Consider the following 60,948-nt stretch of genomic DNA (forward strand, 5'->3'; position numbering starts at 1 on the left):
CAGAAGTAATAATGATTTCAGAGTGCTGTTCCATTTACCTCTGGGGGTGAAAAGTAATTCACAAGATACCCTGAATTCCAAAACACATCTGGCCCTGAGAGTTTTGCTTAAGTAGTTACACATTTATATTCTAAATGTAGATCCTACATTGTAGTCATTTATACACCACTTTCCTTATTTTTGTAATATCCTTGTTTGCTTTGTGTATTTTTAACTGACTCCATTTTCTTATTTTTCAAATAAATCTTTTAAAAATACATAGTAAAATAAATCCTATTATATCAAGTGTTTGTCTACATGATATCCCAAACCACCCTGTACATCACAATGAATGAATGCACCTTCCACTTTGGGCAATAGTGATCTGGAACCAACACAACATGCTAGCTCTTAAATAGCCAGGACACAAAGGAAAGGGGTGACCACCTACGAGGCTGGGACTCATCTTTGAGATTCTCATTTGATATAAATATTCAGCAGTTCCATTCCCTCAGGTACTGTTGCGCTCCTGCCGTGAGCAATGGTCTTGATCACATCATCCGTGAAGTTCTGTTGACGAACCACGGAACGGCCCGCAGAGATGGCAGGTGAATCTTATCGTTTCCCAATAGCTTACGTGTGGTAGCTTCTTTCACTGACCTTGCCACCTGGTCCTCACCTCCACCCATAGCATATAAAGTACGAGCATAATTGAAAACAAGAATCCCAGGCCTTTCCAGGCTGACAGCTTTGCCTAAGACCTCACACGTCACAGGCAGAGCGGAGAGTACACTCAGGTGCCCGCTGCAGTGCCAGGGGGTCCTAGTCTCATTCTTGGTCACATCGAGGCACTGCTGAGGCTGCTCTTCTACCTCCAGTTTATATGGCAATATTCACAAAAACCACTGGGTTTTCATAAAACCAGCCTGCTCTCAGCCTAAATTAGCCCCTCACGGCTCAGCTATTATTCTTGGCCAATTCTCCGGGAAAAGGCTCCGCAGTGATTGAACAGGTCTAACATGGTTTTGAGCATCTTCAAAATGGACCAACAATTATGCGCCTGCCCTGGCATTTGCTACAAAATTAGAGGAATAGCAGCTTGTGGAAATGGCACAGAGCCCAGAAAAATGTTTCAAGGCCTTATGATGGCACAATTTAGCATTTTGGTAAATATCTTTTAAAAACCATGATTTCTGGAGGAATCCATAACTTCCCAAATGATCTGAACAAGGAAAGAAAAACCAGAGTTCTCACTCTCTTTTCACCAGAATCACTAATGTTCCCAGGTTTCCTCTTTTTTCCCCACGTGTAAGGTCACGGAAGAGATCACGCTGGGATCGTGAGGCCTGGGACCTAAGCTCTGGCCTGAGACTAACCAGCCCTGCGTCCGAGACATCAGTGTGCTCTCTGTAGGCTACAGAGGCGCGCTCTAAGTAGCTGGCCTGCAGCATAACATGGAAATCAGGCAGACGTATGTTTTAATCTAAGCTCTTCCCTTTGAACAAGTTATTTAAATTTTCCTGAGCGCCTCTTTCATCATCAATAAAACCTATCTCAAAGATGTTAATGAGAATTAAAGAACAAAATGGATCACCTGATCTCGCCCTGAGTGACTTTCTTTGTTTCCTCAGATGAAAAGTCCTCAAAGGGAAACATTTAACCAATGTGGAAGAGGTGAAACAAAAAACCGCAGAAGCACTAGGAGTGATCAGAATTGACAATTCAAACAGTTCAAAAAACTGTCCTGAGCAGTGGAAAAAAACATCTTGACAGGTGTATGGCATCAAATGGAGAGTACTTTGAAGGTGCCTGAAGTTTAAACATGCAAGAATACATACACAATTTTTAATAAATAAATTCTGGGGGTTTTGGGTCCCCCCTTGTATATGTATACACACACCCCCCGCTTGGATGGGGGAGACTAGTCCAACTAAACTGTCACTTCAGATTTGTACCCTAAGTTTGTCTTAAACCCTCAGGTGTAGCCGCTTTCTATGCAGTTTTTCAGAGGCCAGCCTGCGAGGAATCAGTCTTGGTAAGTTAGCCCGTACTTTGCAGTGGAGTCATAAAGCGTACTCTTTTTTCCCATTTGAGTTCTGCACTTTCTGAGAAACATGTAAGCCAGGCAGTTGAAGAAAACACAGCAGCCGCATTGCTCATAAGGTCTAGGGTGACGTACGCGTGAGGCGCAGCCGCTGGCCTTCCTAATTCTGCACTCCAGCATGAGGCCGAGCGGCTATCAAGTCACAGGCATCTTTTGTAAACCATGGGCCTTTCCCGGAGGCAGCAAAATGTTTTCTAATAAAGTTATCACGTGGCCAACTTCTCTGCACGGCAGATCCCAAAGGGGTCCCAGAAAGTGACAAATGCCATTCAATCCAACCATCATAAACAAAATACGGTAGGAGAGAAATACAATCCAGGGAAGGGGAGGAGCCAGGTTAGTGATTGAGAGGCTAAAACTGTTCAAAGAGATGCCCATAAAGAAATAAGTGCTGTGAGATTAACTCTCTCCTCTTAACTGATTCTGAAGAATCCATGACCGATAGTCCTGTTTCCCTTGAGAAAAGAGGTGTGTCTGAAGTCTTCCATTAAATTGAAGTCCCTATTTCACCTCCATGGATGTTTAGTATAATTATAAGTTAAAATAACAGCTATCCCCATGACAAAGCCATTTCCCATTAAAGATGTCATTCAATCAGAAAACAAACGTGGGGAACTCTAATCATAGTGTCTAGTACACATTTGGCAGATGAGCTCAATGACTTGCTTAGGATCAAACAGCTAGTAAACTGAAGATTGAGACACTGATTTAAATATTATTTCAATAAAATTACAGGAGTTTCATAGGACCTTATCAGACTTTCACAACATTCAAGAAAAATGCTGGGAGGCTCCACGTCGTTGAACTTCAGTACAATTATTTTAGGGGTAGCAGTGGAACAAATAACTTCCAAATCATGTGTTTGATCTGGATTATCTGTTGGTGGCTTTGATGAAAGACACAACTTTCATCAAAGATGTGTCTGATGAACAGAAATTTCAATATTTAACACAAAATGAAGTCACACTATAAGTGTCCAGAAAGAAAGTGGAATGTTTTCACTTTCCCAATATTCCTCAGTGAGGTCTCTCTCCCCTTCTTCCTTCCCTTCTCTCTAAAAATAAATTCTTTTGAAAAAAATAATTCAACAGGGTCCGTTTTCTTTCAAATATTTAACCACCAAATGGAAGACATGAGAAAGAGTCCTAAAAAGTACTCCCTTCACTGCAACCATTTATGGAACACCTTCCACCTTCCCAGCACCTTCTATATTCACCAGGCATTATAAATATATAACCTCAATTCTTAAAACTCTGTAAGAGATATTAGTGTCTTAATTTTATACATGGGGACAGTCTAAGAGAGATTGGTCCTCACGTGTAAGCTCCCACAGCTAGGACTTGATTGACTTAGAATTGTTGGATTCCAAATGACAAACACCATGAACACAGTTTACAAAAAGCAAAGGACTTCAGCTGTGAAAGTAGGTCTCCCTACATGACCTACCGCCAGGTCTATTAGCAGCAACCACTGCTCTCAGCGGCTCAGAGGCTGACGGTGTACAAGAAACACTGGCAATGAATGAGAGCTTAAGTCTATCCATGTGTATTGAAGGAGTTCACGATTCTCTTATCGAGCCTTACAAATTTCAAAATACTGAGGTTAAAAACCAGAGAGGGATAACCTATAACACAAATTGTGGTAAATACCAAGGACCTGATAAGGAAGGAGCAGCCTTTGCTTCAGTGCTGAGATATCACATGAGGGAGGTGAAACAATGTGCTCTAATGGTATCAGCAGGGGGTCATGGGCTCATGGAGAATGTAACTCACGAATTTAAACTGAAGTGATGTCTTGCTCTATTTCATTTATGTTTTTCCTGAATTGAAGTAATTCACTGTTTTTACTTAAAAGGTTACTTACATTAAGTCTTCCTGCAGAATAAAAATTAATATGAATGTCAAAATGACTTTATTGCTTTATATAATTATATACGAAAAACTATAATTAATGTATTCCAAGACCTTAGCACCATTGTGGAGCATGCGGGTCACTCAGAACCACACAATTCTGGAGTCTGCAGAGCACCCAGAGGTTGTCCAGCTCTCTGATACCAGAAGATCCTCCAGAGGAGAAATTGAACCTCGTGATTCTGTTGATCCACATCCCTCATAATCTGGTTCATTACTGGACCCCAAACACACAATGGTAGGAGTGAGAGCAGAAAACATTTTTTTTTTCTGATCTGCATTTTGAATTTCTAAATTTTGCAGAAACAAAAAAGATGCATTTTAAATTAGTTCGACTATTTATTAGTTGTCTGAGTGGGAAGAATATTGCAGGAAGATATAATTATAAAAGCCAAATATAGCTGGCATCCAGCCTAGAGTTTTCAGCCTGTTTATAAAACATGCCAAATATCAGATGGCATGCAAAGGGTAATGTGTTAATAGCGGAGATCGAAAACACAGGCTGCAATTTCTAGGAAAGACTAAAGAATTTGATGAAGCTATTGGCCGAGCTGTTCTATAACATGATACTTATCTGGAAATCTAACTGCTTAGAAATAGAAATTACTTAAAATAAATGAGGACAGTTTATTTTTAGTACCTAAAGCACTGTTCTTCTGCGAACTTTCATTTCCTACAGAAGGGAATATAAATATGGAAAGCATGGTACCAAAAACCAGAATACCCACGTTGTGATTATAAAACCCCTAAGAAAAAGGAGCTTCCGGTCAAGGTGGCATCGTAGGCAGACATGGCTCGCCTCTTTGCACATCCACACTAAAATTACAACTAAAATATAGAACAACCATCACACAGAACCATGAGAAATAGATTTGAATGGAAGTCTGACAACTACAGAATTAAAGAAACCACATCCATCACTGTTAGGAGGGGCGCAAACGTGAAATAGGTTGGTCTCTCATGTGTGGTGGGTAAAAATTCGGGAGGAATATCTCAGAAGTGAGTAGGCCCAGCTCCCAAACCAGGCCCCTTGGCCCAGGGTTCCAGTGCCAGGAAGGAAGTCCCCCCAACTTCTGGCTACAAAAACTGGCGGCGATTGAGTAGGTGGAAGGAACTTCTGGAGCCACAGGCAGTTTCTCTTGAAGAACCCACACACGGACTCACCTGCTCAGACTCCCTCCCTCTGAGCTCCAGGGCCGGGGCGGCAGCTTGAAGGGCACCGGTGGCATACTGGGAGAGGCTGAAGTATCTGGCGTCGGGGAGAGCAGAGGACAGTGTTCCTTTTCTGAGCCCTCCCCCTGCAGAGCCATAGAGCCCTCAGGCTGGCACCATATCTGAGACTCCACCAACCTGGCTAACACTGTTTGACCCGCCTTGGAGATCCCCAGAGACTCCTCCCATCCAACTTATAGGCCCACCCAAGCTGTTAACAGTAACTTTTCCATATGAATGGCTGCTTCACAATTTCCTAAATCCTATCAAGCAACAGCTGGCCTCAGTGAGCTCTAGGCCCAGCACTAGCAGCAGCTAGTTTAGTTTTACAGCTTGGCTTCGCCTGGGCATCTCCAAGCCCAGCACAAAGAGCAGCCTTCTCAGATTGCTTTATAGCTTAGGCAGGGTTCCCCTGGACAAAACACAAGTGGGGGCTGGCCTTGGCCTGCACCACTGGGGAAACACCAGGGCTAATGCACCCAGTGGACAGCTGCAGACCACCTCGGAGCACCACCACCCTGCCCCTGCACAGATGATCCTCCACGAAGGGCGGAGGCTGGTGGTCGGTGGTCACAGCCAGTCCTTGCAGCTGACTGGCCTGGGTAAATCTCTCCCATTGATCTGCCAGCAGCAACCAAGGCTCAGCTACAAGAGGAGGGTGGACTCTGCCCACGTGAAGGATGCACCTCAAATACCCAGCTTGGGTGACAGGGGAGGCTGTGCCACTGGATCCTACAGGACACCTACTACATTAGGCCACACTACCAAGACAGAAAGTCATCGCAGCAAAAGCTAATACATAGAAACAAACACAGGGAGGTTGCCAAAACGAGGAGACAAAAAAACATGGCCCAAATGAAAAAACAGATAAAAACTCCAGAAAAATAGCTAAATGAAATGGAGATAAGCAATCTATCGGATGCAGAGTTCAAAACACAGATTATAAGGATGCTCCAGGAACTCAGTGAGGACCTCAGCAGCATAAAAAAGACCCAGTCAGAAATGAAGGATTTGCTAATTGAAATGAAGAACAACTTATAGGGAAACAAAAGTAGAATGGATGAAGCTGAGAATCAGATCAATGATTTGGAACATAAGGAAGCAAAAAACAACCAAGCAGAAGAAGAAGAAATAAGAATAAAAAAAATGAAGGTAGTATAAGAAGCCTCTGAGACAACTTCATTTGCATCATAGGGGTACCAGAAGGAGAAGAGAAAGAGCAAAATACTGGAAATCTATTCGAAAAAATAATGAAAGACAACTTCCCTAATTTGGCAAAGGAAATATACATGCAGGTCCAGGAAGAACAAAATCCCAAACAAGATGGATGCAAAGAGGCCCACTCCAAGACACATCATAATTAAAAAGCAAAAGTTTAAAGATAAAGAGAGAATCTTAAAAGCAGCAAGAGAAAAGCAGTTAGTTACTTACAGGGGAATTCCCATAAGACTGTCAGCTGATTTCTCAAAAGAAACTTTGCAGGCTAGAAGGGACTGGCAAGAATTATTCGCAGTCATGAAAAGCAGGGACCTACAGCCAATATTGTTCTACCCAGCAAAGCTATCATTCAGAATTGAAGGGCAGTTAAAAGGGCTTTCTAGATAAGGTAAAGTTAAAGTTCAGTATCACCAAGCCATTATTACATGACATGTTAAGGATTTATTTAACAAAAAGAAGATCAAAATTATGAACATTAAAATGATGACAAACTCACAACTATCAACAACTGAATCTAAAAAACGAAAACTAAGCAAACAATAAGAACAGGAACAGAATCATAGGTATGGGGATCATTTGGAGGGTTATGAGCTGAGAGGGGGAAGGGGAAGAAAGGCAGAAATGGTGCAAGGATCCAGAAGCATAACTGGTAGGAACAAAAGAGACAGGGGGGATATTAAAAATAGTATAGGAGAGAAGCCAACGAACTTACACGCATGACCCCCGGACATGAACTAAGAGCGCGGGGGGGGTTGCTGGAAGGAAGCGGATGCTGGGTGGAGGGGGGCAAAGAGGAAACAAATGGGACAACTGTAACAGCATGGTTAATAAAATATACTTTAAAAAAATAAAAAAAGAGAAAAAAATGCCAACCCTTCCTAAGTTTTCTACCCCCTCTCCATATTGTAATCCTATAGTATTTGAGGGAAAAAAAAAGCAGCTTAGAATTTGGAATCAGGAGAGTTGTATTTAAATAAAGGTTAGCTACTTACACAACTTTGCAACTCTTCTCATTTATAAAATTGGGAAATGTATTGCCCTTACCTATTTTGCTATAAAATGCATAATTATTAAGATATTCCGATGGCTCGTCAATAGTTATTTGCTTTTGACTGCTTTGCCGCCATTGATCTTAGGAACGGTTTTATGGATCTGACTTCAAAGGCCAGGGCAATAAAAACAAAAGTAAACAAACAGGCCTATATCAAACTAAAAAGCTTCTGCACAGCAAAGGAAACCCTCAACAAAACAAAAAGGCAACCTAATAAATGGGAGGGGATACCAAATCATATATCTGATAAGGAGTTAATATTCAAAGTATATAAATAACTCACTCAACTCAATAACAACAACAAAAAAAATCCAATTAAAAAATGGGCAGAAGACCTTAATACATTTTCCCAAAGAAAACATACAGATGGCCAAAACGCACAAGATGCTCTGTATCGCTAATAATTATGGAAATGCAAATCAAAACCACAATGAGATATCACCTCACACTTGTCAGAATGCCTATTATTAAAAAGACAATAAATAACAAGTCATGATGAGGATGTGGAGAAAAGGGAACACTCATGTATGGTTGGTAGGAATAGAAATTGGTGCAGCCATTATGGAAAACAGCATGGAGATTCCTCAAAATCTATTAAAAAATCTATTTAGAAATAGAAGATCCCACAGTTCCACTTCTAGGTATTTATCCAAAGACAAAGAAAACACTAATTTGAAAAGATATACGCACTCCTATGTTCATTGCAGCATTGTTTATAGTAGCCAAGATATGGAAACAACCTAAGTGTCCATCTATGGATGAGTGGATAAAGATTTGGTGTACACACACACACACACACACACACACACACACACACACACACACACCCCCAGCCCCTGGAATACTACTCTGCCATAAAAATAATAGAAATCTTCCCATTCATGACAACACAGATGTAACTTGAGGGTATTAAGTTAAATAAGTCAGAGAAAAACAAATACCGTTTGATTTTACTTATATGTGGAATCTAACAAAAATACAAAAGAGCAAACAAAATAAAGCCAATCTCATAGATTCAGAAAACAGACTGGTGGTTGGCAGAAGGAAGGGGGTTTGGTAGTGGGCAAAGTGGGTGAAGGGGGATCACGATGTACAAACTTCCAGGCATAAAATAAGTCATAGGGATGTAACGCACAGCTTGGTTTACATTATTGACTATAGTCAATAATGTTATATTGCAAAATTTAAAGTTGCTAAGTAAATCTTAAAGTTCTTATCACAAGAGAAAAAAACTTCGTAACTTAGTGTGGTGATCACTTTGCAATGTATACAAATGTTGAATCATTATGTTGTGCACCTGAAACTAGTATATTGTTCATCAAGTATCCCTCAATAAAAAAGGAAAAAAATCTTAATTCTCATTAAAGTACTTAAGAGTTTTCTTTGACTCAGTTACCTCTCTTAAACCCCATTTATGTCTAGCATCTGTGTATTTTATAAATTATAAAGCACAATATAAATATATAGCTTTCATATTTATAGCAAATGCCAAGTCTTTATGAATTTCAGTTCTCATAGAAAATACCTTTATCCTACAATTTTTGAGGGTTCTCATCTCCCTGCAAAAGTAGTTCCTTTGAGTTTAACTCTTTAGTCATCACCTCATATTTTATTCATTCAAACAAAAAGTTTGATTTGAGTTGTAGAGAAATTCTAAAATCTCTCAGATGCTCACTCTTTAATCTTTCTATGAATTTAAAAATTTGCTCAGATTTCTCTCATTCATAAATGTATCAACAACACTAACATATGTTCGATGTTAAAAGTTTCACATAAAAACCAATACAAGACACTATGTGCTTCATATGGCTGGCAGCATAGGATCAGTAGACCCTGAAAGTCCTGAAACTTCAACATTAAAATTAAAATTGTTGCCTCTGCTTTTATTACTATTCCATTTCAAAAAACTTACAGGGGAAAAAAAACTTTAAGTGTTACAACTCATATGCCAGTAGCATTTATTGCTTTGGTGAAAAGCAATCTGTTAGTAAGGTTTCATTATGAGCACACAACAAACCCTCAATTATTTGCTGATGGATTACCTACTGACTTTATGAATTCCAGGGTAGTTTCCCCATGCTTCTGAGCCATTTCCCTCTATTGATGTCAGTGAATATGCAGGGGTGTTAATCTTAGTATTTCAGTATTAATCTTTCAGCTTAATCCACAAAACGTGAATAATGCAAAAAAACAAAAAAAACAAAACCCCAACAAACCTAACAAAAACCCAAAAAATCTTCAATGCATTCCAAAGTGAAATATATTTCACATGTTGGATATTTTCTTAACATCACTTTCTAGAACCTAGCATGACACCTTCTATTCTCAGTATTTCTTATGCTCACAACTTTCAGGTTTTCCCTGACCACTCTATATAAAAATAACCTCTCACCCTCCCACATATGACCACTGGCACTTTCTCCCTTGGTTCATTTATATCTATAGAACTTATCCCATCTGGCATAAAATATATTTAAGTGTATATTTGCTTTTCTGTATTCTCCTCTCTAACTAATGTCCCCCACAGTATAAGCTTAAAAGGGCAGGGATGCCTGGCTGTTCACTCAGTGCCTTGAACAGTTCTTAGCACATAGTATGCAACCAAAACACAGGGTTTGGTAAATAGACTTTGAGAGTGTAAGTACAACTCCCTTAGGTTATAGATGAGAAAGTGACTCCACAGATATGCAGGTAACAAGGAACCTACCAGAGAACAGACATTACAAATTGTAGCCCATGCAACTGATGTCCCTATCGCATAGTAGTCGAGAACACAGTAGTTGAGTATATAGCTTTATACTTGGACAAAGCTAGATTCTAGTCCACTCAGTAGTGACATGGTGGACAAATTAACCTCTACATGTGTCAATTTACCCAGCATGAAATGGGAATAATAATAATAACATCAACTTAACATTGTTATTGAAGTGATTCAATGTTATAATGGGTATAAAACACTACAGTACATAAAAATAAATAAGTGCTTAATAAAAGGGATCTAACATTATATTTATCATCATCATCATCATGAAGTCACTCAGGCTCCATAGTCAATTTATTAATATTTCCCAAATAATTTATGATAAAACTCGCTATCTAGTTTCTAAGTCCATACAGCTGAGAAGCGGCAAATTAGAAAGACAAAGCAGTTGCCAGAAGTGAGAACAGCAAAAAAAAAAAGAAAAGAAAAGAAAAGGATAAAAATGTGAAATAAAATCCAGATTCCCGAGATACTGTAGTACAACACAATAATCAGGTCCAAGAAAATGATGCTTAGCCACTAAGAAAAAGATTACATTACATTTAATTCACTCTTAAGACAGCAAGAAAATATAATTCTAAAATTAGGAAGATTTACTTCAAAATGGTTTGGACAAACTTTTGTTGTAAAGATAAATTTCCATTACCTTCATAGTTCACCTTCTAGAGAAAAGGAGCAAAGTAAATGAGGCATTATTATATAGAAGGCTTGAATATGACTGCTATAGGTGCCTATCAATGTAATTTATGCCACGCTTTCTATAGCTTCTTTTCACATCCTCTTAAAGATAAATAATCTCCACATGGGATCATTCTTCTCTCATAATTGTATGTTGTATCACAAGTGTGGATTTCGGCAAGGGGATAAATGGTTCCATTTTACTGTCTCAGGAACATTGTCACAACTATGTAACAAATCTGCATCTATTAATCCTATTTCCTTTAGTGACACAATTACCAGAACTTTCTGAGATTAGGAAGAAAACCAAATTTCAAAATCAAAACCACATTCCAAATTTCTTAAAAGACTTTTTTGTTCAATTCTTCTGTAAAAACATTGGTCACCATTTAACATACAGTGGCAACAAAGTGCACCCAATTTACATGCATCAAGAAATCAATAAATCATTACATGGACAAAATGAATTTTAAACAAACAGTACTCAGAAGTAGCTCATGTTGCATTTCACCACGGTTATAATGCTCCCAACAATTAGATAGCTAATATGAGCAATAAGAATTCCAGTTTCAATCTGAAATAAGGTTCTTTGTGACAAATAACAAACTAATGATTACATAAAATAATTATCTTAAAGGGACCCATTTTTCAGAAATCACTTTGTGCAAAGCACCATACTAATGTAATTTCTTGAAAAAAAAGTGTATCGTAAGGACAAAAGGGCTCTAGTTTTTGAAAAGTAATTACCTGAATGATGCAAATTTTTACTGTGTCCATAAATTAAGATATCTTTCAATATGATGATTTTATGTTACATGTTTAGACATCTTAAATAACTCTGTAGATGTTCAACTAAATAGAAAGATTTTGTAGGACTGGGTTATTTTCAACAGAAGAACAAATATACAGCAATCAAAAGCCTCTTCTCAACTCACAGGCAAGGTTTCTGGATATGGGATTTAATTAATAAGAAAAAAATTTAAGCACCACAGTAAAATACTTTTTCAAAAAACAGAAAGGACAAGTTAGGGACAAAAGCATGTAAACATTTACAAAAAAATTTTTAATAAGCACTCTAGTCCTCTCATCTGAAATAATAAAAAACAATTTGGTGTGCGTATGATATCCTGTTTAATAAGATACCAAGTTCTATAATTCTAATTTAATCAAATGAGACTGTCATGTTATCTGTTCATAATAAGAACAGTATATATTTATTTTCATATTGTATGATTTATTTTATTCCTTCAAAAATCTATGATTAAAGGATAGCACTAAATTATTTTGAAGTGCACCGAAGAGAATTTATGATAAATTGTCTAGTGGGAAAATCAGCTCCCCCAAAGAAAATATATACAAATAAAATTTTTAAATACAGTAGCTGTAAATACAGCCATCTTATAAATTTCTTTTACTTTGCATTTATTTATCAACATAAATAATTTCAGCAGCCCAAGTAGTAATTTTAATTTCAGTTTTTCTCCTCCACGATGTGTTTAATTACTCTTACACATAAGAGTAATTTTTTAGCACGTGTACAAGCCACATGCTAACAAACTTTAAGGGTTCATAAAGTTAAATTTTATGATTCCTACATGGTTACATTTAAGTCAGATATACAAGATTGAAAATCAGTAGCTTCAGCCTAGAATATGATTTAAATACCCCAAGAGACGAAAAAGAGACCAAAAAGAGGGAGAATTTCAACTCATGTAACTTTTGACAATTAGACTATATATACCAAAAAGATATATGTGTATATATCTTTTTTAATATATTGTATATATAAAATATTTAATTTCACTTCAAAAGTTATCCAGAAGTAAAATTCACTAAACAAGATACAAAAACATCAGGACTATGAGTAGGAAGAACTCAGATTCATTCAATTCAGATGAGAAGACACTTTGGGGAGAAAAATCCTTCCCAAACAATATAAGTTGTATCTCACTAACTTTACAAACATCCTTTCAACTTTACCTTTTATACCATAAACCTTCTTGACAGTTCCCATTTTCTATTTCTCAAAAAAAATTTTTTTAGCCTCTTAATTTCCACGTGTCATGTCAAAACTCTTAGTTCTTATTCACTCTAATTCCACAATCACCATTAAAAAGAACCTAAAGTAATAATTTTCTTCCTCTCAGGAGTCAAAAACCACCATTTAATTATGCAAAATTGAGAAATTAAAAGTAAAAACATCACTTCAAAATAAGATACTTAACATATATGGTTTTATGTAAGTAGGGAGACCACATAATTGCTCATTCTAACTGACCTCTGGCACTTGAGACAGTAAGGTTAGAAAATTAAAATAAGTAATAAAAACTTAAAATATCTAAAGTCTGCATCCATTTGGAACAGATGTGGGAGTAAAAAAAGATGACAAATTATATAATTGTGAATGTTTACTGTGAAACAGTACAAAATTGATGTTGCCAGAAAGAGTAAAAAACCTTCAACTGATATTAAACATCTTAAGTAATTTGGAAAAATCTTAAGGTTGAATTATAACTATACAGAACACAACAACAGAAAAGGCTTTCATGCATGTACACATTAAGTAACAAATAAACCCCCAAGTCAGTACAGTACATCAGTGACTAATACTTAAATGATATTTGGATATATAAAGAAAGAGAAGGAAAAATAAAATGTTGACTGCCATTGATGAAAGAGCATTTCAACAATTTACACAAAATGATACTAAACAGTTGTTTTTTTTAAAAAAAAAAGATGTCCTAATAAAACCAAGCCACAATAAGTTAGTGTTTTCCATAATACATGCTCAAATTATTTGATCCCATATCTATACACTGTTACTGTCTTAATACCTAAATGTTGTGACAGCATATTTAATAATTGAGGTACATTAGTTTACATCTTTTTATAGGTACTCTAAGAGGGTTAATTTTTCTTTTCCAGTTTTTCCTCGTCTTCACCTACTCCAAAGAAAATCAAGGGAAACATTCCTAGAATGCAGCCAATAGTCACCCCAACAGCTTTGCCCTAAGGAAACAAAAGAAAACATTTTTTGAAAGTTATTTTATCCCTTTAAGAGGAATCCTTGCTTAAGTACTTACTATGAACAGTTACTATGCACTATAAAATTCAACTGACTGCATATCATTTGATCATAATAACTTAAATATAAAAATGAGCTACAAAAAGATACTAGAACAAATGATATTTAGAGTTCAAAGCAAACAGGAAATTTTTTATCAAATTGTCATAAAAATAACATCAAAGAAATATTCAAGTAGAAAATACTTATTAAAAATTGTACATATATTTTAATGTCAAAAGACAGGAAAAAAAACTCACCTAGATTCTTATTTTGACCTTAGATAATGTTTTTATTTATATATACCTATAGAGGCTACATTCTATTTTAGATGCCTGACTTCCCCCTATATATATTTATATATGACGCACGCTAACTCTGAAATTCTACATAATAGAATATATGAATGAAATGACCACTGCTAATAGATTCCATCACTTCCACTTCCCACCCTTTCTGTTAGAATGTCTGCTATCATCCATGTAAACCAAGGCTTTCTTCCCCCTCATTGTAGGAATGCCAGTCAATGAATTTCAACCCAATTATCTCAATTGGCATAAAGTCAATAGGCAGAGAAGGAGGAAAGAAATGGGGTATCCTGTTCTGGCTCCCTGATCCAGGACCTAACACATATTTTTCCACTCTTAAGAACAGTTACTTATATATGCTGTTTTCAGGTCTTATGATACTAGTCCCTATAGTTAACTGTACTGGAGCTAATGGGACTTAAATACATCTGTAATATTGTTCTGCAAGAAAATATTTTCAGAGTTTCAAATAATCAAATTACAAACAAGGCTTTAAAAATACAACATATGTCAGTTGGAACCTGCATGTGTATTGGCATATATTCTATTATATAGATTTTCAGAGTTAGCATGTGTTATAACTAGATGGCTAATCACTAACTTCAACCACTATAGGCTGTTTATAACCAAATGTTATGTTACAGAATGGAAGGTTTAATCCTAACATAAAACAAGCAGAGTCAACAACTACGGAATATGGTTATAGGGTTTTATCAAAACATACCATGCACAAATACATATATATAAAAATAATAGTTTAATAATTGAAGTGCTTTTTGCCCTGGCTGGTGTGGCTCAGTGGGTTGGGTACTGGCCTATGAACTGAAAGGTCGCTCGCTGGTTCCATTCCTGGTCAGGGCACATGCCTGGGTTGCAGGACGAGCCCCCAGTTAGGAGTGTGCAAGAGGCAACCGACTGATGTTTCTCTCCCTGTCTTTCTCCCTCCCTCCCCTCTCTCTAAAAATAAATAAATAAAATCTTTAAAAAAAAATTGAAGTGCTTTTGTTATAGAAGAGGGGAAAGGGGCATACTTATAATATAGAAAGAAAACAGAACTATCGTTTATGTGAGAAGACCCCAGGGAAAGAATCTCTTGATCCCCACTGTAGCGTTAAAATGTTAAGCCAAATTATGAGAATGTTAGAATATCCTTACTCCTCACGAACTCTGGTTGAAATTAGCCAGTCTCACTTCAGTCTATTTACAAATTGCAGGATATGGACACACACCCCCCCCCCCAAACACATGTATAATTTTTTTATACAGCAACAGATAGGTCTAAGGTGGAGCCTGAGAATTTGCAGAATTCATAAGCTCCCAGGTACTGCTGATCCTGCAGGTCCTGGCATCACACTTAGAGAACCACTGCCGTACGCAGTCATCTCCTCACATGGTTTCAACTACCACCAGCCTCTTCGCCGAGGCCTGCAGTGGCCTCCTATCTAACACTGCGGTCCGCCTCCATCCTAGCACCCCCAGCCTGTTTGACTCCGTTCAGCTTTCTTTTTTTTTAAATTCCCATAATACTGTGAACTGCTAATATACTAAATATTTTGTCAGGTTTTTAAATCGCTTCTCTCCCCTCAGGCTGCTAGAAAGATCCACCAGGAAAAAAAAATCTTGTTTTGTTAACCAGTATATTCAAAACTCCTAGATCTGTACCCTGCATACAATAGGTAAGCAGTAAATAGTTGCTGAATGAATGGAAGATCCATTCTCTCTATTTCAGACCTCTAACTCTTGACCTTTAATCCAGATGCCTACTAGATGTCAGCACTTGAGTGTCCTACTAGCATCTCAAATCCAACATGCCCAAAACAGAACTCGTTCTCCTCCCTTACAAACATGTTCTTCCTCCTCTTCTTGACTTAATTGGTGGCACTGTGACCCACCCACCTTCCTTCCTTCCCATTTAAAAGAGCACTCCATCACCTGGGTATGAGGTTCAAGATCCTCAGCATTATTTATACATCAACAGAAAAATGTCTTTCTTGTCTGATCTATTCTTACATCTCCAGTGCTGTGTCCTAATACTGCTTCTATCTACAACTACTGCAGAGTATATCCCAGCAATACCTAATTTCTTGTATTTCTCTGAACACACCCTGTTTTAATCATGCTTTTCTACTGGCTAGTCAATATACTTGGAATCTCTTGTTCACCTAGTAAATGTTTCCCCAATAATAAAAAAAATCATCTTAGATCTAATAATCACCAAGAAATCTCCTCACCAAAAGAAATTTCTCCCCACAAAGTGTTAATTCTTTTACTTGTGCTATTGCTGTATCTAGTGTAAAATTCTATTACTGTACCTAACACACTAAATTATAATTCGTTTAAATGTCTGTTTCTCTACCTAAACAATCCTCAAAAAGAACCATAGTTTATTATTCATTTTATGCCTAGCACATAACTGATACCTTAAGATTAACTGAGTCATATGAACAAATTTTTAAAAATCGAGTACACCTACAAAAAATGAGTCAATAAAAAATTACTCTTTCACTGAAAACTGCCAAGGCTTGGACAATTTAAAAGCTCCATTCAAATAGATTTTTGTCTCAAAAAGGACTGAACTTGATCTGGCTACCCAAATTCATTATCACAAGCCATATAAAGTACTTACCAAATGTGAACTAACACGCGTTTGCCACATGTCAACTTGCTTTGGTGTGAGATCAGGAATTGACAGGCCTAACCTGGAAGCCAGAGCTTCGACGTAGCCTGCAAGTCTTTAAATGCATGCGGACAGAATATAGGTTGTTAAAGAGACATACAAATATCCTCAGGTAGTAAGAAACTAATTACTACAAAGAGAAACAAAATAATTTTATGCCAATAATTAATTGGCACTCTAGAAATGGTATAAACATTTTCATTAACTCTCATTTTTATTGTGTATAAACATATCCAGTTTAAAACTATTTTCATATTACTATATTTAATACATAAGTAAATTAATTGATTTAGAGAAATTATTCCCTACTATTGGTTTAAAAAGACTAACTCAAGGTACATACATTTTGTAAAATAATTACAAGTTATACACTTAATCTAAACTCAAAGCACTTTTACATATGATATAAATTAATAACTGTCATCAGAAAGAAAACTTCCAAAATTTATCAGATAGAGATAAAAACAAAAACAGCCTAGAATTTTCAGGACAATCTCAAGTATTTATCCATTCTAAGTTACCATCACTTATTGGATACAGTCTTACTATAGAAACTGTATGGGGAAAAAAAAAATCCCAATGTCGGATATAAGTCTAAAAAAGCTGTGCATCTAAGAACCCATTAAATGTGGTATTTGTTATTTAATGATTTTTTTAAGGTAGAGAAGAAATAGTTCTCAAATATAAAGTCTCCCAACAAAATCTTTATCTATAAACAAAAATAATTGTTTTATGAAGCAATCTAAAGCTAAATGGCCTTAAAATCTATTGGATCATTTCATTCTATTAAATATAAATATCTATTGTATTAACTATAGTATCATTATTAACCTTAATGTTGGAAACTGAGAAATGGGATATTTGAGGAGTGATATCACTACAGATTTATTCCAGAAATTCCAGGAATATAAAATTTCTGCCTTGGCCCCAAAGCAAAGAAACTTTGGTTTTAACAGTAGCTTTGGCCCCAACTGCAGAAGTCTAATATATAGGGTTAGAGCACTTTTAAAGCTGCCTTTGCTTACATTTCAGGGCTGAGTAGACTTATATTAGTCCCAAATCTAAACTTCAAAACATCACTCCAATGAACCAAGGAAGGAACAGAACCAAAGATTGAGTAAGAGAGAATATATTTATCATTATAATTAATGCCAACTTAGTCTAACTTATACTTCCCAGACTTCCCCAAGCTCAGGAAACAGCCCTGGCCATTTGTTGCTTGGAAATGAGTGTAAAAGTAGAAAGAGAGAAAACTGGGCTTTTCTAAGTAGACATCCTCAGTTTGTCTCCTCATTCCTGCCACATGAAGTAAGAAGAGCAAAAACTGGCCAAATACATACATGTATGCTTTGGCCATCATTCCCTTTAAAAGTCTCTCCCTCTCTCTAGAATACATTCCTAGTATCCTGACCATTGAGCCATATTTCTCATCTTTGGGCTCAGGGGGAGGTGGGTAGGGTGAAATAATGGTAGCAGTTCTTACTATTCATCCTCTCTCAGCCTTGAAAATGTATATAAAATATATACATATAAATCCTTAACTCTGCTTACATTATGATAGTTTTAGAACATTTTTCTGCATATATCAGAATTGCTTGAGATTATTAAACACAAATGTCAGGGCCGCATCCCCAGAAATACTAATTCCGTGTGGCTAGGGTGCAACCCAGGCATCGATATTTGACGCATGCCAAAGATTTAGCACTACTGATTTAGAAATTTTAAAATTGAGTTCTAAAACACACACAAAAATAAATGTTCCTTTTTTAGGAGAATGAAGAAGAGAAAGAGCAATAAATAATAATAATAATAATAAATAATTAATAAATAATAAAAATAAATAAGAGTAAGTACACACATGCACAAATGAATCAATGAATGGACCTACCCAAGTCCGGCTAAATCTGACACAAGGTTTCCCAAAGCAGCAGCTAAAAAAAGTGAAAAATGAACAAGTGAATTACTACATGGATGTCATTAAAATCATTATAATGCATCACTTCATAATCTATAAATCATTGGTATGGAAGTGTTATAACATTTCTCAAACTAAACTATATTCAAATTAACTCACTGGATAGCTGTACATCTCAAGAATTCATAATAGACAACAATTCTTCTGAGATTATACTATTCTAACTCCATCAAGGAGTAGGTTCTTTTCTGTTGTGGCAGCCAATTTCCGTTTTGTTTTCAATATTAAAACATGTACAATATTTTGTAGTTGTAACTTTTAGGTAGTATTTGTTTAAGGGAACTTGTGTATTTGGAAAAGGGTAAAGCTATCTGTACAGCTCTGAAATTCAAGAAAATCAAGGAGAAGAAAAGTCTCTTTCATTAATTCATCTACTTCATGTGCTCCACACAATATAAACAAGATACAAAAAAAAAATCCTCAAATTTGATCATCATGAAGAATAGTGTGTTAATTGGGGGAAAGGAGAAGATAGAACCAAAATAGATTTTCCATCTTGTATTTCCTTTGATTTTTCTACCCAACTTAAAAATAAGTAATTTAATAGGGAAAAAAAAAGGTAGAATGGTTTCAGGTCACCAGTAATTAAAAGAAATACTTTTTTAACAGTCAGTATAGCAGACTGTTACCCATTAACTAACCTAAAGCACCTAAAATTTCTGAGTGTCACATATACAAAGTTAAGAATTAAATGAATAGTATTTAGGATATAAGCTAGTAGACTTTTTAAAAAACGATTTTATTTTTAGAGACAGGAGAAGGGAGGGAGGAAAAGAGGAAGAGAAACATTGATGTGTGAGAGAAACACCTATTGGTTGCCTCTCACACGTGCCCCAACTGGGGACCAGGCCACAACCCAGGCATGTGCCCTGACTGGGAATCGAACTGGTAACCTTTTGCTTTGCAGGACAACATCCAGCCAACTGGGCCACGCTGGCCCAAACAAACTAGTAAACATTTTTATGAGTAAACTCATTCCAGTAAATTATCCTCTTCTAAACCTAACCTACTAAAATGGTTTTTAAATACACAGACAATACAATAATAATACTATTATTAAATACCTGCCATAGTTGAAATTCCCAAAATAATTCCAATAGACATCTCAATATGGGTTCCCTGAAAAAGGATTACAAAGAAATTAATCTCAAAATGTTAAAGCTCTACTGATTATAAAGGAATAGAAAAGCATTAATTAAAAACATAAAATAGTCAAACATGTTACTGCAGGAAAATCATATATAAAAATATGCAGAAATATCCACATAATGCAGTAATTCATTTAATTATTAAGTATATGCATTCATGCAGAAATAACATCAATATTTTTATTAAAATTAGATTTTCATAAAAAAATAGCAACACATATACAAAACAGTTTATTAAGAATCTAGGAATTGGATTTTCCTATCACAGAGGAAGGTGCTTTAAAGCTCTTTGAGCACAGATGGCAAACTCACCATCTATACTATTGTTATTTATCCTATAAAAAATTAAAAAGATAGACTAAACCAGTTTCTAGAAACCCAAAACATCATAAGCTTCAAAAATTATCCTCTTACACGTAGTTCTTTAGTCATGAAATAGTGAGACTATCTGACTCATTTATAAGTAACCATACCATTTACAATAGAGCTACAGCAAAAATGAGGCTCCATTGCATTCCCACTGCATTTATTTACTAAGAGAGTTTAAGACTTTCCACTTCTATCTCATTCCTCTAAGAAAAGAGGAGCTCATATTTTTACTTCTACTTTAAAGAGAAGGAACTGAAGTGAAAAAGATTAAACTACCATATTTTGCTGTGTATAATGTGCATCTATGTTTTTGTGCACATTATACATGGGATTTTACACCCATAGTATGTAATCACCATACCCATGTATAGGGTGCATCCTTATTTTTCCCTCAAAATATTGGGCAAAAGGGTGTTACATAGACTAAAAAAGAAATCCTAGGGTCTATTGTCTAGCTCAGTTCTAATCCTTGGGCAATGCTTCTATAAATGGACTTAATTTTCAAAAGCTCTCCTGAATACTAATGCTTGAAGTGCTTTTAAAATATCAATGATATTTGTAGATTAAAAAAAAGAGAGAGAGAGAATGTCCTATCTGGTATGTAGAAATATTGCATTAGTCAATTATTTGTAAAACTGAAGAGAAGCTGAGTTAAGTTTTCCTCAATTTTCTTTCCCTTAGGCTTTTGGTTCCGCCCTTTTAAAATCTATTCTTAAAGACTCTAGTCCAAACAGCCTAATGCTCTAAAGTCTCCCAGGCACTTAAAATTAGAAGGTTGTAAAGGTACCTAAAGAAAGAGACTTCTGAAGAAGTAGGAAAAAAAAAAAAAGGACACAAGGAATAAAGATGATATTTCTATGGACAAATACAAAAACAACACAACACTGGAGCTTTACTATAGAAGAGAAGCACCTGACAGTTACAGTGTATGAAAAATAAAAACACAGCATCTTTAACAACAATGAATCATTAGGGATGATCCAAGTAGAATCTGTTTGCAACACATGTGTTTAAAAAGGATTTAAGTGCTTAATCATTTAATTAAACTTAAGGAACCTGAAGATTCTTCTAAAAGCATAAAAACCCTCATGTAAAGTCAAAGTCAGTTTGAAGGCAATAAACTCTCCACTCCTTTACTTTTTTCCATAGTTATATCAAATTTCAAGTTAACAGGTGAGTTAGAAATTATAAACAAATCAAACACTAGTTATCTTAAGTTAAGGTGACCTGGTTCATCACCTTAATGCAATTGATCTACTCTAGAATTCTAATAAATTCTGTCCGAATTAAATTGCAAGAAAAATAATCCAAAAACCCACTAAGTTACAAAAAACAATCCTCATAACATAAAAATATAGTTTAAAAAAACTATGGAAGCAAAGGCTAAGTATAAATAGCAGTTAACAATAAAGGTCAAATCTATTACAGGAAGTAATACAAATTTTTTTTTTTATTACCACAGCTAGGGTAGCAGCAGCCCAGAGAGTACACCCCAGAAAGAGGAAAATATCAAATGTCTATGGCATGATAGGAAAGCAGAACCAAATATCTTCCTAATTTACTATCTTACAACAGGCATAGCTGTCCCACAATGTTAGGAGGCAATCAGTGTTTGTTTAAGTAAAAAAGTTCTTATAATAGTAATGATCACTTGTTTCCCTTTTCATAGATTCTATAGTTATATTATTTATGTATTTTAGTCTCAGCAGTGTATTATAAAGCTTCTCTGGAAAATTCCACTGTCCCTGAATTAGTTTGCAATTATTACAGAATAATATTTTTGCCATACCTATTACTTTCAATCAGGTATTGAAGCCAGCAATTTAAATATTTATCTTGGTATTATATAAATGATAACCTGGTGATAAGTCCCTGAAAATGGATTTCAATGTAAACTAGAAAAACAAATATTACTAAATTGGAGTCAACCATCTGGGGCCTGCCAAAATAGCCCACTCTCACACTAATGGTGAGACGCAGGTCTGAAACACACACAATAGCGAACAATAATACAATAATTTGACTCTAGAATGTGGATGTTTTGTTTTGTTGGTAGCTCTATTTAATCATAGATATATGTTACTTTAGATAGTTATTTCAAACAAATGGTAAGACCATACTGTGAAGGTCTTACTCAGGATCTAAAAAGCTACCCAGTTTCCCTATTCTGATCTCCCTTGAAAATCTCCCAGAGACCTTCTTTATGCAAAATACATCATCTCGGCACTCCTCTGTAGCAAGGTCATTCTTTCAGCATTTGAGTATATAAGCTCTGCCCTGCTAATGTGGGGAAAAAAAAAAGATTTTTAAGATGGTAGCATGCGAGCTAGCAGCTGTTAATAATGAGAATCTAAACTATTGAGTGAGTTGTGTAAAACTGAAAGAAATATTTGTCACAGAGACTTTAATTCAGAGAATCTATTCAAGAAACACAAGTCTTAACTACAGCTTATGAATTCATCATAAGGTTTTCATTGCAATTAGATCTGACTTACATTAACTATTTAAATAATTTAACCAACTCAGATTTTAGTAATTTCAGAAAAGTGTAATTTTAAATGACTAAGTTTATCTCGTTAACAGATACATAAATTCGACAATTTGATTCTTATATACATATTAGGAAAATGTTGAAATCAGTCAAAAAATTAGCATTTTGAAATTACATTTTAGAGGCTTTTGCCAGGCTACTCTGCGAAGGAATTATCCAATGGGTGCTTAATACCTTCAAGCTGCGTACATGTTAGAGTCTTTTCTGTGACTTAGGAGGCGGGATACCTTCCTGCTGTGTGAGCCCTGTCAGATTCCTCAACCAGGTGAATGGCTAGACTTTCTGGATATCTGATTCCAATCAATCTGGACATAAAATGAGACTATATAGCAAAGAAAATCATTCTTGAATGAACCAATTTTAGATATTCTTTAAGCAAATGTTATAATCTATACAACGTATATTCATTATCCTTTTGTTCCTACTTTGAAACCAAATACTCTATTTATGTACATAATTGTACATAAATACATGTGACGTAGTAATACATGTGACGTAGTAATACATGTGACGTCCAAAACACCAAAAAATAAACCAACCCAAAACCTTGCACCTCTCATATGTATCTTCCTCACATTCAATAATCCAAAAATCTTTATTTATTTACTTATTTATTTATTTATATTTAAGCGCAGACCTCGGGTGAGCTTCACTTGCCTTCCCACTGGATGGATTGGTGGGGGGAGAGGAAGGGTGGGCGGTGTGTAGGGGTAGGAGGAGCTCAGGGGAGCACTTGAGGAACAGGGGGTGGGGACCCTTATCCTACACAATAGCTAGAATTTATAGAATTTTATTAAAGTTAGAGTCAGTGAAGAGAAGTGGATAGACCACTGGGTAGTTTCAAAATAGATTTTAATTATGGACTTATTTCTGACTTTATAATCTGAACCCAATACTGGGATCTATTAACAAAAGGTGTCACATAACAGTGAAAAAGAGTAATCAGCCATCCCTGAGACTCAACACTTTTAAAGAACACCCTGACATTGACCACAGAAAAGGAAACTCTTTTTAACATAAAAATGAAACAAAGACAGAAGAGGTATATATTCACAGTACTCTCAATTGGAATTTAGAACATCTTCTGGTTAAATGGATAGACAGACTATATAAAAACACCCTTTAAAATATTTTTGCATGGGAAAATTGAACAAGGAACTAATTAATAACATGTGATATAAACTGCTGATACAATTAAAGAACACCAGAAAATTTTACATACTTTTTCTTTCATAAGAATGTTGAAACTAGAATAGGATAATATAAACCCAATAAATGTGTTTATTATTGTCAATGCTTTACCAAAAAGTCTTAATGATTAAGATATATGATGCTTTAAAATTGAGCTATAGTCTAATTCACATAAAATATAGTAAAAAATAGCTTCATTCATTATACTAATTAAAACTTTATAGCTACAATATGCAAATTAGTAGAAAAATTTAGAGCACATAAATTTCTTTATTTACTCAAAATAGAAGGGGTGAGAGAAAGAACTTACTGCAACAATCATAATTGCATTATCCAAAAAGCCAAACCCTATGAAAGGTATCGCATTGTGGATGAATACTGAAAAACATCAAAAACAGAAAAATATATTTTAAGATTTCCATAATTTTAAAATGACAAAAACAAACCATATGATTAAAGTCTCCTAAATAGATCTGATAGGCTTTGGAATTTGCTTTCCATTCCCCATAGCCAAAAGATTCTGCTCCTGCTGTAAGTTTAGCTACTTGGTAGAAGCTATACTGAGGAAAAATAAAAATTAAAAAAAATTAAAAACACATAACATGTAAAAACGATTGTGTTAGGCTTTTCTGTTTTCTTATTGGCAACACACACAAATTACATACAGTTAATGGCAGAACAAATAAGCAAATAAATATTATGAATACCATGTTGATATTGACATGAATCTGTTTCTCTTATACTTAGACCAATATCATAAAATTGACCGCCACATCTGAAATAATAAAAAAGTCCCTGAATCAAATTTCAGGGAAGCTATTTGGTCACTTTTACTTACTGAGGATTTTCTTAAAACAAATGTTAGAAAAATGTGATTATCTCATCTATAGTAGGTATCTATGTGCAAAGTCTTTTTTCCCCTCATGATGCATCAGTATCCCTGATTGCTTTCACAAACTATAAACAAACAATATTTTATTTAAATCAAAATGTAACTTGACCTCTTCCTACCACAGGCACACCTTACCTCATCTATCTAGTACATAGTCTGAATAACCTGAGATAATAGGAGTGTACCTAAGAGAACTAATACCTACATACTTTTTATAAACTCATGTCATTTTTTTCATATTGGCATCTTCAGCACACTGCAGAACGCCTAGTGGCATAGTAGATGATCAATAAACATTAGTTAATTAAGTTGAGGACCACTAACCTGGAAAGGGAAAGAATTCCAGATTGAGAGAATTGAAGGCAGATTGTGAAACAGATTAAAAGCTAGGGATAGTTAAAAGACTTTATTCTAATTAATCTATACAACTGCCAAGGTATAGTCAATATCAGTTCAACTAAGGAGGTTTTTTTATTTTAGATAAACATCAAAGCTCTAAGTTTTATAGTATATCCAAAACATAAAGTCCCTTAAACCAATTGGTTATGTGTTCAGTTTCAGTGACTTTAGAGTTTTTTTTTATGCAGCAACATTCACATATAGTATAATTAAAATATAATCAAGAATTTATGAAAGTTTGATATTACTAAAATGAGCCAATCAGGGAACCTAATAAATAGTCCAAAAATACCTACAAAAAACCCCCCCAAAATAAAACCCACAACACTTTTACCCACAATCACTATCAAAGACTAAGATCAAGGGAAAATAGTGTATGTCCCAGGTCATTTCAGATTTCTTCTTGTTATCAAGTGAGAATGTCCAAAATAAAAAGCAACATCTTTTTAATTATAAGGAATATTATTTTAAATCCTATTAAAGATCATAAAAATCAAATAGCACATAATGAACTGGGATTTTTCAATTAAAGGGTCTAGTCTTATTTCTTTGACTCTTTGCCTCAGTCTAGTTGCTTAACTACTAGACATTCAAAATTTTATAAGCAGCCAAAACATATACACAACCCCAATTTCCAAAAAATATAATACAAATTTGATAGGTCAAAAGAGTACAATAAAATTTTTAAAACTTACTGAATGAAACAATTTACAGTAAAGAAAAAACTAGTTAAATATATCTCTGGAAAGAAGTCTCCCAAATCATCTTTTCAATTGTCTTTTAAATTTTAATATGGCAAAAGTAACTAGAAATCTTTGGGATTACTTAGCATTTTGGCATCTCTAAAACTGGCCAGTTACAAATATCTTAAAATTATGCATTAAAGCTATTAAACTGAGATTAGATTAATTGCTGTTAATCCAACAGTAAAAACTTGATCAATAAAACCAAGGCACATTGGTATAATAACTTTGACTTACAAAATATATGAAATTTTTATGTTTAGACCTAAATAAATGTGGCCTCTAAATAAAAATTTATTTTCAACCCAAAGGAAAAATATACTTTTCAAAAGGTTAAATAAATATGTACTGAATACTCCACTAAGCACTTGGGATACAAAGATAAATAAGACTTGTTTATCAGCTCTCAGATGTTTGAGTATGATAATACACTCATGTAAACAGTTAATTTCAATATGACCAAAAAATGATAAAAGTATTATATAGTGCTATGGATACAGAATGTATGAATATAGGCTATTAGAAAGATTACCTAGAGAAGTCTTAGAGAATTGTTAAATTGCTTTGGTATTTGGGAAAAGTCACTTATTTCTAACACAAATTAGATTCTCCCACCGAGAGAAAAAAGCACTATTAAATACGTTTTTAAAAAATTGTATGTTTGTTCTCTACTTTGTAATGATCTCCTTTTAATTTGTAATTTCTTCAATTTCCTTTGGGAAATACTATTCTATAACTCAGCAGTATACAGTAAAACACATCTAATATTTAGCTTTAACTTATAAACGTACTAAAATTCACTGCACTAATAAATAATTCTCTTCTTGCACTATCTTTATAATAAACTCCCAAACTGTTTTACATCACTTCAGGGTTAGCCTTTGAATATGTATTCCTATCATAAAGAATAAGGACAGCACACCAGCAGCAACGTAAGGTTCTTCTTACTGGTGGTTTTAAACAAACTGTACTTTCTTCATTACTACAAACAGCCAGCCAAAAGGTTGTCTCCACCAGAGAACATTTCGACCTTGCCTGAGCCTAGTAATTCTAGTTGGGCAATTGCCTGACTTAAATCCAAACTAAAATAAGTATATCCTTTTTCCTGGAAATTAGGAAAATCTCTATGATATGTATAATTCTATTTCAAGATGGTAAAATATTTAAACAAGAATAAATACGGGTAACAATATTAGAAATACCATAATATTGTGATATGTCTTAAACCAAGCTTAAAAACTTTTTGCTTCAGCATAATAAATAAGATAACCCCCTCTTATCTGGAAATAATTAATTTATTGACTCTTTTGTACTATCAATGAATGATAATAGTTACTTCAAGTCCAAAAATAGATGCACAATACTTAACAATTATAGAACCATTACCATATCTCAGCTGTCCTGGGGTGGGTGGTGGAGCTTCCAATTTTTCTAAAGGGGAAAAAAAGGGTGTGGGGCAAGAATTAGTGACTATAACATGATTTCTTTTCTTTTTTTTAATTACAATGAAGAAAACGCCAGCAGATTTACAAAGTGGGACAATATCATAGTTTATTCATAAACTATCTTTCAGTTAATGGACCAATATTATCCAAACAGAAAATATTTGGTATGGATTACACATAAGGCTAGAAAACAAAACTGAGCATTAGTTACAAGCCTGCCATTGACTCTATAATCCTGAATAAATGATTTGCTTTTCAGGTTGTTTTTTTTTTCCTGTTTTTTAAGCCCTTGTATCTGTATAATAAGCCTGTTTACATTAATTATAGTTTTAAAAACTTCAAAAATACAGCTACCCTGCTTAAGATGGCAACCCTAGATGATTTAAGAAATTCATATTTAAATGAACATTGATAACAGAAAAAAAAAGGATATTCAAATAGGCCTCTATGTCCTTTAAAAATAGAAAAATAATATGTTTAAAGCAATGTATTACAATAATGATTGTGTTCTGTTCCTTAATTAATTTCCCTTGATAATTTACTAAATATTTTGAGTTTTGAAACCTATACTACTGGATAATATAGAATGTTCTACTTAACAAATGACCTAAAAATATAGAGTGCTATTCAACAAGTAACAATATACTATTTATAATATGTCATAATAAACACACAGTTTTCCCCAAGTACAGTGCCATCATTAAATCTAAAATTAACAATAATTACAAAAAAAGCAATCTCCTTAATCTCATAATAATAGCCACTTCACCATCTATATAAGTACAAGAGTAAGCTATGGTAAAATGGTAGAGAATTCTATTGTACCTTCTTCATTCTTATCCAATCCCACAGAATTAATCAATAACCTAGTAAGAAAAACCCACAGCATGGATTGCTCTACTCTAAAGATTTAATACAACCACATTTTCCAAGGATACAATACAAACTGGGTATACATTTCCTAAGATATTGATTTATAACCTATGACAACATAAAAACTGAAGAATTAAGTGTAAAAAAAGCAAATAAACCTCCATTTATAAGCTATATTAAAAAGAGTTTGAATCATATTTGTGAATGCTATTAAAAAAACATATAGTACAATGCTTTATAATAAGAAACACACTAAAACCTAGAGTTAAATAATTATTGTATTATTCAGAAAGTTCTAAGAATTCAAGTTTAAGTTCTGTCTTTCCTCTTTTAGAAGTAATAGCCAAGTGTTGGAAGCAACCTAAATGCCCATCAGTAGCTGATTGGATCAAAATTATGGTACATATACACAATGGAATACTACGCAGCAGAAAGAAAAAAAGAACTACTAAACTTCGCGACAGCATGGATGGAACTGGAGAGCATTATGCTAAGTGAAATAAGCCAGGGAGCGAAAGACAAATACCATATGATCTCACCTATAAGCGGAACCTAACCAACAATACAAAGATGCAAGGAAAATAAGACCAGCAACACTGAAAGGAAAAGAAATCAACAGAGACAAGAGGGAAGGAGGGAGCGGGGGCGGGGGGTGGGGGGTGGGGGGTGCAGGGAAAGGGAAGGGAAGGGAAAAGTCAAGGAACATATAGCAAGGACTCATGGACAAAACCAAAGGGGAAGAGCTGAGGGAGGGAAGGAGGGAGGGGGCAAGAGAAAGTGGAGGGGGGGAGGCAGAGACAAATGTATTTGAAAAAATAAATTAAAAGAAAATTAAAAAAAAGAAATAAAGATACACTAGTATTTGTAGAATTTTATATTGGATTAAAATATATTCTCCACTATGTGGCTCTGTTACCTCAAAATTTATTCTGAAGGTACACAAACAGTTCTCTAAATTTTTAAGAAGGAATACAGAATACCACTGTAGTGCACAGAGTTTTCTGGTGAGGTGAACATGCAAAAGTGGCTACATACCGGAACTATTTGTCAGCTTCATTACTCTTATCATCCTACAGTTCTGACACTGCCAGGAGTCCCTGGCAACTGGATCATCTTGAAACATCTACAAATTCAACAAGCAGGACCTTCCCAACAGAATGAGAGTATATAGTATGGTTGCTTTTTACTTCTTCAAATTCATTAAAAAAATATTTAAAACATTAACCAAAAATTTTTCACCAAAATACTTAAAACATTTTACAACTTCTTCAGTTTAGGGCTTGGCAAATGTATAATGTGTTGCAATAAAGAGAAAAAAATCAAATAATAATGTATATAATTTTGTAATCTTTCTTTCCAATTACACGGAAGGATTAAAAAATTAAAGGTAGTGAAAAACTGATTTTTTTAAGAGGAAAACATAAAGGAGATAGAGCAGAAAGCAAAACCACTGGCAAAGAACTGAATGTAAAATCAAAGTACAGATTCTGTCTCTGTTTCACAAAGAACCTAAGAAGTACCAAGAAGAAATAAGAAAGGAACATTTGGTAGAAAGTGAAAATTTTATACAAAATATAAATTTTATGGAAAGTATCCTTCAAAAATTTTCTAATTATAAATTGATCACTTTGAGGACTTCGTAAGTTATCTTCTTGACTATATTAACTGAATCAAAACAATATATGTCAGAAATAAAAACATTAAATGTACAATATACAATAGAACTCAATCTTGGAAATAACCTCAAGGTTTCATCAAGATATAGAGGTTTTAAGATGTAATGGCTGCTAATATAAGCTCCCTGAAAAATAAAAGTTCATTTGTTTTCTGTAAGACGGCTCTAGTAGCACTTAGCTGTCTTTAACTTCATTCAAAACAATTTTGTTAGATGGTGTTGTGATAGCTGTCATATCAGCATGCACTTGAAGAGCAACTTATCAAAATTGGTGAATTTTTATGTAGCCATTTTAATATTGAAGATAGAAGAAAATATGCAACATTTTCAGCATAGTATGGTTTATTATTTCAAGAAAGGGAAAAATGCAACTGAAATGCAATAAAAATTTTGTACAGTGTATGGAGAAGGTGCTGTGATTCATTGAATATATCAAGAGAGGTTTGTGAAAAACGGCTCTATCATCAATAAATCAAACAAGAAGGGCTGGCGAGGGTTTAGAGAAAGGGGAACCGTTTTGCACTGTTGGTGGGAGTGCAGACTGGTGCAGCCACTGTGGAAAGCAGTGTGGAGATAGCTCAAAAAATTAAAAATGGATCTGCCTTTTGACCCAGCAATCCCACTTCTGGGAATATATTTGAAGGAACACAAAACACTAATTCGAAAGAACATAAGCACCCCTATGTGCACTGCAGCATTATTTACAATCGCCAAGATATGGAAGCCCCTCAAGTGTCCATCAATAGATGAATGGATAAAACGACTATGGGATCTACACAATGGAATACTACTCAGACATAAAAATGAACAAAATTTTACCTTTTGTGATAGTATGGATGGAGCTGGAGAACATTTTGGTACATGAAATAAGCCAGTCAGAGAAAGACAAATACCATACGATTTCACTCGTGTGTGGAATCTACTGAACAAACTGAACTAACAAGGAAAATGGGGACAGACTCAAAGATGGAGGGCAGGGTGACAGCTAGTGGGGAGGGGGAGGTTTGGGGGTGGAGGGATTGAGGGAAAAAGGGAAAAGGACTCACGGACATGGACAACAGTGTTGGTGATTGCTTGGGAAAAAGGGATAGAAGGGGAGTAAAAGGTAACGTAAAAAAAATAAAATAAAAATTAAAAAAATGATTAGTGAAGTTTCATGCAGATTTCTTGCTGGACGATGCTCCATGGTAGGGTTGACCAGTAGAAGTTGATAGTGATCAAACTGAGGCATTAATTGAGAACAATCAATGTTATACCACATGGGAGTTAGCCGACATACTCAAAATATCCAAAGCAATATAGTTATTGGTGAAAATGAAAAATGCATCTTTATTTTATGGAAAAACCATATGGACTTTTTGGTCAACCCAATAGTTGCAACACAGAAGCTTTATTTCCCTACCTATATATTTTAACCTTAAGAATTTTCCTGACATAAATAAACTATCTACACTTACAGTGGAAATGTATTCAGATCAAATATTTTATTCAGCAGACTCTGCAGTCAGAAAAAACAATTCCTTCAGTTAACATGTGTGTTACATACGTCAAAATTTATTTTTTTCTGAATAAAATAATTAGATGACATTAAGACTGTACTTTATCAACTCCTATTTTCCAACTATTTTTACCTTAAAAAAATTCTAGTCCTACTTTTATTTTATAAAAGATCTTATTTATTTATTTTTAGAGAGAGAGGAAGGGAGAGAGAGAGAGAAATATCATTATGTGACTGCCTCTCACGCACCCCCTACTGGAGACCTGGCCTGCAACCCAGGCATGTGTCCTGACTGGGAATTGAGCTGTGACCCTTTGGTTCACACGTTGGCACTCAATCCACTGAGCCACACCAGCCAGGGTTCTAGTCCTATTTTTAATACTGGCTGAATAACCATCTACCAGACCAATTCTTCTGCAGAGTACAACAATAAACTATAGACTAAAATACAATATAAACAAATAACTACCTGAAAACACTGGAAAATGACCAAAAATAGGTTGATTCTGGAGAGGAATCAACACTTAGAATTCTGGAGGAAGGGGAACTAAATGAGTTACCTGTTCGTTGTAGCTTTTTGGACTGAGGGCATGCTTCAGTTCACAACCTGTACAACAACTAAAACACTAATAAAATACATTCGGCCTTTCTGGCCTGAGGCAGCAGTGTAGAGAGGACAAAAGAACCAAAACCACTGGCAAGTAACAGGGGTGTCCTGGAAAAAAGAGAGTCAGAATGGAGGAGCCCTGGTTCTGTATATATTCAGTTCAAATATATTGTTGACCAATGAACCATACACACGTGCAGGGAAAAGCCCCCAAAGGCCTAGTTAAGTGTAAAATAACTAAAGATTTGAGCTTCAGCCCAAAAGACAGAGTTTGTCATCTAAACCTAAGCATTAATTGCCTGCTAAAATTTTTTTTAAAAATCCATACTTTAAAAAGTAAAACAGAAGGCAGAGTCCCTGTAACATAATAATCATGGCGATGACAAGGATACAAATCAAAATTGCTACACAAAGAAACAGGAAAATGTGACCCATTTTCAGGAAATAAAAGTAGATGAAGACCAATCCAAAGTGAATCAAGTGTTAGAAGTAGCAAAAAGGACCCTAAAGTAGCAATTAAAATTATACTTAAGATGTAAATGAAAATATGTTCAAACAGAGACTATAAAAAAACCAAATTATTTTTGAGAACTGAAAAATATATTATCTGAAACTTCAAAATGAATTGACAAGGATTAAAAAAAAGTCAATGATAGAAGAAAATGTTAGTGAACATGATGATATATCAGTAAAAATTTCCTAGTCTGAAAAATAAAAGGATTGAACAATAGGAACCAGAGTTTCAAGGACCTTTGGTTAAATATCAAAAGGTCAATATATGTTTAACTAGAGTTCCAGAAGACAATGAGAAAGGATCAAATTTTATTTTGAATAATGACTAAAAATTTCTAAAATTTGGTGGATAACAAAACTTTCAAAAGCTATAAGAAATTCAGTGAACTCCTAGTAAATACCTAGAAAGAAAACCAATAATGCAAAAGAAAAAAAATCATGAAAGCAGTCAGGAAAAAATGACACATTAAATACAGGAAAACAATTATTTGAATATGCTGAAAGGGAGAAAACCCTGTCAGTCCAGTATTATATATTCAGAAAAATTATCCTTTAAGAATGAAGGCAAAATATAACACTAATAAAGGAAAAGTATAAGGATGTGTTGCCAGCCAACCTGCAAAACAGGAAATGCAAAAGAAAGTTCTTCAGACTGAAGTGAAATATCAGTTAGAAAGTAGGGTATTCAGAAAAGAATAAAGAGCATCAGAAATGGTAAATATTGGTAAACGTAAAAAACATGTACTTTCTACCTAGTAATTTAAAAGATTTTATTTTATTGATTTTAGAGGAGGGGAAGAGGAGAGAGAGAGGGAGAGAAACATTGATGTGAGAGAGAAACAGGGATTGGTTGTCTCCTGTACGGACTCCAGCCAGGACCAAACCTGTAACCTAGGCATGTACCCTGACTGGGAATTGAATCCACGACCTCTCAGTCCACAGGACAATGCTCCAACCAAACGAGCCACATTGGCCAGAGCTTTACTCAGTAATTTAAGTAAACCTGCCTGTTGATAGCAAAATTACAACACTGCCTTGTGGCGTTTATAACATATGTAGATATAATACATGTGACATCAAAGAGTAAAAGATAAAGGAAGTTACAAATGGACCAACTGGTAATTTGGTTGCAATATTTCTACAACATGTATTAAGTGGTACAACAGTAGCTCTTAATAGTTAAGAATGCATATTTGTAATCCCAAGAGCAACCACACAGACAAAATGCAATGAGAACATAGTTTAAAAGCAAAATAAATACCTTAAAGAGAATTCCAAAAAGCATGAAATTAAGTAAAAAGAAACAGGAAATGAGAAAAGAAAACAAACAAATAAAAAGCAACCTGGGACAAACAAAATAAACAGTAAAATAGTAAAACTATATCTAACCATATCAATAATTATATTCAATGTTAATGAACCAAACTCTCCACTTAAAAGGCAGAGATTGTCAAAGTGTATAAAACAGCAAGACCCAACCATATATCTGCAAGATTTACACTGTAATAGGTTGAAAGTAAATGGATGATAAAAGATATACTATATAAACAGGAAGCTTATAAAGGCTGGAATGGCTATATAAATATCAGACAAGTACACTTAAAGACAAAGAGTATTATATTACCAGAACCAGGTTTAAATGATAAAATAGTCAATTCATGAAACGGCAAATAAACCAATTCATTTATACCCAACAACAAAATGCATGATGCAAAAGGGAAAATAAACATTTCCACAATCACACTTGGAAATATAAAAGTTTCTCAGCAATTGACATAGAAGAAATATAAATGGAACACCTACAGTTTCTACATTTTAGTCTCCATTATGAAACAAAACATATATACAGTGATGATGCTAGAAAACACAACTAGGTCACTTGGTATATAGAGCAAGTTCTCGTATACTGTGTAATAGAAACTACAGTTTTGTCATTTTCATCATTAAACATTCCATTAAATTTAACCATACTTTACAAGTTGTAAATCCAAACTTGAAACAAACACAAAAAATCTGAAAACCAAAAGTTTTGTTTTCTATTACACTTCCATGGCAATGATAATTCTAAACGTGCTAACTTATTTTAGCCTGTTACCATGGACATAAACATCAATATAAGATCACAAATTAAGGGAAAAATTCAAAATCATTTATAATAGACTTAGTATCAAAGCAACCTCACTCTGAATGGCATAGAACAGTTTAATGCACACATTATACTTTTAATTAAAAAACACTAAATACTCTTTAAGTGACCAATTATCTACTTTCTGATCTTTCAACCATCTAATAATGTTTGCTCCAGGCCCCACCCTAGAATCTTCCAAGAAAGTATAGGTGTAGACTTGGCAACACAAATTACTATTTGGCCCAATAAGAGAGTCATAAAAAGGACAGAGATAAAACTACTGGATTTAAGCAATAATTTCGGGGCTATATTTCTGAACATTATAAATAACTATTTAGTCTCCTAATAGAACCAAAGTTCCAATGGATGAGGTAAAATTTACAATAAATATACGAGGTCTGTCCAGAAAAAGTCCAACCACTGTTAGTGTAATGAGAATGGTTTGCACGACATTGATGTAACATGGCAGCAAAGGACAGCGGACTGGAATGTGCATGCGTGAACAATGATGACTTCACTGTACTAGTCAGTGGGGGCAATAGACACTGTTGAGTGAGCATGTGTACTGTGTGGCTGTCACTTTCAAGATGACTGAGCAAGTAGAGCAACAAATCTGCATCAAATTTTGCATTACGTCTGAACATTCCTCTGCAATAGACTATTGGGATGATTCAGAAAGTCGCAGCTCTGGGCAACTGGAGATTGGCATCTTCATCACGACAATGTGCCTGCTCATGCATCGTCTTGTGCAATTTTTTGGTAAAACATCAAATCAGCCAGGTGACTCAGCCCCTCTACAGCCCAAATTTGGTGCCCTGTGATTTCTGGCTTTTCCCAAAACTAAATCACCTTTAAAGGGAAGAGATTTCGGGCTGCCGATAAGATTCAGGAAAATAAAATGGGGCAGCTGATGGTGACTGCGGAACTGTGTGAGGTCCCAAAGTGCCTTCTTTGAAAGGGACTGAGGTGTCATTGTGCTATGTGCAATGTTTCTTGTATCTTATATCTTCTTCAAGAAATGCTCTATTTTTCATAGTACTTGGCTGGATACTTTCTGGACAGACCTCATACAACATTAAAAAATACAAACTTGAAGTGCAAACCATGCTGTGTGAAAGATCATTTAAGTGAATCATATTAAGTGCCAAAAAAACAAACATGCACCAAAAGGAGTTTGTGAAGACACACAGCAATATTTTTTAAAATAAACAAATTAATATGGCTAAGAAATATAACTGATATTCAAAATTAGAAAATGAAAATACTCTTTAGAAATAGCAAGGAACTTAACTTTTTAACTCAGTAAATTTCAATCAACAGGTTCTTGTCTTTTAAAATAAAGACTATAATTAAAAAACAACTTTAAAATTTATTTTAAAATATGCTTTATCTAAGATCCAAAAAAAGAAATTGAGTGTAATTTTGTAATTTTATTTAGCACTTAAGTTTCCTGCACATTATGTGGTAAAGAAATTTCTACATAGATCACATAATACTGTCACCTCATTAATCTTCTGGGATGCGTATCATGCGACCTGGGGCTTCATTGCAACTAGACTGCTATCCAGTTTACTTAAGGGCAACTAAACAATTCCTAGGCTGAGAAAGGCCAGTAGCTTAACAGATGAGAAGAGAAGTTGCCCAGTAGTAATGATGAAGAAGGTGATAAGGTGATAGTGTTCAATGAATCATCATCTTTATTAATCTTTTTAATACATTAACTTGTTAATTGTTTATCTCTGACTTAAAATAAATACGAGAGGCATCATAATTTACTCATATTTCTCTTATAGCTGTCGTTTCATGGAGAGGTTTTTTTGATAATGAAACATACTATTGAATAGTGGTTGCTTTTACATGCCTAACTTGTGTACTTGGGACAATTATATATAATACTTGATACACAGGCTATATTCCTTCCTTTTCTTCATGAAAAAAAACCCAGTTATTATATACAATGATATTCCTTTTTAAAGAAGACTAAGATATTAAAACAACAACACAACTTTTAAAAAATAGATCTTGTTACTTTTACTTGTTAGGTATAGAAACAGTACTGTAATGCATAATCCCTCAAGATCTCGTTTTCATGGTACATGAAATGAATTTAGGTTTCTATGATCCCTTCTAGCTCTAAGATTCTGATTCTACTGCATAGCTAGCAGGATTAAAAAATAAAGGTTTACCACCTAAACACTCATGACGAAGCATACTACAGTGAGTAGGGATATGGATACAACTAAATACTGAGTCTCATAAGGTGATCACGGACAGGTAAATCCTCCTAACTGTTTAGCTATTGTTCAGCAGCACCTTATCTCCTAGTGATATCATTTATCATCTGCAGAATAATTATCATTTCTTTTTCCCTACATTTTCCTAAAAATGAGGGCTAACTAAACAATCTCCAGAATAATTCAAAATTTTTAAACTTTATTCTTCAAAAGGCTTTTGCATTAAACTTTTAGCTTCTACATACATACTGTAGTTAAAACTTTTAATTTGAGAATTACATTAGAGCTAGCAAAGTATACTGAGAGATTTTTGCAGATGTGTACTAATATGTTAATACACACATATATGCATGTATGTACACACAATTATGCTTCTATGGTTCTCTGAAGTTCTTCCAGTTTGGTTTTTGCTCAACATTATATACAGGCGTTGGCAAAGGTAGGTTTACTGTTATGGGTACACAAAACACAGAGTTCATTCTTGTATTATGATTTATTTAAACTGCATGTCTTCTTCCATACAAACTGTAAACCTACTTTTTCCTTTCTCTGTATACAGCCTCCAAAAACTATGTTGTATTTATCCTTTTATCCTTTTAAAATTTCAGTTGGTCCATAAAATACTTCTGACTCCTTTTCATATACTGTTATACTTCTTAGGCAATATATCTATATTAAATAGTAATAAAAAATAAAATGGGAACAGAGAAATATTTAATTTTATGCCTTCTTCCTGCCCTCCCTCTCTCATCTCTCCCCGCCCCCTTTCTCAATACAATTCCCCTAATACAACCACCACTACAGCATGCAACATAAATTAGATCTCAGGCTGTATGGAGACTGAATCTAAAAAAAGAATTTTTGTGAATGGACTTAAAATTATAAAAGGCTTTCAAATTACTCAAGAATATATATTTAAAATATATCTTCCTGAAGTTCAGTTACTTCAATACAGTTTCTCTGTACAGTATATATTCTGAAGGTTTCTCTGTATGGTCTTTTTTCCTACTCATTCATCCTAAAGAAATTAACAATCTTTGTTGCTTCTTATGTGTACCTTGCCAGGGTTATTGCAACAATTTTTAAAATACACTATTTAAGTATAATTATACATAAATGATTTAGTCTTTTGTTAAGGCCATAAATTTAATCCTTCAGTTAATTAAACATGCAATTATTATTCCATCATATCCACAGAGTCTAGGATTAGATAGTAAAAAATATTCTGTAAACAGTCTAAAACAATGATGCAAAAAAAAAGATCATTATAACTAAAGCATGCTATTTCAAATCAGCAAGAAGTCAAAAAGTTCTGTCAAATAGATGCTTTGCCGTTCGCAATAAACATCTAGTGAACAATCAGCACTGTTAAGATTGTACTATACCAAAACTATCAGGGACCACTGCTGATGATAACTTCTTCGCTGGCTTCACAATGGCAATCTCAGGTTTGGGATATCTGCCTGCTAAAAATATTTTAAAATCAAAATGTATTCAAGCAATAAAGTAAATAAAATATGTATAAATTAAAAGTGTATATGGAATTTTGAAGTGAATCATGCTAGAATATAGGCAATCCTCACTTTGCACAGTAGTGGGGGTTCCTTAAAATGCCAGTGCAAGCTGAAACCGTGCAAAATGGAGAAAGTTACAATTGTTCTGTGACCTTTAAAATTTTTTTCCAAATGTTAAAACTTCTCTCACAAGAAAAAAAGTCTGGAACCACATATGGTGACAGATGTTAACTATACTTACCATGGTGATCATTTTGCAATATATACAACAAATATAAAATCTTTTTCTTGTACATCTGAAACTATATAGTGTATGTCTGTTATACTGCAATGAAAAAATTTTAAAACTACTCTACTGAGTTATAAAATAAAAAATTTTGAAATACTAGAACTGTTTATTTAGTATACCATAATTTAAAATACTAGAAACTCTGATGATTCAAGTTTTATTATTTCTTTGTAAAAAAATTATCAAAGGTAGCTTCAGCAGCGCTAGTACTCTTCTCATAATGTAACACAATATGGAGCAGGCATCTTTCCTATGCCTTGGTGGACTCTCACACTCCTTTCTACGTTTGGATTAGCGTACGCATTTTATCCTTTGTACTTTCAATGACATAATATGTCTCTGAGAGTTCCTTTAGTGTGAAGTTTGTACCAGAGTCGTTCCTCTGGAATACCTTCATCCTTTTCATCACCTTCTCCATGCTCCTCTGGCTGCGTATCTGGATCTCAAATGGCAGCAGTTCAACATTCCCACATCTTGGAGGACTGCGTCAGCTGAAGAACGCCGCCTCACCCGAAGAACGCCGCCTCACCCAACACTCTGCATCCCGCCCAGGGCTATCCATGCCCAACAGCTCATATTCACGGAGGTGGAGGCCCAGACCTCTCGCTCAACTCAGGACAACACTGAAGGGTCATTCTATCTCTAGAAACCTCCACAAGAAGCTGAGGCTTCTGCTGAGACTGCATCACTTTTACTGCCAAAACCTGCTTTACTCCTTTCTTCCTAAGGTAAGGATTCCAACAGCACTCCCCAATAAATTTCTTGCATGCTAATCACTGTCCTAGAGACCGCTTCCCAAGGAACTTAACCTGTAACAGGTATGATAGGGCATCACGTTAGCAACATATTCTCAAATGTTGGGGGTGGGAGGGGCTTATTATACTATACTTAAAACTTCTTTATAGATTTGAAATTGTTTCAAACTTTAAAAACTAATATAAGGTGGGGAAAGTACAATTACACTAAAAAGTTCTCATTGTATAGCTATAAAATCAGTGTTAACAATTCAGCTTTTCTAATGTCTTTAAGAATGTTTTTTGAGGGAAAACAATTGTATAATGTTTTTTAAACCAGAAGATCTTTCTCACACACAAACATAAAATTCTACCAGATCACCGAAAGTGCTCATCTTACGCTATCACTCTCATATCTGTTTGCCTGTTTCCTTTCACAACTCAAGCATGCCTGAGCTTATCTATAAGGTCTGTCCATAAAAAGTCCTGCCACTGTTAATATAACAAGAACTGTTTGCACGGTATCGATGTAGCCTGGCAGCCAAGGAGAGTGGACTGGAATGTACATGAGTGAACAGTGACAACATCACTGTACTAGTTAGTGGGGGTGGTAGGTGTCCTTGTGTGAACACATGTACTGCTTTCAGGGACAATACAGTAAGTGCGGCACAAATAGACATGTGGCACAAATGCTTCAAAAATGGTAGAAAAATCTGTTGAAAGTCATCCAAGTTCTGGAAGGCCTGCAACAAGCAGAATACCTGAGAATGACTTGGTTCAAACCACTACCAATGAACCAGATTTCCTCAAGGACATCATAAACAGAGATGAATCGTCAGTCTATGGCTATGATCCTGAAAGGAAGGTCCAGTCATCCCAATAGAAATTGCCTGGTTTTCCACGCCTGAAGAAGGCGTGGCCAAGTTGCAGCAAGATCAAGACTATGGTAACTGTGTTTTTTGACTGGGAAGGCATTGTCCATCACGAGTATGCCCCTCCAGGCCAAACAATTAATAAGAAGTACTACCTCAATATTCCTTGTCAGTTGAGAGGTGCAATATGGCAAAAATGGCTGCAGCCATAGGAAGCTTCATCCACCCACGCATGCATTACGTCTGCTGTAGAATTTTTGGGGGGGAAAACATCAAATCACCCAGGTGACTCAGCCCTGCTACAGCCCAGATTCGGTGCCCTGTAACCTCTGGCTTTTCCCAAAACTAAAATCATCTTTGAAAGGGACAGGATTTCAGACTGTCGATGAGATTCAGGGAAATACAACAGGGCAGCTGATGGCAACAACACAGGATTCCGCAGAGTGTTTTGAAGAGTGGAAGAGACATTGGGAGAACTGTGTGAGGTTCCAAGGGGCCTGCTTTGAAGGTGATTGAGGCATCATTGTCCTCTGTACAATGTTTCTTGTATCTTGTATCTTCTTCAATGATGTCTCTATTTTTCATATTACATGGCTGGATACCTCTAGATAGACCTTGCATGTGACCTTCCTTCTCTCCCATGTGAAAACCAAAAACAAAACCACCTTCTATAACCTTGCTACTCAGAAAAGCATGGTCCCTAGACCGGAAGCACTGAAATCACTGGAAATGTATTAAAAATGCAGAGCCTCAGGTCCTTTCTCAAACCTATGGAAAGAGAACCTGCATTTCAGTAAGATTCCCAGATGATTTTATATGTATTTTAAACTTTGTAAGGCAAGGTTCCCACCGTGGGGCACTACAAAGAGCACTGCTTACATGAAACAAAGTCAAAATGAATTCAAATTCATGACTTAGTTCTAAACCAATCCATAAGAGAACTGAAGTCACAGGGCAAACTTGGCCTAAATTAAAACACAGGCAAGCACCTGCAAGGACATAGGGGACGTTAGCACTTGCTTACTTGGGATCGATGCAACCAGACACCCTAAGAAGGGTACAGCTAGAATAGTGAGGGAACAGGTGAAGGGAGAGTGTGGGCTGGTGGGGCAGTGAGAAGGCACTGGCATACACAGAAATTGGGGGAGCCCGCGCTTTCTTGCAGATTCGTTCACCAGAAACCCCACCAGATACAAGAGGTGATAAGAGAGGGAATCTTAAGAAAGCATCTGCTTTTGGTGCAGAGCTTCAGGAGCAGAAAAGCAGTCGTGCAGGAGCATGGAATTCTACCTGGATCCTGTTTTCAATCTCTCCTGTGAGTCAAAAACTTTAATCTGTGAGAAGGTCAAAAATACTGTCAGGTAGGGTGACCAACAGTCCAGTTTGCCAGGGACTATCCTATATCCCCAGAAAAAATGTGACCCCCAGTTCTTAGGTATTGTAATTTGAAAAATGGAGTTTCAAATCATCTTCTTGATTTCTATAATATTCTTACCAAAGAAAATGAAAAGATCTTACCTGCTAAATGGCCTGCATATTTCCTATACAATGCTGCTAAAAAGGGGTGTGATTTGCTTACCTATATTTTATTTTTCTCTGATGAATTAGAATTCCACAAAGTACTGTCTGTTACAAAAATGAGTATACTAGTAACAAATATTTAAAATAAATCCAGTCTTCTAACCTATGAGGAGAGAGATAACTCAGTAGTACTCAAGCTACTACAGTATTACTATCCAAAGTTTCCTTTAAGAGCTGAATCCTTCTTTATTGATACTCTCTCCTCCACTGACATAGTTCTTATAAAACTGCTTCTGACAAAAGTATCAGTCTCTTTTGTGTTATTAAATCCTATGTGCCTTCTTTTTTCCCCAGGGTCTTCCCCTTACTTGACCTAGCTAAAGCATCAGATCATTCCCCCATCTTCCTCACTTAGCTTCTGGAATACACCGTTCTTGCTATTCTTCCTATGGAAAGGAAGTTTGTGGAAACTCTCCTCAGTCTCCTTTGAACTCTGGTTCTTCTTCCTCTTCCCTTCCAACAAACATTAGTGTTTCTGAGTTCTCTCTTGGACCTTCTTCTCCATCTACATACAACTGTTGACACCCACACTTGTATCTTCAGCCTAAACTTCCCCTATGAGTTTCAGATTTATGTTACACACACACATACACACACACATCCTAATTACCTGACATCTCCATTCACAGATGTATCTTAAACTTAACATGTCCAAAATTAACAATTTAATTTCTATACTCAAAATTATGTTTTCCCAGACTTCTCCCTCACAGTTAATAGGACCATCTTTTACTCAAACATTAGTCACAAATCTAAGTCCTCATTTTCTATTTTATTCCCCTTAATTACCTGCCCCTTTCCAACCCACCACCAAGTCCATCCGTTCACTCTCAAATAAATACCTTGACTCCATCTTCTTTTCTCCATCTCTGTAGCCACCTAGTCTAATCCACCATCATCCCTCGCCTCGACTACTGTTAACAGCTTCCTAAGTGGTCTCCCAGCTTATGCATTTGCACCCTTCAATGAGTCCATTAGCAGCCAAAGTACTCTTTAAATTATTTCACTCTTGTGTTCAAACCCTCAAATGGCTTTCTTAGAGTTTACTGTGAAAGATCCTGACTAATCTGGCATCTGTCTACCTGCCCATCTCATTCCACATTCCAGTTTGTTCATTAAATTCCACCCATACTTGCCTTCTGTCAATTCCTGTGCTCTGCCAAGCCCCTTCCTACCTTAGAGTCTTGGTTATTTGCTTTTCCTTCTTCTCAGAATGCTCCTCCTCCAGCTGTATGAATGACTGGTTTCTCAATCCTTTATTTTCAGCTTAAATATTACCCACACAAAGGCCTTCCCAGATCACCTTATCTAAATTAAGTGTCATTCTGTTCACTCTAACAGCGAAGACTCCTTATAATTATTTTGTTTATTTACTATATTACACGCATTTTTCCTTTGTCAAAAATGTAAGCTTCATGAGAGTATTATACCAAGTTAATTCTCTGATGTACCCCCAACAGTGTCTATTACATTATAGAAAGAACAATATTTATTAATTGAATAAATTTTCAAAGTTTGGAAAGCTTTTCTATGAAAAGTATGTTAGATATCTTTTACAAAACTCATTCAAAAATCTAAAGAAATAATAGAGTACAGGTTAGAAATTTATGATAGTTAAGAGTCCCCAATACTAGTTTTCTGACTTTCCCAAATCCCTCATATATTTTATAAACTTTTTTTGCACACAGATTTTACTTTGATTTCCTTTATTTTAAAGTAGCGATACCATATTTGCTTCTGTATTGACTGTTGTATGTTGTACGAACATATAAAAGATAGAATAAGATATGTGACTTCTATGGAGCACTTGAAGTGTAACCTTTTTTTGCAGCATGTATTAAAAAAACCCTGGTATATATATCCAGAAGGGAGTAATAATAAGAACAGAGGTTTTTGCCTAACTGCCCCACTCCCACACACACACAGTGGTCTGGTCGTCAGTCGGCCCTACCCTGAACGGTGGTCCGGCCTGGCTGGCTCCTTAACTCCCTACACTCCCACCCCTCCACACAGTGGTCTCTTCCCTCTTCTACCCACCTCCACCCAAAGACCCTCCCCCCGCAAATAAAAGAGAACAGGGGTTTTAGAGTCAAACAAAGCTAAGTTAAAAAACTTTGCCACACGGGTTACAGGATCTTGGACAATCTCCTCTTAGCCTCAGTTTCTTAATCTATAGAACAGAGATCATTCCTTTTCTCTACAAGTAAACAAAATAATTACATGAAAACTCACTTAGTCAATATGTTTGACACATAAATTCTTAACAATTGCTAAATAATTGTACTGAAGATGGTGTTAGGAGCAATAGTGGCAGCTGCAGAGTATCTTCTATAATATATGAGCCGTTTTACAATAGAAATTTAGAAGTTGTGTTATAAAATACCAGGCTGTTTTTTAAAGTCCAAATGTTTTTAATAATACAGTGTACTAAATAATCTATCCTAAAGCTCAGAAAGAAAAAGGAAAATCTAAACTAAACCAAGAAAACCATTCTAATATAAAATTCCCCAAAACTTTAAGATCCAAAAATAGTAATACCTCGGTTAAATGATCCTTTGAACAGCCACAATCTAGATATTAGCAAAAGTACTCATAAGATCTTCAATGTGAGCTCTGAAGAGTCAAAGATCAATAATAATGTGATTGATGCAATTAGCTAGTTGAAAAGATAAAGGAGGGTAGTGGTCTATGACCTTGAAATGTTATCAGGATTAAACACTACTGAGAAGCATAAGGGGATCAAAATCAAAATGAGAATAAAAGAAAAAAACACTGCAGAAGAGTGACAAAGAGTCCACATTAGAAATAATAACAGATGCCAAGAAGCAGACCTCCTTACACAGCAGAAAAGAGTTTACCACAACCACAAGAGATGAATGAGAACAGAGTAGAACAGTCTGAAGCCACCGGGGGCAGGGGGAGGGGTACTATAAGCCCAGCACATTTTACTATGACAGAGTCTAAAAAGCCTGCCAAATGAAATGGCACAGTGTTCCAGAGGCACGTGGTATGATGACTAGTATGTCTACAAACAGAAGTAGCCCCAAAGAAAATCACTGTATTAAAATACGGTATAGAAGGACTCTGACATCTAGTAGAAGCCAAATTATGCTCATTATATTTTTACTAAGGGAGAGAGAAATGCAGTATATTCAAATATGCTTCCAACAAAAGCTTTAAAAGTAAAGGTTTCAAAGCTTAAGAGGAATGACATCTTGTTACCAGTGAAGTCCTTTGTCTGGAAAGATCTCTCATTTACCAGAGGGTTTTAGGTAATTAAGTTATTATATTTTAACATCTAATGTTTTGTTTTTTAAAGACTTTATTTATTTGTAGAGAGAGGGGAAGGGAGGGAGAAAGAGAAGAAAAGAAATATTGATCAGTTGCCTCTTGCAAGCCCCCAACTGGGAACCTGGCCCAGAACACAGGCACGTGCCCTGACGGGGATGACCTTTCACTTTACGGGATGATGCCCAACCAACTGAGCCACACCGGTCAGGGCTCTAACTTCTTGTTTTTAATGCGGTTGTTTTCACTAACTTAAAGCAGACATAAACCTATGAGTCAAAAACAAGGGGAGAGACCTATAAATCTACATACTAATTAATTCATCTGACTTGAGAAAAATGCTAATAAAATCTTCACTCAAGGATTTAGTCTCTATTTGTTCCAGAAAGCTTTACACTGACATGCAAAAAAAAAAAAAAAAAAAAAAAAAAAGACAAAAGTGTGGTTACACAAATTCATCCCTATTTTTAAAAAACATGAAACTATGAAATGGTTCAATATCAGGTCATCCCCAATATTCAATATCATCCATTATCTTTAGTTGCAACTGACCTTCTGGATGACCCTATTAAGTTGTAAACTTTGTATTATTTCAATTTTCTTATCCACAAATTTGTTTATAAAAAATTGCTTGTCACAATCACTGTAAAAAAGTTAGCAATAAGTTACTGTTGAAATGAACAACATGAAATTAATTAGTGTTGAATTAAACACTATAGCAGTGTTTAACTTATTTGAAGCCATATTTTCTAAGCGTCCAACATTTAGAATTTAGTCAAGAACTCAGATGTGAAGAGACATCAAAATCAAGGAAAAGAGTTTTCACAAGGCTCATTTATTTGATAGAAGGGTGGAGTTTGACAAGGAAGTAAGCTATTACTCTTCTGTCCTTATTCAGAGACAAATAAATGTAAAATAAAGCAATGAGTTAGAAGCAAAGAGAGTACACTGATAGGTAGGAGAGATAAGGCAGAAAACTGAAGAAGAAATAGCCTACAGAATTTCATAGAAAGGAATGGCTCTCAATCAGGACGATTTTGCTACCCTCCTCTTCCGTTTACCCAGTGTCTTCCCTGTGGAATATCTGGCAATGTCTGCAAATATTTTTGTTTCCAGGACTAGGGGTGAGGTGGGTAGGAGGGTGCCTCTGTCACCTAGCGAGTAGAGGACAGGGATGCTACTAAACATCTTCTGTGGAGGGCAGTCGCCACAACAAAGAATCACCCTGTCCAAAATGTCAATGTGTCAATGCTGAGAAATCCTCATATGGAAGAAGGAATTTTATATCTCTCAGTATATAAAAGGAATAACTGTACTAGCACTCAGCACAAGAACTAATGTTCAAATTTCCTAAAACAAAAACCTAATGTTAATGGTATATGTTAATAGAGAAAGATGTAATACAAGACTTCTAACAGAAATGATTCATTTTTTTACATGTGCTGATAGAAAGGAACAGACTACAATATTAGGTATGGTCATCTACACGAAATACCTCCTCCTAATTTCCCTTCCCTTGAATCCAGACTGGCCTTAGTGACTTGCTCAGCCAATAGCGTGCGGCAGAAACAACATTCTGGGACTTCCAAAGCTAGTCGGGTGGTAATTTGAATAATGGTCCCCAAATATGTCCACATTCTAATCCTCCAACCTGAGAATACGTTATCTTATACAGCAAGGGAGATTTTACAGGTATTATTAAATTAAGGATTTTGAGAGAGTGAGATTAATCTAGGCAGGTTCTAAATATTATTATAAATATTAATATAATGGGGGAGGGGGGAAAAAGTTGATGAAGGAGAATGGTGGGACAATCAAAAGCAGAGGTTAAAGTGATGTGGCCAGGAACCAATGAATGACAAAAGCTGAAAAAGACAAGGAACAGATTCTCCTACGGAGCCTCCAGTAATTTTAGCTACTTTGGTTTCATTTTGGACTTCAAGCCTCCAGGACACTAGGAGAATAAATTTGTGTTGTTTTAAACCATTAAATCTGTGGCATTTTGGTATAACAACAATATGAAACTAATACAAAGTCATAAAGCTTCTATCTAACCCTCTTGGGACATTTTCTCTGGGACTCTTGGTCTATCAGCTATTACAGCATTCTAGGATTGTTATGCTGGCAAGGTCACATGTACCTAGTCTGGTCAAACACGCGAATTGAACCCAGCCTTCCAGCCATCTCTACCAAAGTCCCAGACATTAGTGAAGCCATCTTGGACCCTGTAACCAGCCCATCTTCCAGCTGAAGTTTACAGAGTGACCTCCATAGACACCACATGAAACTGATGAATCATCCAGTTGAACCCTGAATATAGTCCTGATTCACAAAATCAAGAGATGTAATAGAATGGTTGTTTTAAATCACACATAACTCCAGATATAAGTTGTATGTACTAAAGATTTAAACAGCGTATATCCATTTTATAATGGAAAATAATCTTATTTGTGTTATCTGTTCTCTACTGGCAGTAATCCCTAATAACAGGGGCCACTCCAATATGCCCAGTAACTCTAAAGTATTCAGAATTAAGCTTGTTGAAACATACTGATATAATTAGTTTCTTTGCATTCTGATAAAATAATTGGTCATGGCAAAGCTTCATTTAACCTATCTAGGCCCAAGGTATAGGACCTCTCAGCTTATTAGATCTCTCTCACTCCTCCTGATTCAATTCACACTGCAGAGCCTCATCCTGGCTCTTAGCCTCTTGCTGGGTCTAGTTGGGGCTACCCTTCCCTCATTCCTTTTTTACTATTTCAACCAAGGGACTGAAATATCTTTACTCATGTATCTTAATTTGGAGGATGAAATGTTTTCCTTGCCCTCTTTCTTATTCTCTTTGAGCAAAAGCCAAAATTATCTCTAATTCACCTCAGGGGTTAATAGTTAATAGCTTAACAGAGTTGCTACTTTCTCACATAATCCTGAACAATAAGATGAGAAAAATGGAGATACTCTCCTTAAGAGTTCAAGATCCCTAGTGGATCAGCACTCCATGAAAAATCTTGTTTTTAAGCATTCTACGTAGCCATTTTAATATCAGCTTTTTATCTTCCAGCCTTTCACTTTGACAAAGACCCCTTATGCTATGCAGAAGTTCTCAAAACAAAGCTCCTTATCCTACCTTAAATAATCACAAAAGGTGAGAACTACAAGATTATAGTTTAGAATTATATGGTGTGTCTATTAGAATGTAGATAAATGGTAAAAAGCAAACCTAAATGTATGTAATTACCACTTCTACAACAAAAAAGAAAAAAATGCAAGCTGATTAAGATCTAACATTGATAGAATAACTGCTCTGTTCATATTAGTACATCTTATTTGTTATATATATAAAAAGAATCCCATTTTTAAAATACCTTAAGTACACATTTAACAAAAATATTACCTAGGAAGCTCCTTTTTTCAAATTAAACCTTTTATTGTGTCACCCCAAAAGCCAACTCTTATCTCTCTATGAAATTCTCCAATAAACATTAATTACAGCATCTTAAATAAGTGTGGAAATCGGCCTCTAAGATGCTCCCCAATGACTTTCGCCTCCTGGTTTTACACCCTGTATAGTACCCTCCTACAATGTATCAGGACAAAAGAAATGGACTATCTCTTCCAAGATTGGATAATAAAACACTGTGGATTCCAGCTTAGACTGTGTCATCACTTGTTCTGGAAAGCCAACTGCCAAATCTTGAGAACACTTAGGCAGCCCTGGAGAGAAGCCCACATGGCCAGAGATTGAGACTTTCATCCAACAGCCAAGTGAATGAGCCTTCTTGGGAATGGATTCTCCAGCCTCAGTCAAGACTTCAAATGATGCAGCCCCAGCTGAAAGCTTGATTACAACTTCAGGGGAGACCCTGAATCAGAAACATCTCACTAAACTGTTCCAGGATTCCTGTTCCTCAGAAACTATAAAACAATACATATTTGTTTAAAGCTAGTATATTACAGCATTATTTGTAATACAGCAATATATAACTAAAGCAGTGCCACTGCCCATCCTTCAAAACCCAAATTGCTATACATTTGGCCCTCAGTATCTGTGGGTTCTGCATCTGGGGATTCAACCAACCACAGATTAGAAATATTCGGAAAAAAAAGTTACTTGTTTCTGATGTGCACGACCGTAGTTAGGCCTGGGATGCTTGCATCTGTACTGAATATGTACAGACTTTTTGTTCTTGTCATTATTCCCTAAACAATATAGTATAAAAACTATTTACAAAGCATTTATATTATATTATATATTATAAGTAATCTAGAGAGAATTTAAAGTATATCGGGATGACGTGCATAGGTCATGAGTAAATAGTATGCCATTTTATATAAGGGACTTGAGCATCCACAGAATTTGGTATCTGCGGGGGTCCTGGAGACAGTTTTTAAAAATAGGTATAAATAGAAATTATAAATGCAAAAAGTAGGAGACAAATTTGTTTTAAAATCTTGGCTAAAATTAAAGACAACTATAATAATGACTGCTTGCCAGCCCTACTTGTAAAAACAATGAACAGTGTACTATCAAGAGGATATGAACTGTTTCTGGAAAAAGATCAGGTTGAGCAGGTAAGCTGAGAACACAACATCAACTTTCTTAAAATTGGGGAGGAAGTTAGTTTGTAGTTTAAAAATCACAATATCCTATGTAGCTATGATAAAACATCCCACAAAGTAAGCCTTATCTATTATAAATTGATTCTATTGCTTTGTCTCGTCACAGACTGTTTCGCATGCCTACTGATAAGGGAGATAAGGGCAAAAGTTCCAAATTTCAGCAGTAGATTCCACTGACATATCAAAGCATTATACCAAGTCCAAAAGAATCAGATCATACAAGCAACCTTCCCATGATCACATAAGGTTTCCTATGATAAGAAAAAGACCTTTTAACAGAATTTATTTCATTAGAATATGCAATAAGCACACACATTTAATACAAGTCGGGTATTTAAAAATATTCAAAAAGCAACAATAAAAGAAAAGCAGGAATTTTTCATTTGTCTGGGAAAATGTTGATTTCAGCATGGAATGAGCTGTATTCATTTGCAACATAATAAAACCCTCTTTACCTAATTTAGTTGTGATGATTCCTGTTATCTCCGTAGTAACTACAGATACTCATATTGAAAACAATAAGGAACACTAAGACTGTCCTAAAAATTAAAGTAGTGGCATGCATCACTTAAGTGTCATTTGAGTCAAGGGGCAATAATTTAGTCATCAACATTGGCAAAAATAGTTGATTTAAACTTTGAAGTTCTTTAGCTTCTAAACAGGAGATAAGCAACTAACTACCACATTGTCTCCTATATCCTTGCCTGTTTAATTTTAAAAAAGAAGACAAATTACTAACTTCTCTCTCATATAACTTACATACTTATTAAGTATAATTGACACTAACTGATCTCCACTGACTAAAGTTTATAGGTCCTTTCTAGCATACTTAAAACCATGTTAAATTTAAAAACATGATCTTTATTGGAAAATGTAGGTAGTATCTCTGTTGTAGTGTACAATATGTATGACAGAAAAATTTAACCTGGAATGCTTTTTCAAAAATTGTCATAAAATTATATTAATAGGGCCCTCCAATCTTGTAACAATGATAATGCAGCATTTCCAAGAAATAACTTAGAAAAAGTCAAATGAGTTTTTTAATAGTCTTGCCCATAGAGAAAGATTCCTAAAATTAATGTTTTGGCATATGAGTGTATATATTGCTTTTCAAGGACCTCATTTTCAGAACTGAGTATTTAAAAAACCACATACTGAGTACACACATAGCTTACAAAATATGCTAGCATTTGATTATGACTCCATAGAACATGATTACGCATTTAATAAATGAATTGATTGAAATGTTACATTTTTTACTGTAAAAGCACTGTGGGTAGATGATGTCTTGAATCATCCAATACTGTACATTGGTCCACAATTCCCTGAACTGAAGGAAAAAAGTGGTTAAAAGGCACAACTAATAAAAAGTTTCTGAAGAAGTATCAATAGCATAGATAAGTCATGTGTACATGAGTTGTGTTACTCTTTCCTTCATTCCTGTGCATAGACCAAAGGAAAACCTTCCAAAGGCTGTAGCAAACCAAATGCCCTGTTCCAAATCAATGTGCTCTACACTTAAGGAATCTATAGAATGGAACCTAGAAACTTTAGGGGGAAAGTAAACTTTTAATTTTCAAACACATCAGAATGTAATATAAAATAGTAGCCATGTATTTTGTCTGTATTACCGTATTTAAATGGCAAAAATATTTAAGACTGAATGATTTTATCCTTTGCTCTTTTCATCCTTTTGAATTTATGAATTTTTAGCTTTTTCAGCTGGACTCAAATTCTGACCTGCCAGCATTCCGCATTGGTTTTAAAAATATCCCATTTTAACATGTCGGCTTAAAAATAGCTTTGCTTTCACCGTTCCAGATTACTTTCGAGCAGAAGTTCGCTTTTTCTTGTAGAGCCACAATTGCCCAGAAAATAACCTTCTTGTTTACTTCATTCTTTCAACCTCTGGGGAAACAACAAAAACTGGAATTTAACTAGCGAAGAACCGAATTCATACGGACTTGCCAGTATACATCTGCAGTTGCTGGTTTGATCCAGTCTTTCCATTTCCCAGGGAAATGTTTCCTTCGGCCGCACAAATTAATACAACCAGATGTGTGCGCAAACAATCGGCGGAGAGCATCTCCGCCTATGAAGCAACATCCCTTCTTAGAGGAGCCCATACATCTTCGTTTCATAACCATTCAAGAAAGTTTCTCCCTGCCTCTCGGGTCTATAGCACTTTCAGAGGACGCATGCATGCCACTAGGACGGCTGCACGCTCACAAGAAAGCCTCGAGGACTTAGGGACAAGGGGGCTGGGGAGGGGAGGCACACAGCAAATCAAAACAAAATCAAAATAGTATCGGCTGGCAATGAGGGCTGAGGCTCGGGCTTCTGAGGTTGAGGAAGAACCAGCCGACCAACGCGTTGGCCCTGGATGCCCGGCTCAATCCACGCCGGTCCTACCTGCCCCGAGGACACTCAGGAGGCGGAAAGTTCCCCCCTCGGACGTCCCAGGCGCGGGGCCAGGCGGGCGAGGGGGGCCGGCGGGTGGGGCGGCGGCGGGGGTCCCAGGCCGAGGGGCTGCGGGGCGTCCCGGGGTAGGCGGGACAGGGGAGAGCGACAGGCCTCCGGGCTAACCCCCAGTACCCCCCTTACCTTGGGCGATAGCAATGGACTCGAAGCGGTGCAGCTCCTTGAGCAGGCAGCTCCTCTCGGTGGAGTGCAGGCTGTAGATGAAGTCGCGCGCGCCCTGCGCCGTGTTCAGCGCCTCTATGGGCTCCTTCTTGGGATGGGTGCCCAGTCCCCGGCGGCCGCCGGGGGAGCCCCCGGGGACTGCGAGCGCCAGCAGCCCCCGCCCGCAGCAGCACCAGGAGGGCAGGCGGGGCGCGGCGGCGGCGACCGGGCCCGGCCTCAGGCTGCGCGTGGTCCGGTTCCTCAGCAGTGGCAGCAACCGGGACATGGCGGTTTGGGGAGCGGGGACCCCCGCAGCAGTCCCAGAGGGCGATCTGTGGCGAGGCTGAGGCTACAAGAAGGAGCGGGGCTCAACCGACCCCGCCCCGATGTCCTCCAGATGGGCAGCCGAGGCGCCGGGAACCATGCACTCCCCGGACCCCGCACAGCGCTCGCCTCCGCTTCCGTCCCCCGTTCCCTACCAGAAGGCTCACGGCGCCTCCGATCCCTCGGATGAGAAAAACTTTGTCTAAGGCGGTCGGGCTGGGAGAGCTGCCGGAGAGGGCGGGTGGCCGGTGCGGGCGGGCGCCTCCCAGCTGAGAGGAGCGGGGTGGGCGGGCGGGTTCGGCGAAGGCTCGTGTGTGTCAGCCTGCCTTTCCAGAGGGATGAGTCAGCCACGCACCGCCCTCCTCCGGCGCCGCCCTTCTCTCCTGCCGGCTTTCCCACCCTCTTGCCACCCCTGGTTCCCACTCCGAACGGCTCCTGAGCCCTCGAAGCGGCCAAGTTCTCAGGCCGCAGCCAACGCCGCTACCCCTAGCGGCGGTAAAAGGGGTAACGGGGCGGGGCGAAGGGAAGGGGCGGAGAGGGGCGGGGCCGCGCAGGCGCAGTTGGCTGGTTGGCGGGCCGCGCTCCCTCTGGTGAGGAGCGTGCACAAGCGTGCCCACCCCCTCCGGTTCTTGGAATGGAGGCAAAGAGGGCGCGCACCCCCATTATGCTGGCATCCGTCGTCTTTAAGTCCAGCGGGGTAAATAGCAAGGAAGAGCTTTGAGCCCCTCGCCAGGCTGGGTAGTGCAGCTGTCACCCGGCCCGCCTTAGCGCGATGCCTAAATCTGGGGCCCCTTCGGAACAATGTCCCAGCGTGCTCCACTCCTCTCTTGGCACGGGCCAGGTGGCTACCGGCCAGGCGTCTCCCGACAGCTGCGCTACTGCTCTGAACCTCGCGAGGTCACAGCACACCTTCTCAGCTTTTGGAGATTGAAGCGCCCAAGCTGCGCTCTTTGCCAAGTCAGCGCCCACTGTGGCCTCAGGCAGAAACTTCGGTCTCTGAGGTACCCGCTCTGGGAGCTCCAAAAAAGGGGCTGGGGAGGTCGAGGCCAATTCTACCCTTTCGCAAGAAGGGTTTGAGACTGAGAGCCTGCCCTAAGACCACCCTTCCTCGTACTGATGCCAACAGCTTGCAGATTGTCAATGCCGGAGCGCTGGAGGCAAGAATGTCACAGACCTTTTCGGGGTGTTTGTCAAGGTGTGTTTGTTTTCTCTATGCCAAAACAGAATGTCGCGGTTCCTCACTATTTACAAATGTCAGGTTCTAGGCATATTTTAGGACCCACCTCAGAGTCCCCTACTCCAAGTTTTCCTTTCTCTCTTCATCTGAACCTGTCTTAATGACAGGCTTCCTGTCTTAGAGAATAGATCCACTTACAGACTAAATCTGCTCAAGTGTGATCAAGATCCCAATCCTATCTTTATCATACCCGCAGCTGCAGCCAGCCTAAGCCCTTGTATATTGCAGACGTGCTATAAACATGTAAGTGCAATGTATAAATGTGAAATAGAGGGAGGAATGTCATTAAATCCTCCTGCTCTCAGTGGTTCTCAAAGTATGGTCCCTAGACAGCAGAGTTTGTTAGACCCGCAAATTCCTGGGCTCCACCCAGACCTGAATCAGAAACTGGGAGTTGGGCCCAGTCGTCTGTGTTTTAACAGGCCCTCCAGTTAATACTGATGCAACAACAGTTTGAAAACCACTGCTCTAACCTACACAGACACGGAAAGCAATGTTTAAAAAAATCTCGAGGCTTCTAGTACAGCAGTGACAATTAAAAATGCATTCTGTGGAAACTCTAAGTTCTTTGAGTATAGAGACAATGTCTTTCTTCTCTTTGAAACCCTCTACAGCCCCAGTGTGTGTTGGTATTCTCTGCAGACTTATTTCAGTCTCAAATTCTTGGTATTAGCACCACCCTCTCCCCCATATTTCTTACTCTCAAGAAATTCTGATTTATTGGGTTAGGAGTGGGGTCCTGGGAAGTAAGGTTTGGAAAAGCTCCTCACTAAGAGCCTATCACTAGTAGTCTCTAGGACACCAGCTTTGTGTGTGGGCTCTGGAAACAGACTGCTGAAAGTTTGGTAACTGGATCAGCCATTTCCCAGGTAGGTTTTAGTGGTAGATTATTACAGTAGTGGTCCCAATGAATCATACCTTACGGTATTCGTTCCCCTATGTAGACCTGTCCCACATTGACTGTGGGCTTGGTCATGTGACTTGCTTAAGCCAGTTAGACATCACAAATCTGATAAGTGCTTGTTTGTTGGGGCTTGGTGTAATGTGTTTGCTGTATGATCTATGAATATCCTATTCTGCTCCAGAAAATAGGAGAAACTGAAATATACACACAATTTGCTTATTTTATGTTACACATAATATAAATAAAATAAACAGATAAAAACCATGGAAAAAATGAAAGTGCTATTTTAGGTAGAAAGACAGGAACTGCAGAAGGCTTTTGGTAAAAAAATTACCTTAGAAATCCTAAATCAATCCTAAGTTAGGATCTTTTGGATCCTTTGCATCCATGTATATCAGTCATTCAACACTACATCTCATCATCAGCTCTGTGGCACTTGGTTTCTAATGATTTAATCTACATGTTGGAAACTGCCCATCCCTGGGAAAGATATTGTATCTCATGGAAGCAAGATAAGAAATATAAGAGAGGAGCTATCAGTTTGAACTCAAAATTCCTGTGCTCAATTTCTTGCTCCATGGAGCTCATATTTATCTGTCCACTAACATACCTGTACACAACAAGACTGTGACTGCCCCACATCCAACATAAAAAGTGCACTTGTATACTTAATACCTCCACACAGGCATGCATGAATATTCACCTATTTGACTCTTTCAGGGAAATATTTTGTATCTTTTTGCCCCTTCCAGGCTTCCTATCATGTTTGAGGTTGGGGAGGGAAATTGATTAAGATAAATATAAACAATAGAGCTTATGAAATACCTTCTCTTCAAACTTTAAACTCAGATTTTTAGTGAGGCTTCTAAATATTTGGATATGGTACATATTTGTTTTTCCTAATTAGGATATAGGAAGACAGGGTCCTTTTTTCCTCTGTCTGGTTTCAGAGCTTTATGTGAGTTTGGAACCACATAGATTTAGGGTTCAACAACATTAAGGAAGTGGTTAAATCCTTGCAAGTGGATGAGGTTGTTTATAGAAAATGTGTAAATGAAAACATAAAGAGGGCAGAAACCTGGGAAACAGCATCATTTAAGGGATAAGCAGTGGCAGAAGAAAGAACCCAGGAAAGGAGTTGAGGTGATATGGCAAAAAGAAGAAGAAAAAATGCTGTGGTCACAGACACCAAAGAATGATAAAGTTTCTAGAATGGGTGGTCTAGAGTTTCAATTGCAGCAGCAAAGTAAAGCAAATTGAGAACAAGAAAGTACTCATTAGAAATGGTGGGTTGAACCCATGTAATTATGACCACTTTGTAATAAAAGTGCACTACAGTGAATGCTAGTGGATTTAAAAAAGACACAGCCTTGCGAGCACAGTTAATGCGAGACTAGATGACAGGAACCCAGTAATACAAGGTGGGAGGCAGGTGGAGCAGTGGTAACCAACTGGATCAGAGAAAGGTGAAAACTAAGCTGGACCAAGCTGAAATAGGACAACCTAGAAGAAGGATGATTTATATAACTGCCTCAAAAAACTACAGGAATTGGAAATGCCAGGTACCTCTGAAGATAGAGATATAATTGAACTAAAAAAATAAAAAATAAAAAGACTTGGTGAACAATTTCAGCGGAACAGTGATAAAGCCAGCTCCCCTCGTACATCCAGTGTAGCTGAGAGATTGCCACTTCCTTGCCCTCGCAGAAGGTTAGATGTTTACTAGGGGAAGAGACACGAGGGTTGGGGGCACCTGAATCACCTGAGGGCAAGGGAAGCATACCAAAAACAAGAGGACTGAGTGAATGCCATATAATGACTCATGAATCTGAGCCCTCTTCTCTAGGAGAGAGAAAGAACACTCTCCAGTGTTTCCTCTTACAAGGGCACTAATCCCATCATGAGGGCCGTACCTTCATGACTTCATCTAAACCTAATTATCTTCCCAGAACCATATGTCCAAAAAGCAACACAATTTGGGTGGGAGGGACAAACATTCAGTCCATGGCAAAAGTGTGTGTGTGTGCGTGCGCGCACTTAAGTATAGAGTGCAGAGCAAGGAAGTGGGAGTAAGAAAGCTAAATCTTTATCTTTCATGGTAAGCACACCAAGAATTGGCACAACAGAACACAGATAGTAGTACACTCTAAATGGGATAATCTGAGGAGATTTTATTTCCAAAGGGATGATTTATAAAGATGCAGGAGTAGGGAAGCTACAAGAGATAGTGCAGTAACCCAAGACTTAGTAGCAATTGCACTGACACCAACCTTAGGCCCAAAGGGGTAAGAATGGAGTACCTGGGGACCATACTGTAGGATGAGGATCAAGTAGAGTAGCCCTCCTTGAGAGAAGCAGTGACATCCAGTGAAAACTCAGCCAGCTAGAGTAGATCATCAAGGAGGGAGCCATGGGGATAAATATTCTAATATCACTGTCCTCTCTCCCTCTTCCTCTCTCATCTCCTCTTCAGGTTCTCCTAACTAGACAACAAATTCAACTGAAAGCCAAAGGGACCATTCGTAAACCCACCGATGTGATTCATACAGGTGAGTTTCTCTGGACAGTAAGCAAGGAAAAGGATAGAGAGTAGATCCAAGGGACAAATGGAAAACATCCAATACAATAAGAACACACACACACACACGCACGTACGCATGCACGCACGCGCACACACACAAATGAAGAAACAGTAGGCATAATCCTCTTACGTACTCAGAAGAAGCTTCTAAAAGAGCTGAATATAATTGCCTTTCTGAAATAAAAAATTGGAAATAGGGAGGCTCAGGGTTGGAAACTGCTTTTTTATGTTATATACTTTGTAAAACTATTTGAGTTTTATAACAAAAGACAACTTTGATAATAATTTTTAAATGCTCTTTGGGTTTGCAATGAGAAAATCATTTATGACCTTTGCCATGCAATTTCAGTTAAGTGCTGGGAACGGAGGTCAGATTATAGTAGGTTGAGAAAAGAAGCTAAGATGAGTGGGAGATGAAATCTGAAAGACAGCCAAATGTTATTCAGATGTTTAAAGTCACTTGGTTTAGATACATCAGAAGTGTACTTCATGTGGATGATGTTCCAATGAGCTCTGTATACTACTGCTTTGGGCCCACATGTATAACCCATGTTCATGCACAGTCCTGGGATTTAGAACATTTTCTTGTGCTTTTAATTATTAAAATGGTTTCTAGCTATTATTTCTTAACGTGTCCCCAAAATATCATCTTGCTGCTGACATTCATTCCTGTTGCTGAATTTCCTTTGTATACCTCTGAAACTCAAAGTCAAAGTTTGAACCATCTTTGACCTCCTCTTTTACTTCCAACATGGATTATGGCTTCTCAAGTTTAATAGGACCTTTAGCACTGCCCCCCCACATCTTTTCCTTAACAGTCATATTTTTTTTATCTTGTTGGCACCTGGGACAAAGATAGCTGGTCTTATTATGAAGACAGCTCCCTAAGGTTACTGCTGTTTTTTGTCTTTTAAATAACTGTATATCATAAAATCAAATATTGACTAGAAGAACTGTGGTTACGAGGGTATGGGGGGGGGGAGACAAATAGGGGAATTGTTCAATGGTATAAAGTTACAGTTATACAGACAAGTAAGTTCCAGAGATATGTTGTACAACATAGTACCTAAAGTTAACAATAAGGTATTGAGTACTTAAAATTTGTTAAGAAGGTAGATCTCGTGTTAAGTGTTCTCACCAAAACAAGAACAAAAGGACACAAGGAAACTTTTGGAAATGATGCATATATTCATTACCTTGATTTTGGTGATGGTATCACAAGTGTATACATATGTCCAAACTTATCAAAAGATGTACATTAATTATGTGCAGCTTTTTTGTGTGCCAAGTATAACTCAATAAAGAAGAACAAAACATTGACTTGCTACTTAATTTTAAAATTCACAAATGTATTGAGTGTATACGGGTATAGGATACTACGCTAACTGCTAAGGGAAAACAAAGACAAATTAAGAGGGAATATTCCTTCAAGTTGCTTATAAATGAGGAGCCCTATGTGCTAGAACACAAGGAGACGGTTCAGAAGAAGAGCTCATATCTTCATAGAAATCATCTCCAAGAGCTGCCTCAGGAAGGAGAAGGCATTTGCGCTGGGGCCTGAAAAGTCGAAAAGATTGGACATACAGAGAAAATGAGGAGGTACCACTTCAGACCTGTTAAGATGGCAAGTACCAAAAAAACAAGAGCTAACATGTGTTGGCTAGGGTGTGGAGAAAAGGGAACCCTTGTACACTGCTGGTGGGAATGTAAATTGGTACAGTCATTATGGAAAAGAGTGTGAAGCTCCAGCAAAAAAAGTGAAAAAATAAAACTACTATATGATCAGTATCTCAAAGAAATATCTGCATTCCCATGTTCATTGCAGCATTATTCACAATAGCAAGATATGGAAATAACCCGTTTGTCAACAGATGAAAGGATAAAGAAAATGTGGTATATTGTTAAAATGGCAGACAAAACCATGTAAGCCACATAAACAAAATTTAACCTAGCCTATTTCATGAATGTGAACAAAACATTTCTTCCTCCATCACTTCCTGTTGCTGTGAAGTTAAATGATTAGGTCTGCTGATCAATTTCGTAGTAATAGCTAATCATTTAGTATTCACCACATGGAAGACACTGTGCTAAGTACTTCTATACTTCATCTTCTTTAATCCTCTTAGGCTTCCAAAGTAGCTTTTGTTATCTCCAGCTTATAGATAAGAATAATAATGATATCTCACCATTTTTGAGTACTTACTATGGACCAGGTACTGTGCTACACCTTTAATATAGATTATTTCTCTTTGTTTTCATTAATAGCCCTATCGTGCAGGAATATTTTTAATCCTCATTTTTTAGATGAAAAACTAGTGATACAGTACAGATAGGGTAAGTGAGTTGCCCAAGATCACACAGCTAATGATGGACAGGAATCAATCCTCTGGTCTCTGTGACTCCAGAGTTTAAGCTTTTTTTCTCTGTAAGGCCCAGCTAAGTTCAAACATGAACCTGTTGACCTGAGAGCTGAGAGACAGTGAGTTACCGTGACCTTGTCTTTGTGTGAGTTTCAAGGTTTCTCTTCATCTCCACAGCCATCATCTGAGTCCTGGCCCATCATCTCTGGTCTACACCACAATGGCCTGAGAATTATAGATTTGAATCCATAATCCTTAAAGCAGACAGAATGGTTATAAAACATAAATCAGATCATTTCACTGTCTTGCTTAACCCCTTACCCTCTCTATTCTCATGGTTTATAATAGAATCCTAACGCCTCGCTGAGTCCTACTGGAATTTATTTGACCTATCTAGCCCTCAGCCCCATCTGAGACCTCAACTCCTTACACACTGCTCTTTGCCATACACTTCAGCCACACAAACTTCCCTTGTGATCCAGGGACATACCTGTTTTGTCACTGCCTCTGGGCTTTTGCCCCCTGCTGTTCCTTCTGTAGGGCTCTGCTTCTCAACTTCCCCATGCCTCTGTGTGTGTGTGTGTGTGTGTGTGTGTGTGTGTGTCCCTCTCTCCCACACACACATACATACACATCTTTGATCACTGTTTTAATTACATAATTGCATCTTATTCCCAGCTATGCCTGTTCTTCCTGAAGGCAAGAACTATGTTTTCTTTGGGTCTCTGTGGGCCTATCAGTACATAATAGGTGCACAATAAATGCTTATTAAATGAATAAGTAGTAAGAGTCTAAGCATATTTAAAAGGACAATAA

At 36.7% G+C, this 60,948-nt stretch overlaps 1 protein-coding gene across 1 annotated transcript; it reads right to left on the reverse strand.

The window, feature by feature from the left end:
• Positions 1 to 8,103: 8,103 nt before the first annotated feature.
• TMEM65 (transmembrane protein 65) lies at positions 8,104 to 53,334 on the reverse strand. Its single transcript, XM_054590461.1, has 7 exons — positions 52,709 to 53,334; positions 27,617 to 27,661; positions 24,507 to 24,574; positions 20,002 to 20,056; positions 18,851 to 18,893; positions 16,912 to 17,017; positions 8,104 to 13,922 (listed from the first exon to the last, which is right to left on the reverse strand). The coding sequence occupies exons 1-7, from the start codon at positions 53,010 to 53,012 to the stop codon at positions 13,821 to 13,823; spliced, it is 723 nt and encodes a 240-aa protein (XP_054446436.1). The 5' UTR covers positions 53,013 to 53,334; the 3' UTR covers positions 8,104 to 13,820.
• Between the last annotated feature and the right edge of the window lie 7,614 nt (positions 53,335 to 60,948).

Source organism: Pteronotus mesoamericanus, unplaced genomic scaffold (assembly GCF_021234165.1).
Source record: "Pteronotus mesoamericanus isolate MK-2021 breed Mesoamerican mustached bat unplaced genomic scaffold, CSHL_Meso_final scaffold_174, whole genome shotgun sequence".
NCBI classification, from domain to species: domain Eukaryota; kingdom Metazoa; phylum Chordata; class Mammalia; order Chiroptera; family Mormoopidae; genus Pteronotus; species Pteronotus mesoamericanus.

What these genes read in the sequence shown, in the direction of transcription:
- TMEM65 (XM_054590461.1), bottom strand. Translation starts at nt 53,012, where the DNA reads ATGTCCCGGTTGCTGCCACTGCTGAGGAACCGGACCACGCGCAGCCTG. An exon ending in GTCCATTGCTATCGCCCAAG is followed by an intron (nt 27,662 to 52,708) that starts GTAAGGGGGGTA and finishes TTTCCCCTTTAG; the next exon opens with AAAAATTGGAAGCTCCACCA. An exon ending in CCCAGGACAGCTGAGATATG is followed by an intron (nt 24,575 to 27,616) that starts GTAATGGTTCTA and finishes GATGTTTTTCAG; the next exon opens with TATTCATCCACAATGCGATA.